The sequence below is a fragment of the Durio zibethinus genome, chromosome 18, assembly GCF_047325235.1.
Source record: "Durio zibethinus cultivar Kanyao isolate XHJ-2024 chromosome 18, ASM4732523v1, whole genome shotgun sequence".
Taxonomy (NCBI): domain Eukaryota; kingdom Viridiplantae; phylum Streptophyta; class Magnoliopsida; order Malvales; family Malvaceae; genus Durio; species Durio zibethinus.
Window position 1 is genome coordinate 14,502,900 of NC_143179.1, and position 68,301 is coordinate 14,571,200.

The 68,301-nt window shown below is 28.0% G+C and overlaps 1 protein-coding gene across 5 annotated transcripts; it reads left to right on the forward strand.

The window, feature by feature from the left end:
- Positions 1-41,283: 41,283 nt before the first annotated feature.
- Positions 41,284-51,456, forward strand: LOC111299698 (TOM1-like protein 5). 5 transcript variants are annotated; one of them, XM_022895071.2, is made up of 12 exons: positions 41,527-41,667; positions 42,541-42,628; positions 44,164-44,276; positions 44,424-44,502; positions 44,589-44,687; positions 44,808-44,921; positions 47,604-47,761; positions 48,116-48,191; positions 48,313-48,398; positions 48,961-49,137; positions 50,627-50,969; positions 51,049-51,456. In XM_022895071.2, the coding sequence occupies exons 3-11, from the start codon at positions 44,176-44,178 to the stop codon at positions 50,961-50,963; spliced, it is 1,227 nt and encodes a 408-aa protein (XP_022750806.2). In that variant the 5' UTR covers positions 41,527-41,667; positions 42,541-42,628; positions 44,164-44,175; the 3' UTR covers positions 50,964-50,969; positions 51,049-51,456. The 5 variants fall into 5 exon arrangements, with proteins under 5 accessions (XP_022750808.2, XP_022750809.2, XP_022750806.2 ...); XM_089747679.1 differs by having other exon boundaries at positions 42,541-42,576; positions 51,058-51,456; XM_022895072.2 differs by having other exon boundaries at positions 51,058-51,300.
- Positions 51,457-68,301: the final 16,845 nt, after the last annotated feature.

Here is a 68,301-nt window from a genome sequence, read left to right on the forward strand (position 1 = left end):
GTTCCAGCCTTTTCCCTCATCTTGCAAATCGTGTATCTCCCTCATAAATAAGAGAATGAAAATATCTTTTAAAAATGAATGTTAGCCTTTGGATTGAAAGTGTATCTAATAGTCTATTTTCATCCCTTTTTTTTTTAAAGAGCCATTTTTCAGTATTGGATCAAGCTCCTCACAATCATCTTATGATTGAGAATACTCACTGCCAAAAATTAGATTTTTAATACTGTTGAAACCAAATGTAAAAACCATTTTACCCTTATTAGAAAGTTTTCAATTTCTAAGCCATTTTTTAGAAAACAATGCTCTCTTATTCATTTTGTAATTTTAAAGTACTAAAAATCATGAAATAATATGAAATTAAAATCCAAAAATTTTTGTGAAAATTCGACTTTTAGAATGTCAAATTATGAAATTATCTTTAAAGGGTATTTTAGTAATTTCAAATCTCCTAAGATGCTACCAAGGTTTTTAATGCACCCAAAATTATCAAATAATTTAAAAACATAATCTGGAATGTTTCACAAAAAACGACTTCAAAAAGGTCAAATTACAAAATACCCTTAAAGAGTATTTTAGTAATTTCACACATTTTGAGGTACAATTAAAGTTTTCAATATTTCAAAAATCATCAAATAATATTAAATCATGATCTGGAGCTTTTGAGAGAATTTTAACCATGATAAAGTCAATTTATGAAAATACCTATAAGGGTATTTTAGTAATTTCACACCTCTTAATGTGTGATCAAGGTTTTTAATGCATAAAAAATCATCAAATATTATAAAATCATGGCTTAAAAGTTTTCACGAAAATCTAACTTTTAAAAAAGTCAAATTACGATAATACCCTTAATGATATTTCAATACTTTTATCGATTTCGAAGTGCAATCAAAATTTTCAATGCTTTAAAATCACAAATATTATTCCCAAGGTTGATTAATCCTATTTGGTTATGAATTTTGAAAAATTGACTCGAGTTCAATCCGATTGATTGATTTTAACCAATTTTACTCAAGTTTGACCTTAAGGCACTTAGGTCAAATTGGTCCTAATTTTAAACTTAAAAACTTGTTAAAATTAAAAAAATATTGGATGTGAACTAGGTTATATTTAAAGGGCTTTACAAATGGTCAAATTTTGTTCAAACAAAATTAGGTGTGTATATTCATTTTTTTCTCTTTTTTGTAAGTATGTTCTTATAAGTGTATACTAAAATCAAAAGGTTGTGGTAAAATTTTAATATTTGGATCAACATGCTTTTTAGTCAGTAGCTTGCTTCGAATGGGAATAAACTAGTGAAGAATCTAACTAATTCAAACTTGAAATCTTTAAAAAATTAGAACATATGAACTGATTCTTTATATATTCATTTTAACATCTTGATTGCTTAGTTTTTATTTTATATGCATGAAAAGTTTGAGTATTGTATCGAGTAGCATTTATAAAGAATGCTTGAAAATTTTATATTTGTGAGCAAGTTATAGAACTAGCTTGAAGGATTATTGCTTAGTTTCCCCAAACTTGACAAGAATCAAATTGTTCTCTATAGCTATTAAAAGTCGAGATGAGATAGTATTATTTAAATGTTAAATTGTCAATAAATATAGCATTTGTAGGTCTTACATCTCTTTGTTTAATATGTATTCTTTTCTAGTTCTTACTTTCTTACTAATTCAACTTTTTGGAAATGAAGATATCATATGCTATATGAAAGGGTAGAAAACATGTCTTTTTTTATGCTTTGAGATAGACCATTGGTCATCGTAAATATATATAGAGGATTGATATTCATGAACTTCTTGAATGGTTTTTAACAATTATATCATCATAAAAAAAGGGAAATGTGGATGTTAATATATAAATCTTTAGTGTTTCATTGACCTTTTTTATGGTACTAGTTTTATTTGATATAGAATTGTTAGTATAATGGAATTTTCTTGGTTGAGCTAGCTATCAGAGGTTGTCATGAAAATACTTAAAATGATATTTTTAAAAAATCAAATTTACATTTTGTATTTTCCCTCTTTGTATGCTTGAAAGATATGCAAAATAACATCCACCCATAAACCTTGTCAAGATATGAACATGGTCTGCATGGGTAGCATAACCCATGTATTGAAATATGAAAAAGATGTTACATAGTTTATTAATGTCAGAGCAGGTGTAATTGTAAAAAATAACAAAAACATCTTGGAAATATTGATTGGAAAAATTATAAAATATTTTAGATGATTTTATGAAAGCACATTACAGTATCATTGTAATTTATTATGAATGTAAGTTCTTGTGATAAAAGTAATTACTTATCTGGGCCTTTTTTCTTTTTACTTGCAATTGTTCTAAAAAGTACCATCAATGCTACAACAATTTATTATTGTTGAAGATAGCATTGATTATGGTAATAATGCAATTGGTTTTGAAAAGGGAGAAAATCTTTGTTTTGTGATTTGAATTCATTGTGATAAACCAAACTTTGCTTTTCTTTAAATCGGACAACTTTCTTTGTTTGTTCTATTTGACTTGTTATTTCATCTTGCAATACTTCAACTATATTGGAATGCTTGCTATTTAAAGTTCCTATGACAAGATGAAAGCTCTTTTGAACCAAAACATCCACCCAGTTGACATTTTGTTCATGCTAGTTGCCTCAGAAGGTAACAAGTTGGAAATTGAAAAGTTATTGAGAGTTGGAGCAAATTATAATGTCAAAGATGCACATGGTCGTGCTACCATTGATAGGGCTATCAATGAAGAAATAAAAGATCTCATTCTTGGTTTTTCTGTGCAAGAGTCTTGATTTGGATGAATCATTATACTTTAATAAGTACACTTGATTTTTCTCTCAATTTTTGTACAATGTTTTGCCCATTATATTATGCAATGTTTAGGTTTTAAGTGTTTTACAGAGTTAAATTCTCTTAAAACAATTTACTTTAACTATAAAAATGCAAATATCAAACATTTTTTCATAATTGTTTATTGCGTATCAAACATGTTTTTTAAATTTTTGAAAATAAAAAATAAATTTTTCAAAAAAAATAAAAAATATTTTCTATAACCAATTAGAGCCTAATTTTTTTTTTGGTAAATAAATAAATAAATTCCATAAAAACAATACATTTTATAACAACAATATTATAAAGATGGAATTAGTTAAAAACAATTATTTCATTTACAAAACTACTTATCTTTTTCTTGATTTGACCCTCATCAACATCTTCGTAGAAAAAATTTTCTCCCATTGAAATTGTTTCTAAAAATAAAATAATAGAATAATTAACAAATAATATATGAGAACAAAATATAACAATTAGCAACATGTTAAAATAAAATATAAAATTAAATAATATGCATTGTTGTACCTTTTTCATAAGCCCATAACCAATTTTGACAACATGCTAAAACTTCTATAGTTTATGGATGAAGTTTATTACGTTAGAAACTCACCAACCTCCCTCTAGTTCTAAAAGTAAACTCTAAAGCAACAACAAAAATTGATATAGCATAAATATCTCTAATATTGGTTCTACAAGTGCACCTGTCATGTTAAGTGATAAAGTGATGAATAAGTATCATTCCTTCGAGGATTGAGTTAATCCTAGTACTAGAATACGTATCGTTCCTCCAAGGATTGAGTTAATCATAGTACTAAGTACCAAAATTAGGCCTCTTAACCATATTTAGTTGCATCGAATCAAAGTTGAACCTAATGATTATCAATTGCAAGCAAACCAAATTTAAATGTTTAAGCCACCTTAGTAAATTGAATTGAACTTTCTAAAATAGAATTTACTAACATGAAAACAAGTTTGAAACTCAAGGTAAAAACAACAATTCTAAAGCATGAAAATCAAGTAAATAAACATGAAACTTTAATTTAAAAGGTAAATAAACAATAGAATGAAAGAACAACAATAACAAAATCAAAACTAAAAACAGCTTATAAAGTACATTGAAATGTAAAACAGGAATTTAAACAAACATTTTCTATACTCAAAATTAAAGAGAATAGAAATGAATCTAAACTTGATTCAAGCTACAAATTATGTCATAGGCACTATCACTACCTAGAAGCAACACTAACCTTCCTTTATTAGCTCTAAACAACACTGAAAATTAAAGAAGTTGAAGAACTAAATATAAAGAAAACAAATTCTGGATAAGCAGCAGTAACTTGTGATTTTCTCTCAAATTTGATTGTGTTTGGCTCTAAACTTAAGTGTAAAACAAGAACTGAATGCAAAATGTAAAGGAATTTATTCAAAACATTCAACATCAAAATTGGAATATTAAAAAACAGAATTTGAAAAACTGGAAATTGCAAGTTGAAATTTAATAGATATGCAATAGTGAAATGATCCTAGAGCTAAAGAACACACAAGAACATGTGAATGAAAGCTTAGATGAAAGTTAAATTCAAGAATTTAAAGAGAAAAGGTAAGAAAGTGAACGTTTGGCAGCAAAAAATGAAAAAAAATAAAATTTGTAAAAACTGGAATTATAAGCTTAATTCAAAGAAATTCTTCAATGTAATAGAATGTAAATTCAAGCAACAAGTACATGTAATGAACAAAGGAAAAACATTTTAAATGCAAGTAATTAAAGAGAAAATTTAAGAACATGGGTGTTTAGCAAGAAAGCAAGTACCAAAAAAAAAAAAAAATCTACTCAACACTACTTATACTTCTAAGCTAAATTCTACTTTCTAATAAGCTATGTAATTGGACCAACAGGAATGCTTCATTAGTCCAACTCAACCTCCAAGTCAATTTAAGAAGTGAAAATTGCAAGTCTTCAACTCCTCTAGGTAACAATGGTTTTTCCTACTTCATGAAAAAATTTGAGTTGTAATTAATGATCTAAGTGCTTCTTTAAGTGTCCAATACGAAGGCTTGATTGCCAAGTCAACCAATCTTCTTCTCAACTCTTGGAGTGCTCATTTTTGTGTTCACACACAACATGAAAAGTACTCCAAAACTGGCAGTTCTTTTTATCGCCCATTTCATCTTCAATTTGAGCTAAAAGTTTGGTAATCCTTATGCTCACATTTAAGCCAATAAAAGTCGATGAAAATGCCAACTCAGCAAACAATTCCTTGGCCAAAATTCATCTAATTTCTAGCTTTCATTTAGCTCTCAAACAATCTGGACAACAGCTGCCTATCTTCTTTAAGCTTAATTTTAAAATTTTCCTCGACTTTTACACTACTATTTAGCTTAATCAACCTTTTAAGCATTTTGATCACTTACTAACAAGACTTGAACACTTCTTAACATGCTTCATTGCATCATTGGCTAGCTCAATTCTGCTCAAATATCTTCAGTGCTTGACTACTCGGCAATTGAGCTCTAGGTTCAACCACTCAACTCATTTTGCTTCCAAATTGATCCAAATCACTTCAAATCATCCACATTTGCTTCCTTTTTCCTTATTTTGCTAAAATTACCAACACATGAGAAATTTAATTAATTAGGAGCATATTTTCATGAATTTTTTAAGAACTAAGGAAAAATACATCATAAAACACTATTATAATTCTATAAAATTAGAATTATCAGTATCTAACAATAACTTGTAAGATAGGAAATTGAGATCTAGTTAACTTCCACCAAATTAGACATTTTACCTTTATACATAAAAGAAACACAAATAAGCTTTAAAAAATAGCAGATGCATTTTTAAAAAACATATATGTTAAAAAAAGTTAAGAGAAGGCCAAACAAATTACTTTATATTATTATTTATCAGCATATTCTTTCGGATCACATTAAGAATGAAAAACAAATAATACTTAATAAAGAAATATTTTCAGTCAAAACTTAAATGGCAAAAGCAGTTCCAGGTTGAAGATATAACTTTAAAAAGAATAAAAAAAATTATTGAATTTAATAATATTTCACAATAACCAGCAACATTACCTTACAATAAGAAAAGAAGTCATATATGTTACCATATTAAAATTAAATATTTGTAGAAATCACCTTAACAACTTTGTCATGTTTATGTTTAATTTATGCTAATATTGATTGTTATTAGGAAAGATTGAATTCTCTTAAATATGAAAATTGTCAAATTTTTTTAATCTAAAAGTCATTCGTTAGACATTACAAACTAAATCAGCATTGAACATTACAGGCTAATATTGACTTTTTTTTTGTCTACAAGTCATTCAAGCACACTAGTTGAAGTCAATGACAAAATGGCCTTTTTCACTTCTCATGGACAAAATTCTTTATTGCTTCAACTCACTAATACTTTGATTTCCCTTTCAAATTACAATAAAAAATTAAAATAAGACAAATGAAAGTAATAATCCTAGAGCTTAATTATTGTCTTTGCATTGTTTAATCCACCGAAAACTTTACAACTTATTATAGTAAATTGGAGATATCAAAACCTAGAAAAGCCAAAAATTTTAGATAAAAAAATGAATTAAACCGTAAAATTCCGTGCATATAAAAGAGAGCTCTTCCCTAAGATGTTTTGCTTTGAAAGCAGTTAAATAATCAGCACTAATTTTCACTAAGTTAACAAAAGTAAGCATCCAAATATTAATAGGAAATATATACAAAAAATAGATTTCTTGCTAATTCTTAGATGTGAAATTAACTAAAGATTTCTCATAGCAAAAAGATTATTAATAAAGAAACGTGATAGATTTAAAGGTGACTAGATAAGGTAACACATGAAAATAGAATTCGGGTTAGAGTGCCTCTAGTGGCAGCAATGAAAGCGAATGACTTGCGAGAATTGACGCACCATTGGTTTAGATGGGTTTGGGAGAGAGAGGATGAGGGTTTACCTTAGATTGGGTTAGGATCAAGAGAGTGAAGAAGCAAAAATGCGAGATTGAAAAAAAAATACAGAGATTGAGAAAATGAGCCAGAGGAAGAAAGAGGAGAAATGAAAACTGAAGAAATGGCGGAATGGAAAAACAGAGGTAAAGTGCACTGTAAACCTTAAAATAAACTATCCATACTATGGTATTTTTATAATTATCTTGAGTCAAGTTTCGTGTAAACCTAACACTTTAAACATTTAATAAAATTACTTTAATCCGATTCAAATTCGATTTAAAAAAAAAATTAATCATGTTAAATCAAATCAAATTAAATCTCATCAATTTCAATTTGGAGTACCATCTCAAGATTTATCATGTGTTCTACGACTTTCATCAAAAGGAATTTATTTTCTTAATAATTAAACTAATAAGCCTTGGGTTTAGATGGATTGTATTGCTTCAGATAAGCCTCTTGATTTGCGGTCCTATCTCGTTTGAAGCAATTTTTTACAAAGATAGAATTAGTACCTAGAACATATAAACTCTCTGCAATTCATAGTGATTATGATAAATTATGATTTAGTTTTTTTGAGACTGTAATTTAATTTTTTATTGGAAGACACTATTATTATTTTGTAATATTTGGGTTTATTAGGGATAACCAGTCTTAGGAATTAAAGACAACTTTTCTTATCAGAAAAACGTTGTCTTTTTATATGTTTCTTAAAAGATAATCTTTTTTTTTTTATATAAAATAAATGTAGCCTTTTTAATTTTAGAATAACATTTAGATTTTCATAAATTTTATAGCAAATGAGGCTACATTTTTAAGGGAAATTGTTATCCTTTTACTTTTTAATAAATAAATTAAGTAAAAAATATTGGAAATATTTAACTAAATATATAAAAATTCACAATTAAAACCTTTTACAAAATGTTGAATAAATAAGTTATTTCTATTTTTATGTTTGTCATGTATTATTAACGTATTATCAATGATAATATAGTAAAAAAATTTATTAAATACTCTTACATTTCCTAAATCAACAAAATGCACCCATTTCCCAAAATGTATAGATTTTCTTGGATTCACTTTCTTTTTTGAAATTTAAGAAGTCATAAACCAAATACTTTTTTTAAATTAATTTGATAAATTTAATTCATGCATAAAATTTAAAATTAAATAAAAAATAAGAAGTTATAAAATATCTAAATTGTTATTGAATTTTACTCAAATTTGCTAAATCCAAAATAGATTCAATTTAAGTTTGACCCATAATCACAACTAATAGTTTAATCATGAAATCATCCCTTTCTTAACTCATATATTCTTTTTATGATATTTGATCATCGTATTTAAAGAAAAAATAACAATGTTTTTAAATCATAAATATACTTTTAAAAAATTTTCACTTATTTTTCATTGCATGATTATGTTATAGTTTTTGAGAAATTTTTATGATTTTTTTAACTTTCTTTTTGTATTATGTATTTTTTTAACATTTCTTAATTTTTATATTATTTTTAATTATTGGATTTTTTAATTAGAGACTAAATAAATAGATATTCAAATTTTTGGTTTGAATTTTTTAAGTATTTGATATTTGGTTTTAATTTTTGGAAACTACATATTTTGGGTATTTAATTTAGGTTTTTCGAAAAGTTATAGTATTTATGGATAATTGGTTCAACTTTTGTCAAAAATATTTTGTTGAATTTTTCATTCTTTCTCTCTATACTCATTTTTTATTTATTTTTCACATGTATTTTTCAAAGTAGTAATAATATTTTTATAAAAAAATAATGGGTATTTGGTTTAATTCTTGAATTTATCATTTTCTTCTTCTCCACTCTTCTTATATATTTTTTGTATTTTAAACATAAGACAAATATAAAAATTAATAATATTTTATAAAAAGAAAAAAAGGGCTTCCACATTTCAATTTAAAAACTACGAGATGATGTTTTTAATATTTAAATTAAAAAAATTTAAATAATAATAATTCTAAAAATTAAAAAATATTTCGATGGTAAGTGATTGGCTATGCCATGTGTTAATAAAGTCTCCTTCACTTATCTATAGAAAGTACCGATATTTTTTTATTTTCAAAAGTATAAATCAACAAACGTTTATATTTAATAAACTATAAATATATCTTTCAAAAAATAGTTTAAAAATAATTATGTTAAATTAAAAATTTAATGAGAAATAAATGTGTATTATTTGAATTTGTAATGAAATTAGAATGATGAAAAATAAATGATAAAATTCATAAAACAATCCCTATATTACTTTACAAAGAAAGTTGAAAGTGATACTAGTATATTGAAAATGAAATAAGCATCATGAAAGAAGCCTAAGAAAATGTTGATCCTCAAAGCCTTTAAATGAAAGAAAAAACATTTTGAAAAAGTTTAAATATTATGAGCAAATGATGAAATTGAAAATGGGAAATTTTGATGTGCAAACTAGTTGATTAAACTTGATAATTAGTTCTAAAGTTATAACTGCTCAGTAATTGAAAAGAAAAAGAATTGGAAGCTAAAAAATAGAAGGAAAAAAGATTATTAAAAAAAGGTCTTCAGAACCTTTTTACCATAATTGGAGACACATAACATTTATTTTATTGACATTTGCATTTCATTCATGGCATTCATAATATTCGTGGCATAAATCGTAAATAAGACATTTTAAAAAACAAGTTTTCAATTCTCGGTTGAGGAAAACTTTTCAAAGAATGGATTTCGATCCTTGGTTGAGGAAAATTTTACAAAGATAGATTTCAATCCCTAAGGAAAATTTTTGAAGATAAGATTTTGATCCTTAGAGGAAAAAGCTATTTCAAGATTGGTTAAGGAAAATTTTTAAATTTTCAAAATTCTTGAGCTTTTGTTTACATAAGGCTTTTAAATTTTCAAAGTTTTTGAGTCTTTATTTATAAAAGTTTTTAAAATTTTCTTATTGCTTTTGGTTAGAGAAGTTTTTTCAAAATTTTAAAGTTTCATTGTCTTTTTTTAGAGGAGGTTTTTTTTTTAAAATTTTAAAATTTTATTGTCCTTGGTTAGAAGAGCTTTTTTAAATTATAGTTTTATTTATTACTTCTGGTTAGTGGGTTTTTTTTAAATTTTAAAGTTTTATTGTCTTTGGTAAGAGAAATTTTTTCAAAAATTTAAAGTTTTGTTGCATTTAATCATAGGAGTTTTCTAAAATTTCATGGTCTCTAATTAAAGGAACTTTTTAAATTTTAAAATTTCATTACCACTAGATAGAGGAGCTTTTTCAAATTTTAAAGTTTCGTTATCTTAAGTTAAAGGAGCTTTTATAAATTACAAAATTTCATTGTTTTTGGTTAGAGAAATTTTTTAAATTTTAAAGTTTTTTAGATTATGGTTAGAGTAGCATTGTCTTTAGTCAGAGGAGTTTTTTTTATTTAATTTTAAAGTTTTCTTGCCTTTTATTAGAGAAATTTTTTTTTAATTATAAATTTTTAATGCTTGTGGTAAGGGGAGCTTTTAATTTTTTCTAAAAGTAGTGGAATCCTTGATGAGTATTTTTATTATTCAATTGATAAACTTAAACGTAATTGTTGCTTGCATTTTTGTATAATTCGTATTTCACAAAAAATACATGAAAAGTGAGAAATTATAAATACTGTGTTTTGTTCAAGGTTTTTTACCTTATTTTGTTCAAGGTTTTTTCAAGTTTTTAGCCTTGGAGTGAAGTTTTGGGTTTTTTTAATCCATTGATCAAGGAACTGGTTTTAAAAATTCTTTTGGGTCTTAAATTGATTAATTAGGTCAAAAGTTTCGTTTGGATCTTAAGATCAACAGTAGTATGGTCCTAGTTTTACCCTTTTTTTAATTTGTTTATTTATTCACTTTTATTATTTATTTATGTTAATTTTTGAAAAATCCCAAAAGTAAAATGAAAAAAATTAATAAAAAATTAGAGGAAAACCTAAAGTGGATCGAATTGGAATCCTGATGAAATTATAGCTCTTTTTGTAATGAAGCCTCATAAACAAAAATTCCAAGAGATTAATGATAAGAGTTTTAATTGGAACTTTTTTTATTTAGAATTTGTTTTGAATTGGGATTAATCCAAATAAAATGAGAACCCAACAAACAATTCCATTAGCAACTAATACACAATTTTCGATAACAACACAACCATCAATCCATAAAAAATTCAACAATAATCAAGAGGCAGGAGAACACAATAATATGAAAGAAACAATAACCAACCACAAAAATAGCAATTACAAAAATTTTCTATAAGTGAGTGGATTTGCATGTTAGATTGATTTCAAAGGTTATTTTGGGATTTTGATTTTGGTAAAGAGAGAAATTTTTTAAAGAGTAATTTGAGGCATTTAGAGGCTGTTGAAATGACAATCGAAGGAAATAGTGGTAGTTAAGCTTTTTTTATTATTATTTTTAAGCTTACATCTAAAACTATCGAAGAGGATTTTAAATAATTTAATTTGAAAAATAAAAAAAAAACGTCAAATGGATTTTGAAAAATGTTGAAGCGGTGCTGTTTTAAGGGACTTGATAAGTTCTCCACACAACCTATTCACCGCTTTAGCAGCTAATCCGACACATATATATTAATTTCTTTTTTTTCAATTTTGTTTATTTTTCAATTATTTTATGTTGTTGTTATTATTATTATTATTATCATCATCATCATCATCATCATCATTATCTTGTTTATTTCAAATTTATTTATTTATTTAAATTTTTTAATTATGAATATGTTGTAATTAGTTAATGAGTAAATAAAAATTAAATACATAATTTTAATAATAATTAATAAATTGAATTTTTTTGTATTCCTTGTTTTTTCATCATGTAATGTTTATAAAATTTTGAAAATCAAATAAAATTACTTTGATGATAAAATTTTTAAAAATAAAAATTGATTGACTTTTTTAAAGACAAAAAATTTGTTTCATTCATAGTCGAATACTAAGGCTTACAATGCTTATGTTTATTACCAATATACTAAAAAACCTAATAGGACAATTGTGAAAGACTAAAATTAGGACAAATTAAATTTGATTTAATTTAATTTTGGTATGACAAGAGAAAAAGTTAGACTTAAGAACAAAAGAAAAAGTTTCACGTGTTTGGTATATTCAGTTAGCATACGATTAATTGCAAAAATTTACATTCCATGTATTAAACCTAATATGGCCGAATGCTTCCTTTATAAAAAAAAAAATCAAACCGCCGCCACTTTAAAGTAAAAGTATCACAATTGTAAAAGTAATAGGACAATTGTGAAAGATTAAAAAAATATCATTATATTTAAAAGTATCACACAATTCAAGAAAATTAGATAAATGGAAATTTGGATCATCACTAGGTAAACCAGCAAACTGTATAGAAGTTTGGACCGTTTGAATAATATTAGGCTTTATCTAAAAATTATTTGCTTGTATAGTCAGCCTTCATATGGATGGTTGAAAACCATCAACATTAGGAACAACATAGTCCCTTAAGGTTTTTTGTCTTTGTATTCACCATTTGACTTGGTGTAAATAGTGTTGTTTGCTCTTTCCTTAAACACCTTAGAGTTCTTTCAATTTCTTTGTCAAATAGAGCTAGGTTAAAACTTCTAAATTTGTTCATCAAACAACAAAAAAATCAAAATAGTTTAAAGTAATAAAAGTAAATGTTTAGATTACAAGGGAGTAAAAAATCCTTATTGATATTGAATCGAACATTGCTATATTGAATCAAGTAATAAAATGATGAAAGTAAAGTATTGTCCCATAAGGATCATAAAATTAAATTGTTGGGTAGATTCAAGTACCAAAGTTGATAAACTAACACCTTATATCTAAACTAATAAAAGCTATGTTTGAATTGCAATTAAAGAAAACAAAGAAAGAAAGATTGTGTAGGCTTAGATCTACTTATCTTACTACCACTTGGAAAGTAATATGTTTTGGTTGACTGAACTAGATCTAAAAGTCAAAGATTGAACACTTGAAAATAAGAAAGAATTAAGATTTTTTACTAGAATAAAACATAAAAGAAATAATGAAAACAAAGATTGCCTAAACTGAACTTGTACAGAAAGAAAAAGATGCAAAATATATCAACAACAAGCAAAACCAAAAACAAAATTCATATTTGGAAACTATTAATTGTTGAAGAAAAAACTTAGATCTAGATCTATAAGTTTACTATCTAAATCTAAAAAGAAATCACAAGAATTAATAAAAAAATGAAGCTCATTAAACTAGGTCTAAAACTGCTCATTAGAAGGAACAAAAATAGAGGAGTTGTGACAAATTGAGCCAAACAGAATTTAATTGCTGGAAATTAAAAAATCAACTAAATTTAAACAAGTAAACAAGTGAATTAAAGAGTGCAAAATGAGAAAAGAGTAAACCAATCACCCAACTAAGAGAGAAGAGACTTGATGTGCTGTCATTTACTTAAGCTTCCACTAAACTTCTAGATTTAACCAAAACTTTGAGGAATTTTCTAAAAATTTAAAAAATGAATTTGAATGTGATTTTTTCATATTTGTAGAATAATGAGCCAAGAATGCACAGAAAATTTTTTTTATTGAAACTTGCAAAAATTGATCAAGATATAATGGAAAAACCACACATAGTCAACATAAAAATTTGCCAAACAGATTTGAGATTCAAGTAAAATTGCAACAAATTGAATTGGAAAACTTAAAGAACATGAACTTGATTTGAAGATTCTTAAAGTACAAGAAAAGTAAATTTGTAGGAAAGTAAAGGCAATTTTGTTCCAAACAACCCTCTAAAAGAACAAGGAGGAAACTGTTTGGAGAAAAAAATGTAAAATGCGACAAACTAAACAATGAAAAAAATTAGGAAAAGTTTCTAAAAAAAACTCTCTTGAATGGCCAACCAATTCCTCCTATTTATAAGCACAACGTAAGGTGGTTCAACCAATCAAAATGTAAGGAAAAACTAGCTTAGCTACCATGTCTTATACATCATTCCAACTCATATATCTTGCTTCCTTAGTTTCCTTGTTTGCTTCTATTTAGTTCACTTCACTTTAAGCTTTCTTCTTTTGATCTTATGAGCTCTAAAAAGTCAAAATTATATCCAATGAGAAACCTTTTGCCAACTAAGCAGCTGCATTTGATCCTTCTTTGAAAATCCTCAAGATGGCACCATGAGTTTTGATCATCATATCAAATGTATCACACGACTTGGATTAAATCTTTGTTTCCAATTTTTGAAAGCAACTTGTCACTAATTTCTCCTTCAAATTCCAACCAAATACATACCATTTAGTTGTCAATTTATGCATGAAAAATTTTGGAAAAATTTAGAAAATTCTTAGCTCCAATTATAACCTCAAACTACACTAATGCATATATCACCTTTCTAGCTCATGTAAAAATACTAAAAAGATAACAAAACACTGGTGAGCTAAAAATAACACTTTCAAATGAAAAAAAAGGAATTAAAGTTTGAAATAAAGTTCAATTAAGTTCAAGTAAACTAAGGAAATTATAGAAGAAAAGGATAAAAAAAATCTCTCATAAATGGTAATAGAAGCACATGCACACTAATTTCAGCCTTTCATAACTTTTTACACTAAAATGAATCCAAAATAAGCCCAAAAGCTTTAATATTCCTCATTTTTCATATTTTTACCTACACATAATATTTATGCAATTAAAAGTATTTTTGCCAATTTTCTAAAAAAAAAGAAAATATTCATTAGAAATTGCACTAAAAAAGTGTGATAAAATGTTAAAATTTTAGTGCCATCAAATCCTCAAACTTAAGTTTTTGCTTATTCTCAAGCAAAACAAGATTGAGCAAAAATCATCACCAACTTTCAGTGATGAAGGCCTCATAAATTGACTAATGGATATAACTAAAGTAAAATCATAAACATGGGCTAATGTACAAGAATTAACTTAAGCTAAGTTTCTTCCTAACTATGGTTCCGAGTACAAGCAATACATCTTTTAGATCTTTGCATGAAATCTAAAGATGTTACGTAGAACATGAAAATCCAAAAACAAAAATCCATAGAGTGTGATCAAGTTTTATACCTTTACTTATCATATTTTTTTCCATTAATGTAGATAAACACATGACTAAAGATCATTTAAGATTTTATAAGCTTGTAATGTAAAACTAGGATCAAGGTATGATAAAAGATATTTTAGGCTTAAGTGCCTTAACTATGCATTACTTTGTCTAGAATCATTCAATGTTGAGCTTTCAAGGGAAAGAAGTCTAGGCTTTTCTAAAGAATCACCCCCTAAACTTAGTTTTTTTTATTTTTTTCTTTATTTTCTTTCTTTGCTATTTCACCACTTTATTTTTTTCTTTTTTCTTTTTCCTTTCTTTTTCCACTATTTTTTTCTTTTACAAGCTAGATTTTTTTCTTTTTTTTTATTTTTTTTTTCATTCTTTTTCCAAGCTCTAACCTTTTTTCCTAATAATGCATAGCTTAAAAATGATGCATGAATGTCCTAATGCTGATAGGTAAAGGACCAAAAGATAAAAAATATAAAAAACAAAGGCTATAAAAAACAAAGGCTTGGGTTTGTAATATGGCTTCGTAACAAAGAAATATATCATTAGGCTCAAATGAGGTGACTATAAAAGAATTATATCAAGGTTGGCTTAAAAAGGCTCAAACGATCCAAAGATGACCTATATCATTTCCCTAATCATGTGTCCTATAGGATTTCACCTTAAAAGATTATCAAAATAAATTGTAGAACATGAAACACAACTTCAAAGATCAATGCAAAAAAAATCTCATCCTCACATAATCATGCACTAGATAAAAAAAATGCAATTTAATGGTCAAAATATTAACTCATAAATGAAAACTCCCTCAAGAAGTTACCCAACCTAAGCATCATCTCATATTTCACACAATATTCAATCTTTTCCTAGAGTTATATTCATTCCTAATCTCTACCTATCATTAGCTTCATGAAGAACTAATCAAAAAAAGCATACTAATGATTCAAGTTGCAATAAATCAAGCTCAATTTCAAGGCAAAACTCAAGAAAATTCTAAAAATTTTGTAAAAATTTTAAGTAATTTTCCCATACCCCCAAACTTAAAAAACACATTATCCTCAATGTATAAGCAAAAAGAAATAAACCACAAAAGAGGAATAAGGGAACTCTTATATCATTATTGGAAGCAAGGTCACCGAATGTAAAGTGCAAGTAACTAAACCATGTGCTCCTAGCTTTAAGCTTTTATTCACCTATAAAATAAAAGAAAATGCCTAAAAATAGATCCATCAATATGTACAAGAAAATTAAAAAAAAAAGCTACACAATGAACAAATGAAAATAACATAAAAAGTAAAACTTAGGTTGCTTCTCAAGAAGCACTTATTTAATGTTAAAAACTTGACTTTCACTGGTGTTAGATAATCACTCTATGTTTCATTCGTGAATCTACCCATTTCATTTTCTTTTTTAGCACCAAATTTGTAATGATAATCTCCAAGTTACCTTAATGCTCAAGGGTAGATTTATGTTCCACCTATATAAATAATTTAAGCATATTGTAATATGGTCTAATAAAGGTGTTCATTGTTTCTAATACCATCATGACGAATAGGGATTTAGGCTCTAAAATGAAAGAATCTTCAATAGATGGTATAAGTTTAAGCTCAACAAAAGTTGTGTCTGATGGTAAAGTCAAACAACCCTTATTACTGTTTTTAAAAAGTGGGTTTCAAACACAAGTATTTTCAAATTATCATACAATGGACTTTTAAATAATAGAGAAAATGACATGGGTATACTATGAGACTTAATTTCTTGTTCATTAAGACCATTTTTAAGATCTTCTTGTAAATTAATTTAGGGCATTGATCCATCTTTTTCAAAATCATTTTCATTCAATTTTTTATCCATTAATAATCTATCTTAAGGAAGCTCAAAGAATAATGTGTCTAAAGCTTCGAACATAAGATTATAGAATGGAGAAGCTACTATATAAGTAAGTTTTTTACTAATGAGTTCTTTCTCATCCTTATGCTTAATATTAGATTTAAAAAAGAATATGTCTAAAGGCTTAAGTGATCTATCTAATAAGCTTGCTTTATCAACACATCTATCCATCTCATCCATCTCCAAACAATCGGGTAAGTGATGTTCAAGAAATTTGGGAAATGGCTTGAATAGAATATAAACATCTTTTTCTTGAATACTATCATCTTTTTCAACTTCTCTAAATGATCATTGATCATCAAATTCCTTAGCCATAGGCTTATCCTTAATCTCCACTATCTTTTCCTTCAAAACTTTTAGAAAATGTTACGTCTTCAACTCAACGGGCTCATCATCATCATCAAACCATATCAAAGTTTCTTTTCTATAATGATCTTTTAAGGTGCAGTCTTGCTTATTTACCCAACAAGATTTTGACTTTATAATACTAGGTAGAGGATTTTGAAAGCTAGTATTTAATGTATGTGCATTTTGATCACCTTACCCAAGTGTCCTTAAGAATGCCTTTTAGTCTTAACTGATTTTTGCTTAAGTTTGGATTAATTCAATGAACGTCTCCTTAAGTGATGGCTTCTTTTTTTGTAGGAGAGGTGGTGGTAAATATTGAGTGGACGGAAAGTGCCGTGAAGATGAATAGTACTATGATAGAAAAATATATTGTTATGGTGAAACATATGGTGGCACTTAAAGGACTTGTGGTGATGGTGAAGAGTATTGGATAGTGAAAGGTATTGTAAAAATGAAGGCTTGATATGATAAGATGGGGTGTACTTAGGTGGTGAACTAAAAGAATGCCCCAAACTAGTATCCCATATGTTCTTAGGATAACCGTCACAACCTTAAGTAGTGAAGGTGTTTGATTAATATTATGATTGTTAGTCAAGGGTACACTTATCACTATAATAAGTTCCACCATGCATTTTAACATTTTTATATTGACTTTGGAATTTATGGACAATGGCCTCTCAATTATTTGTTGTATAGTCTATTTTTTAGAATAAAGCTTTAAATGATGACTTACTTTTGGCTTTGTTTTTATTGTTTGGCCATTATACAAAGTAATCATCAGAAGAATAAGGTCTAGTATAGTCCTCATGATGTTCAGCTACATCATAAAGATTGGACTCCCACATGAAAAGTAAAATAAAAACTAAACAAGAACATAATAACTAATCATAAAGATTGGACTCCCACATGAAAAGTAAAATAAAAACTAAACAAGAACATAATAACTATGTATACTAATGTTATCTATACTTACCTATCTATTCTAAAGCGATGGTAACTACAAGATGATGTATGTACTATAGTCTAAACTATGCTAAAACTATGTAAACTAAGTAACTATTTTAAGTTATGTACATTAAAGGGTGAATTAATCTATAAAAGAGTATGTCAAAGCACGATATTAGCCTAAAGGAAATCTTGACACCTAATTTTCAACAATGTGCAAAAAACTCAATTGGATGATTTTTGCAAGTGCGCATATCGTTCAAGTAATAATAGCAATCAAAGGTCATGATATCATCCCATAGGGATTAGCTAAAGAATTCTTAGTCTAACTATCTATTATCTCCACACTCTCTCTAAATTTGTTTCAATCGAAAGGTGTATACAAAGTTAAGCTAATAAGAACAATTGAATAAAACCAAGAACAATACATAAATCTAGCATAAAGTAAATTTGCAACATGAAAAATAAGCAAATGAGAAAGTTTAGCTAAAATAGTAGCTAAAGTGAATTGAATTGAACTCAACCTACTTTGAATGTTAATCTAATCTAAAAAACCAAAAATAACAAGATAAATTAACCAACAAAATAATAGCTTAAGGCATAAATGAAAAATAATTAACTAATTAAAAAAAACCTCTTGTTAACCTTTCAACTTCTAACAAAAGAAACATCTAGAAACTTTTTAAGAAATGATCCAAACAACTTGAAAATTGTAAAAATTGCAAGTAAACTAAGTTTAAAATAGATTTGAAGAACAATTGAAAAAGTAAAAATGCAAAATATAGCATGAACAAGCAAAACTGAAAACAAAGTTCAAATATGGAAATTACTAATTCTTGAAGGAAAAACTTAGATATAGATGTTTACAAGTTGAATGAACTTAAACTAAAGTAATAGAGATCTACAAGTTTACTGCATACATCAACAAAAAAATCATAAGAATCAATAAAAAATAAAGCTCATTAAACTAGATCTAAAACCACAAATCAAAAGGAACAAAAACAAATGAGTTGCGACAAATTAAGCCAAATAGAATTGAATTGTTAGAAATTAAACGCAATCAAATGAATTTAAACAAGTAAGCAAGTGAATTAAATAGTGCAAAGTGAGAAAAGAGTAAACCAATTGTCCAGCTAGGAGAGAAAAGACTTGATTTGCTATCGCTCACTCAAGCTTCAACTCAACTTCTCGATCTAACCAAAATTTTAAAGAATTTTTTGGAAATTTGAATAATGAATTTGAATGTCATATTTTCCATATTTGTAGAATAATGAATAAAAAATCCACAAAAAAAAAGTTGGATTGAAACACCTAAAAATTGATCAATAGCTAATAGAAAAATTGTACATAGATTAACACCAAGATTTGCCAAATAGATTTGAGATTCACATAAAATTGCAATAAATTGAACTTGAAAACTTAAAAAACATGAACATTTATTGAAAGATTCTTAAAGTGCATGAAAAAGAAATGCAAGAAAAGTAAATTTTGTTGGAAAATAAAGGTAACTTGCTCCCAAACATCCTTAAAAAGAATAAGAAGGAAACTGCTTGGAGAAAACAAAAAGTAAAATGCAAGAAACTAAAAATGAAAAAAAATCTGGAAAAGTCTTTTAAAAACTCTCCTAAATGGTCAGCCAATCCCTCCTATTTATGGCCAAAATATGAGGTGGTTCAACCAATCAAAATGCATGAAAAAACCAGTTCAGCTGCCATATATTCTAGATCATTCCAACTCATCCATCTTGCTTCATTAGCTTCCTTGTTTGCTTTTCCTTACTTCACTTCACTTCAAGCTTTCTTCCTTTGATGTTGTAAGCTCTAAAAAGTCAAAAGTATGTCCAATGAGAAGCCTTCTAGTTGCCAACTAAGCAATAGCATTTGATCCCTCTTTGAATCCTCAAAATGGTGCCACAAGCTTTGTTTATCATGCCAAATGTATCATATGGCTTAGATTGAATCCTCGCCTCCAATTTTTGGCACTAACTTGTAACTAATTTCTCCTTCAAATTTCAACCAAATACATACCATTTAGTTGTCAATCTATGCATGAAAAATTATGGAAAAGTCTAAAAAATTCTTAGCTCCAATTATAGCCTTAAACCATTCTAATGCACATATCGCTTTTCTAGCACATGCAAAAATACCACGAAGGTGACAAAGTACTAGTGAGCTAAAAAGAACATTTTCAAATAAAGTTCAATTAAGTTAAAGTAAGCTAAGGAAATTACAAAAGAAAAGGATAAGAAAATCTCCCATAAATGGTAATGGAAGCACATACACACAAATTTTGGCTTTTAATAGCTTTTTGCACCAAAATGCATCCAAAATGAGTCCAAAAGCTCCAATATTCCTCATTTTCTACATTTTTACCTACATATTGAATATTTATGCAATTAGGAGTATTTTTGCAAATTTTCTCAAGAAACAAGTAAATATTCATAAAAAATTACACTAAAAAGGTGTGATAAAATACTAAAATTTTTGTGTAATCAATGTCTTTGATGAAATAAAAATGCAACTTTCATGAGTTTCTTAAATGTTTGATGAAATGGCCACACAATACTAATTAACATGGTTTAGGAGTCTCGACCTTGGCATTGCCCATTGCCTTGGCCAAGCCTTTCCTTTTCCTCTTGGTCTCTACTTGTTTGGTTTTAGTGTTTATTAGGTGTTTGATAATTTGTTCATGTCATCTTAATCATATTAGTTTGATTTCATGCATCGTAGTTGTTGCGCACACCGCTAGTATATGGGTCGTACAAATAATAAAGTGGAACTATTAACTTTGAATATTGTCTTTCAAGGATTGCAATGGTATCTAGAGCTAAATACTAAAATTGAGCACCCTAGGTATATTCAAATCTATAAAAATAAAATAGCTTGAAAATTTAAATAAACATTAAAATTAAATGACGAATAATTAAAATGCATGAAAGTTTAAATGGCATTAATTTAAAGAGCATGAAAAATAAATAGAATAAAAAGTAAATGAGGACATGAAATTTAAAGACTTGAAATTAAATTATACGGAAATTAAATTGCATGAATTTTAAATTCCTTGAAAATATAAAGTGTGAGTAAAGTAAATTGCAAAGAAAATTAAAGTTTATAAATTTAAATAAAGAAAATGAAAATAGAGACAATTTAATCAAAAATAAAATACATAAACTTTAAAATACTTAATGTTTAAATGGCAAGAAATTAAATTACATGACGCTTACATTTAACAATATCAAAGGCAACTAACTTCAATAAATATCTAAACAACATTTACAAACTAAGTACATGTAAAATAGCATCACAAGATAAAACTACTACATTAGACCAAAACAGACAACATTCGGGTATCAACAAAAATGTACCAACATAGTCAACGCAAGAGATAGAGGCAACTATCTCCTAACCTATGACAAAATAACATTGAAATTGATGTGAACTGGAAATGGGCATTTGAACAAGCACATATTAACTTGAAGATAAATAAAATAACAGGATGATGGTAAAGGAAATACTTAAACAGAAATGAAACTATATCTACCAGCAAGTAATTTAAACAAGCCGAAATGTTGTAAACCAAAGACTGCATAAGAACTTGAATAAAATGAGTCACAAAATAAAAGGTAAAACATGAATCCAAATCAACAAAAGCTGCTAACAAAAATAAAGGAAATGAAGTCCATGGAAGGCTTAAATCGTGACTGCCATGGGAAGATAGGCAGCACGGTTTGGCCCTCTTCCAAGCTTGTTTTGTGTGTTTAAACCATCAGACTTTCATATAAAATCATATAATAGATAAAGGAAATAAAGGAAGATGGAATTAGGATAAAATACAAAGGAAAAGCTAATAGAAGGATGATAAAACAATAGCTAAACTGTTGCTGCTACTTGGAGAAGAACAGAGCAGAAAAAATGGCGTTACACTTGGTGCCGTTCCTCCCTTTTTTGCAAGGCTTCTCCCCGTTATATGCATGAGTCTTGCGCATAAAAGTCTTCCCTTGGTGTTGTTTTTCCTCACCAAATGTCAAAGGAAGATGTATCAAAGTCAAGGTAAGATTAGAAAAAATGCAACCTCACGTTACAACCAAAAAAGTGCAAGAAGAAAAATTCAACGTATCCCCAGTTCGGCTTTCCATTTTTATTTTTTTGGTCCCCTTTTTAATGCTTGAAAATTATCACACTCTATTGTCAAAGACAGCCAACCAACTCTCTTGAAAATGGAACTATGCATCTGACAGCACATGCACTACTTTGGCGTTAATTTCTAGCACAACCAGTCACGTTTTCAGCTTGTTTCCTTCCCTTGTAATGCTGAACATGAGATAATCCACAAGTCTCCAACATTGGCCAATCATCATGCTGCTAAATGCCAAGTCAGCCAGCTCATATTCAGCTCAATTGTGCGCCTAATTGAAGAAAGTTTCTGGTTGCAACCAGTGACCACAATGCATATACTATTTAGTAAGACTTCACGTGGAATCTTTTTTATTCATGTTCTAGCTGTCTTCTTTTCTTTGTGCAGCGCCCTTGAGCTTTGTAAGTAAGAAATTTTCTAGTTACGATGCAGCCAGGTCACCTTCCTTTTATTAGCAAAAGCGTGCAACAAAAATCTGATGGAGCAGCTCATGCAAGCTCACCCCATGCAGGTCATATTCCCTATACGTAGCAGCTGTCATTTATTTATTCCATTGTGAGTCATCCCTTGATCATGCAAAGATGTCCAGCTATTGCCTTGATCTTTGGCCAACTCAGTACCAACCTCAGATCTCCAAATCATGATCAATAAGAAGGAAGCAGCAGCAGAATTGGAGAAGCTGCCAGCATCGAGGCGTCATTTATTTGGAGCAATTTTTGGTTGCATGTCCAGCTGGCTTCTTCTCCTTTCTTGCATGAATGTAACAACTATTTAGGTGTCTATCATTCACCAATAATATCTTCGTCGTAAGCCAATTGCACATTAAAGTTAGCAACCAATTGTGACAGCACCAATTTAGCAAAAAGAACCGTGATATGAAGCAATTAATTTTTGTGTTCTTGTGCCATGGACGCTTAACCAATTTAGTCACTCACATGTTAAGTCACTTTAATCATTTAAGTGACCTACACGATGGACAATTAAATAAAATTTGGTGGTAATTAAATTAAGTTGCTAAGAATGAAGAAAAATTAATCAAGTAATTGCCATAATTAAATCAGATAAGTTCTTAATAATTCTATAAAAATTAGAATTATCAATAATTGATAAATCTCATGCGCTTAGTTTAATGTCATGTTTGAATTGTCATGCATTGCTAATCATGCTTAAACCTAAACTCTAAACTCAAACCTTAAATCTAACCTTAGCCAAACCCTAAACTCAAATCTTAAACCTAAACCTGGACCTTAAACCCAAACCTTAAGTCTAAACCATAAATCAAAACCCTAATCACTAACATGCATTTGCATTCATTCATTTAATTAATTTATTGCTCATCTTTGCATGATTAATCATCACTTTCATAAATAATTTGGTACATTGATTTGCTCTTGTTTGTTATCATACATGCATTAGTATATTAATTGTCATTCTCATAAATACCCTTTTGCATCTATTCATAAAATTTTCTAATGTTAAAAAATTGTTTTGAAAATAAAGATTGTATTCCAAGAAAAAATTGTTTTTGAGACCTTGCCTAGATATAGGAAGGATTCTCAACAATTATCTTTTATAAATAATATTATCATTATTTTGATAGATCATCATAGAAATCCTAAAGTAAAGAAATATTTTTGAAATTTCACCTAAATACAAATTCCACCTAAATATAAGAGAGTTTAGAAAATTTTCTGATACTAAAAGGTTTCATTTTAATACAAATTATTTGCATTTTCATATAAATAAAAAATATGATTTTGCATAAATAAATGAAATTCAAAGAATTAACTATAAATATTAAAATTAAGACCATTTTTCTCCAAACTTAAGGATAGCATGCAATTAATTGGTATCATTTTTAAAATAAGCATTGTGGAGGTGCTAATTTTTTCACACACATAAACGAACTTCCAAACTCATCTCTGATTTCGAAGACCAAAAAATTTTTTTTGACAAATTTTAAACTAATTTTAAGGTTTTATTAAAAAGATAAATTTTTTATGTAGTTAATCGTACCTACCAAAAAATATTAGTGGCAATTTTCTACTTTTATTTTAAAATTCATCTAAATGGTTGGGTTCCTGAATTCGCACTTTGTGACATTTAATTTCTCTTATTCATTAAATTTATAATAAATATTACTATATATGAACAACGACAAAAATTGAACCTAACAGCAAAGCACAAGCTAATTTTTAATATTGTATTAATTTTGGATTTCTCTTTGGAACGTAACGCTTGTTCTTTTCTATCATATGTGAAGGGATGGTAACACATTTGCTTATAATTTAGCCCATATTAGTTGTAACTTGAAGTGCCTTTCATATGGTAATCTTAATTTATCTTCAGTTTTCAATGAATTTTTCATAAAAAAAAATTAAATTTATCTTGTAGTAATATAATTATTAATTATTAGTTTAAAAATAAAAAGCATTTCCATAAGATAAATATTTTAAACTTTAAAGCTTAATAGGTGTCTACATGGCACCCCACAAGCTTTAATTTTTCTTATTCTTTTAAAATAATTTTTGATTAAATAAAATTTCTTAAATAATAAAGTCAATGGAAGTGTACACGTAATGCCTTTAGTTTTTTCTTTTTCTATTTTTTGAATTAGATAAAATTTGTAACAAAATGAGCCAATAGATAAGGATGAGAAAATAATCAATATTCAATATGTTTCGATCCATCTTAATCTGATAGGGGATACCTTTTTAAAATCAGTATCGAATTGAGGCTTTTGTTTGAGGATTTTCGGGCGAGAAAGAAATATATACATATGGTATTTATCTACTTGAAGAAAGTATTCGATAAAGGTTGAGAGAGGTGTTTTGGTTGGCCTTAATGAAGAAAGAGTTTCTTTAAAATACATTAACATAACAAAAGATATATATCAAAGAGTTGTAACAAATGTAAAGACGTCTAGGGGCTTGACTGATAATTTTCCCATTACCTTATGATTGTATCAAGGCTTAGTACTAAGTCCATTTGTTTTTGCATTAGTTATGGATAAGCTCACTAGACATATCTAAGATAAGGTGTCATGGTGCATGTTATTTATCGATAATATAGTCTTAGTTGTTAAAACTAGTATCTTAATGCAATATTAAAATTATGGTGGCATATGTTAGAGTTTTGAGGCTTCAAATTGAGTCGATCTAAAATCAAATATGAAATATAAGTTTAGTAATCATAGGGAAATGAGTACTAATGTGATTAAATTGGATGGTAAGTAAGTACTAAAAAGTCATCATTTTCAATATTTAAGATCAATTATTAAGAAAAATAGTCATTTTCAATATTTAAGATTGATTATTTAGAGAGATACTAAGATAAAAAGGGATATAAATCATAGGATTCAAGCAGGATGGGTGAGGTGGTGAAGTGCATTGGGTTTGTTATATGAGCGTAACATACCTTTCAACTTAAAGGCATAGTTGTATAAGATAACTATAAGGCTTGTATTTTTATATGGGACTAAGTGTTGAGCTGTTAAGAAATAACATGAGAAAAAATGATCGTAGCGGGGATTAATATGCTTAGATGAATGTGTAATAAGACTAGAAGAGATAAAATTATAAATAAAGATATTCGAGAAAAATTAAAGGTAATCCAAATTAAGGAAAAGATGAAAGAGAGTCGTTTGAAATGGTTTGGATATATGAAACATAGGCCTATCTATGCGCCAGTTAGAAGAAATGAGTTTTTATATTTAGGAGAGACCAAAACGTTTAGAGTTAAACCACGAAATACATTGATAAAAATAATAAGAGATGATATAAGAGTTAAGGAAATAGATGAAAAAGGGGTGTTTGATAGAAATAAGCGACACAAGAAGATTAAAAACTATGACCTAACATAATTTTTTTTTTTTTTTTTGCCTTTCACATAGCTAACCCTAAAGTTATAAGATATAAGATTTAGTTTATTGTTATTGCTATTTTATTGAATTGATGTAGATCTAAATTTTAAATAGAAAAGGGTTCGGACTAAAAGTGAATTTAAGGTGCTCCACCCCTATCCATCTTGAAGTATGTATAAAAGTATATATTTTATTATTTATTTTATATTATATTTATATATATTATATTAATTAAGTTATTATTTGATATTTTAATTTAAAAGATTTACATTTTAAACTCAGTAGGTGTATCCATGTGACACCATATTAAGTTCTTTTTTTTTCAATTTTTTTCTTTTTCCACTTTTTAGGATTTTTTTAAAAGTTTTTAATTATATAAATTTATAAGAAAAGAAAGGACCAATAGAGGTATCCATATAATACTCATATTTGTTTTCCTTTCTTTTTTCTTTTTTTTAATTGGACAATTTTTTTTTCAAAAATGCTAATGGATAAGGAAAGTAAAACAATTTATATTCGACAAATTTTCATTCTTCGCAATCTAATATGGGGCAATCCATACTATTAATTCTGTTGATTTAGTCTTCTCCTGGGATTTACGATGTGGCACACCGCTTTGCTCTTTGTTTTCCATTTTTTTACCTTTGTCATTTGTTTTCTTTATTTTTTTAATTTCCATTTTAATTTTCTTTTTTACATTTTTAATAATTTTTGTTATTTAAAAAAATCGTACAAGATCCATTTTATATTATTGATTAAAAACATTTTTTTATTCTTTTCATTTTTTTAAAATTATGTAGTTTTTTTTAAAATGATATTGATAAAGATATCGACCTAGCATCTTGATTCATTTTTTTGTCTCCTTTTTGGTTTTTTTTTTTAGTTTTTTTTAAATGCACATTATAAATTTTATTCTTTTTTATTCTTTTAGACCTTTGCCACATATTAGCCTCTTTTGCCCTCTTCAACTCTTTTTTTTTAATTTTTATTTCTTTTTAATTGGTTATAGGTCATGAGTAAGCTATGTAAGTCTTTTTTTTAGGAAAATTATAAAATAGGTTATTGTAATAAAATTATTAATACTATAAATTTTATAAATATTAGAGAACAAATGGCATCTTTTTTTTTTTCTAAGTTTCCTTTTTACAAACACACCAATTTGGTCTTTAAAAAGGAAAGGGGGATACCCATACTATTAAAGTTTTAAACTTTTGATGAAATACTGGTGTTTATGTTGCACCCCTTCATGAGTGAATTTCATCTATGATCACTAAACTTTGACCAAAATCTATTTTAGTCACTGACTTTTAATTTTTCCTGTTAAAATCACTAAAGTTTATCTAGTGTGTCAAAACACTTAATATATTTTATCCAAATTATTTGATAGAAACATGAGGTGGCTATCATGTTAGTGCTTCATCATTTGCCATATCAACCAGCTAAACTTTTATAATTAAAATATACAATGGGATAATTAATTTTTCTAATCAAAATATAATTTTAGAATAATTACATCCACAAATGCCTATGTTCCATTGCATTCAACAAGTTAGGCAAAGCCTTGAAAATAAGTTCCACCCAAAGCATTTCTGGCTACAAGAAGTAAATCCCTCATTGCCTTTGTCGTTAGAGGCTACAAAGTGAAAACCCATAAGGTACTTTTTTCTATCTTTTTTTTGGTTTCTTAAACTGCAAAGGAAATATTCAAAATTTAAAGCATTAGTTTAATGTTGTTATGTCAAATAATATGGGAATTTGGTTGTTATATTGAGTTAGACTTCATCCAAAAAATTTTAATTTTTTAGCTGTGGTTTTAGAATTCAAATAAGTTAAAAATTTTATAAGCAAATTCGGTCCTTGGTATCAATCAATAGAGGTTGCAAAGTTTTAAAATGGATGAAAGAAAAATCTTTGGTAAGTCTCAAACCCTCTTAGTTCATGGTAAGTTAAGTTGGGTCACAAAATAAAGGTTAGTTTCACTTAGGCCCCAAAACAATGAAAAATCTGAAAATTCAAAGCTTTATTTTCTCACCTTTATCTAGTAATTAAACAAAGGTCTTATTCTTATACCGTTAATTACTTTCTTGCAATAATTTTTTAATTAAAATTTCCAATAATTTTAACTTTTATTAACCTTTTCTATCTTCGTGCTTTGAATAGGTGGACACATCAACCTATCTATGACATTTGGTCTCCTAGTGGCAAAGAAGTTCTCTTTAACTAGAGTCATTTTCTATATTATAATGCAATGGCTTGGCCTAATATGTGGTGATAGGGAAGTGAATGGAGGACAACGATCAAAATAGTATAAAAAGATGGCCAATGATTATATGGTAACTGCTTGAATTTTTCAAAGAAGGTAAAGAAAGAGAAAACTTAGAGAGAAAATTTTAAATGATTTTTTTGCTATTTATTGGTGTTTAATTAGCTGATGTGACGAATGATATGGCATGACATAATAACCACCTCATTTTTTTATCTATCAAATAATTTGGTTGAAATATGTTAAGTGACCAAATTTGGTACACTTAACAAACTTTAGTGACCTTAATGATACAAATTAATCTTCAATGACTTGGATGGGATTTTGGTCAAAGTTCATTGATAATGGATGAAATTTACTCCCCTTTCATTTCTTTCTTTCTTTCTTTTTTTTTTTAAATTGTATTTTCCTCTTTTGCATCTTTGAATTTAATTTTTTAATTAAATATATTTTTTAAAAATCAATGAAGGTAAGGATAAAAATAACTTGTGTTTGGTGATTTTTATTTAACCTAACTAATAGATGCATTTTTTAAAATTCAAAATCGAATCGAAGTTTTTTTTTTATAAATCGAGATTAGATCGAAACTAGAATTAAGGTGTTCCATATTGCCCCAAGTATATATGAAAATATTTTTTTATTTATTTAACTTTGCGTATGTGTTACCACACTACCGATCCTAAGCCCGGATAAAGTGAAGAGGGTTATGAAATGTTGACAGCTAGCATAAAACATAGTCAAACCATGATAAGAGAATAAACTAAGAATTTTCATTGGGTCGTCACCTCCCAATGACATGCTATATTTGAGACTAGTTGTAGTGTTAAATTGGCAAAGGTTGGTAAGTCATCGTCTGAAAGCGATGCGCTGCATCACGACTTAGGTGTAGTGTCAAATAAGCAAAGGTTCTCATATTTTAATGGACAAACATGAGTAAAAAAGCTAGTCCATATGGTAAGTTAAGTTTAGTTACGTGAAATATAAAATCATTAACTGGTAAGCTAAAAAAGATAGAAGAAGTAATGGCTAGGAGAGGAATTAATATTATGTGTCTTCAAGAAACTAAGTAGGTAAGGAAAACTACTAGAGAGATAAAAACATAGGGCTTTAAGCTTTGATACATAAGTGAAAAAGGAGTAGAAATGGAGTGGTTATGATCGTAGATAAGAATTTAAAGGATGACGTGATTGAGGTTAAAAAAAATAAAGATAAAGTTTTATATGTTAAACTTATATTAAGAGCAAAAATTGTTAATGTCATTAGTACTTACGCCCTACAAATAAGTTTGGATCAGGCAAGTAAGCAAAAATTTTGAGAAGATTTAGGTGATGTGGTACAAGCCATACCAAATGAAGAAAAGTTATTTATTGAAAGAGACATGAATGGTTATGTAGACAAGGATTATAGTGACTTTAAGATAGTGTATGGAAGATATAAATTTAAAGAAAAAAGTGATACTAAAGATAATATTCTAAAATTTGCTACTACATTTGACCTAACTATATTAAATTCCTATTTTAAGATAAGAGAATCACATTTGGTAATTAAATTTGGTGAAAGAACTTGTTGTAAGATTTGGTAGAACTCAAAGTCTCATTCTGGCTAGTAAGTATTTTTGAACTCAAAGTACCTTGGATACCTGTTTTAGGTTACTAAATTCAACCAAAAGAATTTAGGCATCTAAGGTAACTATTTAAGCCAAAATCCATGCATCCTTATGAAGTTGTATGTTTGTTGATGTTGATTGATCTTGATTTTAAGGAATTAAAATTTTAAAAATTTTAGTGCTTTAACTTTGTACATCATGTATAATTGCCTTTAATTGATATCAGAACTTTATCAATAGAGATTATACAATTTGTTATTGTGATGCAGAAGCCAAAAAATTAATTTTTTTTTATAATTTTTTCATTGGATTCTTTTAAAATATCAAATAATGATATCTTAGGGTGATTGGGTATAAATTTTATGATTTATGGATATAGTTTGCATGCTTAATGAATTTTTTGTTTGCCATTTGTCCATATTAAGAAAATTCTGCTATTGATATTGCAAAAATTGTTTCTCACTCTAGAGATATTATTTGGCTACAAAATTTAACACATAAAAATATAAATATTGATGATCATTGTGTAAAAGTTTTAAAATTTTTAGAGTTGATTTAGTCATTCAAAAGTTGATAACAAATTTATCATAGAAATCTGCCAATGGTAGCTAGGCATGTAAAATATGCATATGATGCATGGTTGCTCTAATATAATTATGGTAATTGGTTTTCTTAATGTAATTGGTATTCTTAAAAGTTAAGAGACTTTAAAAACTTACTCACTAAGATTTTAATGAAAATCTACTTGGTAATCGATATTGGGAATCTTAAAAAACTTGTTCACCAAGATTTCAAGATTTTCTTTCTTAATCACCAAGTTTAGTGGATTGTTTTTATAAAAGTCAAAGTACTTACTATTTATGATTCAAGAATCATGACCAAAGGCATAAAAAAGTATGAGAAAAAGTTTAGAACTCTTAGATGGTGGCTAGTAGGGGCGACATAACAAAATATGGCTTAAACTACCTAGTTTCCATAAAAACTACCTAGCAATAACTTGCTTTCCTTCTTGGATAGGTTTTCAACAAAGCCCTAGATTAGTGCTATTTCTTGTTGAATTTGGATTCCTAAATAGTTTGGGTTTGAGAAATAAGATTTCATTTAAAACCTAAATTGAATTGGATTTTCTAAATTGTTTAGAACTTCTAAATATAAGAAGCTATTTCACTACAATACCTAGTTGGACTAGGAAAATCCCAATGCATGTAATTTCACTTAATTTTAATTAATTAACATTCCTAAATGGTTTAGAGTGATGTTGACCATGTTACATTAAAATTCAAGTAAAATTTTGATTCTTTAATTATTTAAAAAAATTATGATTGTAAATTACATGTTCCTAAGATAATAGTTAGACATATTTAGCCAGCTAAACATGTCTATGCCTTGCATCTCATTGAGTTAGATTGACAATTGATTTATGATATTAATATTCATTCAAAAAATAAATGTGCAAGTTCATGATGATTGTTATAGTAAGCATATTAGTTATGAGATAAATACCATACATGCTATATTGATTTATTATTATACATGCCAGAATTTATATGTGATAAATGCCGTGTATAATTGTGAGATGCATAATAAGATTATATGTGTTAAATATATGATGAATTCTTATGCATGCTTGATGAGACCTATGATGAATCAAAAATCCTTTTTGATAATTATTTAAGTCTTAATGTCTTCCATTAACATAAACAACTGAACTTTCTACTAGCGGGGCTTGTTGAGATAAAACTTAAGGCACTCATTATTCAAATAAGGTTGTGATATCGTTAATGGGTCTTACGTAACTATTATTCTATTATTCGGATGCAAAATACTTAACCATATAATGATAGAGGCAATAATTATGCGAATCACATAAGATGTGATTAGATAAGAAGTTATCACCTAATTGATTTAAGAGTCATATGGAGATGTGATTGATAAATAAGTTAGCTACTTAGCTTACTTATCATGACTTGTTGAGACAAACCTCAAGGTTATGATAAACTAAATGGGATCCTATCCCATTAAAATATATGAGTTTTTTAAATTAATAATAAGGGCTATTGATTTGATTAAAATAGTGGAAGCAACCAATGTATAGATTTGGACATTGTCTCTATTGGTATTGAACAATATGACTGATAATTGCTAAATTTTATAGGTTACAAAATTAAGTAATAATTTGTCACTTTGTAGTATATTTGATGCTAACAAGCTCACAGGGCCTACCTTCAATGCTTGATATCGCAATTTAAAGCTTGTCCTAAGGTAAGAGAAAATGCTTTATGTTTCTGATGAACCAATTTTATAGGAAACAGATGCTAGTGCTGATGATGCAGTGTGGCGAGTTTATGAAACCTTTAAAAACTATGTTAATAAAGCCGTATGTATCATGGTGGCTAACATGATCCTTAAGTTGCAAAGGTAACATGAGAATATGGATACTTCAACAATTATTAATACATCTTAAAGAATTGTTTGACAAATAAAGACGGACTTAGAGGTTTGAGACTTATAAGGAATTATTTTGAATAGTGATGTTTAAGAGCACTTCGATCAAATTGCATTGTCTTAAAATGATCAATTAGGTTGAGAAACTTGGATAATTGAGATTCGTAATGGATTATAAGTTAAGTGTTGACTTGATCTTGTCATCTCTTTCTAGTAGCTTTTCAGAATTTATAATGAACTTCAATATGCATTTGATGAAAGTAACAATACCACAATTGATGAATATGCTTGACACTCTTGAAAATTTCATCAAGAATCAAAAGCTTAAGGCTCTTCTAATTTCTTCATCTAAGGCCAAGAAAAAGTTAGCTAAAAAGAAAAAAAGTAATAACGTTAATAAGAAAAAGGATGCAAGCAAAGCAATCAGGCTTACTAGCAATATCAAAAAGGATAAAGGTGTATGTCACCATTGAGGTAAGGATGGTTATTGAAAAAGGAATTGCAAGGTTTACTTGGCAAGCTTGAAAGAGAAAATGTTTAAAAAGATTTTTATTTCAGGTATGTTTATGATTAAGATTAATCTATCTCTTCTTGACACATCTTATTCGGCATTGGATACCAGATATGGTTTTTACTTATGTAATGACATACAGGGGCTAAAGAATAGTAGATGCCTAGAAAAAAGAGAAATGTGATTGCGTGTTAGAAATGACACAAGTGTTGTTACCTATGTCGTAGGGACTTATTATTACTGTTATCTTCTATTTTAGTTTTAAAACTAAAAAATTGTTATTTTGTCTTTGTCATAACTTGAAACATCATTTCAGTTTATTATTTAAGTATGAATGATGGATATTCATTTAATATTAAAGGCAATTGTTATTCTTTCTATTTAAATGATGTGTTTTATAACATAGGAATGTATGATAATGGCTTATATGTTCTTAAATTAAACAATGATGTTTTCAATATAAATATCAAGAAGGCTAAATTAGATAAACTGAATTAATCTTACCTGTGGCATTATAGGCTCGATCATATCAATGAAACAAAAATAAAAAAGTTACATAAACAATGATATATTGATCCTTTTGATTATGAATTATATGAAACTTGAGAATCATGTTTGCTTAGAAAGATGGCCAAATTACCTTTTTACTGAAAAAAAAAAAAAAGCCAGTGTAGTTTTTAGACTAATACATTCAAATGTATATGACCTAATAAACATAAATGCTAGAAGAGAATACTCATATTTCATTACATTCATTGATGATCATATAAGATATAGTTATGTGTATTTAATGAAACATTAGTCTGAATATTTTGAAAAGTTTAAAGAATTTAGAGTGGAGGTTGAAAAGAAAATTGTAAAAGTATCATGATACTTAGATCTAATTGGGATCATGAATACTTAAGCCATGATATTCTAGATTATCTAAAAAAGAATTGGATTCTCTTTCAATAGACTCCACCTGGAACACCATAACACATTAGAGTTTTTTAGATGAGAAATAGAACCTTATTGGACATGGTTTGATCCATGATTATCAATTCAAATCTTCCTATATCTTTCTAGGGTTATGTACTTGAAATAGCTACTTATCTTCTAGATATAGGTTTATTTAAATCCGTTGACAAGACACCATATGAGATGTGAAAAGGTAAAAGATCTAACTTGTCACACATAAAGACTTGGGGATGTGATACTTATATAAAACATGCATAAGCTGACAAACTTGGAGTTAGATTGATTAAGTGTAAATTTGTAAGATATCTAAAGAAAAAAATAAAAGATATTTATTTTTAGACATGTTGTCTTCTTAGAAAAAGAGCTTATCCTTGAAAAGAATAATAAGAGTATAGTAGAACTTGAAAAAGTTCAAGAAGTACAAATTGACACAAAAATGAAACTTAAGCCAATAACTAGGGCATTCGATGCACAGTTGAAAAATCAAAGTACATAAGAACTCCCTAAGTCAAGTAAAACTCGCCAAGCTCCAGAGAGATACAAATTTTTCATAGACAAGAATGAATGGATCATAAATGATGATCATACTACCTATCAAGAAGCAATGTTGGACATTAATTCTAAAAAATGACATGAGGCTATGAAATTTGAAATGAAATCCATGTATATAAACCAAGTATGAATTTTGGTAAAACCACCCAAAGGGATAAGACCTATAGGGTCCAAATGGGTTTTCAAGAAGAAAACTAACATGGATGGCAATGTACAAATGTACAAAGTTAGGCTAGTTGCAAAAGGTTATAATAAAAAATAATGAGTTGATTTTGATGAAACTTTTTCACCAATCGCCATGTTAAAATTCATTAGAATTTTGCTTACTATTGCCACATACCATGACTATGACATATGACAAATAGATGTCAAAATGGTATTCCTTAATAGAAATTTGCAAGAAGATGTGTACATGACACAACCCAAGGGTTTTGAATCCATAAAAAATACTGATGTGGTGTGTGAGCTTCAAAGGTCTATTTATGGACTTAAGTAAGCATCAAGGAGTTGGAATATACATTTTGTTGAAGTAATTATAGAATTTAGATTCATCAAAAATTTTGATGAACCTTGCGTATACAAGAAGATAATTAGAAGTGGAATAATTTTCATAATGCTATATATAGATGACATATTGTTTATAAAAAATGATATACCCATGCTACAATCTACCATGATTTGTTATCAAATAAGTTCTCCATGAAAGATTTGAGAAAAGCAATATATGTGTTAGGCATAAAGATCTATAGTGATAGATTAAAAATGTTGCTTGGTATTTCATAATCCAGATACATAAACAAAAGTACTAATAAGGTTTAGCATAGAAAAATTTAAAAAAAGGATTTTTGCTAGTGTCGTATGGCATAAATCTTTTTAAGGACATGTGTCCTAAGACACAAATTGAGAAAGATAGCATGAATAAAGTTTTATATGCTTCAACAATTGAATTTATTATGTATGTAATGATATGTACAAAACTGATATCTCATATACTTTAAGCATAACAAGTAGATATCAAGCAAATTTAAGTAAATGTCATTAGAAGACAGTGAAAACAATCCTTAAGTATTTGAAAAAAACTAAGGATATGTTTTTTATCTATGATGGAACCAAATTCCTTGTTGAGGGTTATTGTGACGTAAGCTTTTAATCCAACAATGATGATAGCAAGTTTTAAAGTGGCTATATTTTTACTCTAAATAAAGGAGTATTTAGTTGGAAAAGTTCAAACAGAGTATAACTATAGCCTTTGCAATTGAAGCTGAATACATCTTTGCATCTTAGGTAACAAAAACGACAATTTGGACTAAGAAGTTTATAATTGAACTAAACATTATTCCTAACATTGTTGATCCAATAATAGTCTATTGCGACAATAATAGAGTTATTGCTCAAACCAAAGAACCAAGATCTTATCAAAGATCTAAACATGTATTGAAATGATACATCTCATTAATGATTTTGTTTCTATAGGTGATGTTAAAATTAAATGAGTACTTACTAAGGATAACATTAATGATCCTTTTACTAAAGCTATATCCTAGCAGAAATATGATAAGCATGTAGTCAAATATAGTCCTAGATACATGAATGATTGGCTTTAATGTAAGTGAAAGATTGTTGGTATTTGCCCTTCAAGCCAAATCATATTTTAGCTAAGACATTTTCATATTTGTAGTACTTTTATATTTGATATCTTATAAAGTCATTCCTTTATCATTGAGCTTGTATACATATATTTCAATGTTGATATTTATATGATAAAGTTCTCAAAATATAAATAAAGCTTTGTAAGGAAATTACAATGAGATTGTAATTATGAAATCATCATTGCATAAAAGCTATATGTTTTAAAATTGTTCCTAGTCAATACTCTCAATAAGAAGACATTGACAAAAGCTATTGAGACTAGCACATGATTATGTTTTTACTTATAAAGCAAGTAACCAATCTCATAAGTTAAAGTTTGAATAAACTTGAGTTAACATGTAGATGTTTATTGTAAGAACAAGTTCACTGAATAAGAACAGATATGAGAATCCTATATGGTAGTTCACATAGTGTTTATAATTACATTTTCATGTGATGGTTGTATAAGTGATCTTTTAACTTGAGATTACTTATAATTTTATATGATGAATGTTATACTTTGACTTTACTTTACTTTACTTATGGTTTTAACCAAAAATACTTTAGTCAAGTATTGTTAGGTATAACATGAGGCATATGAAGATGTATAAAGTAATCAAAATGGGATTCATTACCTTATTTGATCAAGAGAGTATCTCAACTAGTCTTAGTTGAATCTTTGACCAAAGTGAAATAATATTTTAGAATTGTTTTAAAACTTACTAATGAGTTAATGTCAAGGATAAGATTTAATTTGGTTAACAAGATTTAATAGACACCAAATCATACTCAATGTTCAAATAGAGATATTATGTGATAAGAGGATATTAATTATACACAAAGACTATTCATGGATAGGTTATCAAGTCATATTAACTTTTCTTTAGTAATTGGGGGTCATGGCAATAAAGCTGACATTGATCATGATCCATAAATATATAATTGGCTAATTAGAGAATTGGTGATGAAGATAAAAAGTTTGTTTAATCCATGTCAAATATTAAGGTTTACAATGTTCATGTTTATTGCTAACATGCTAAAAAATCTAATGAGTCATACATATAGGACAATTGTGAAAAATTAAAATTGAAACAAAATAAGTTGAACTTAGTTTGATTTTGTTATTACCAAAAATAGAGGAAATAAAAACAAGAGAAGAGTTTTCTTTGTTTGGTACATTCGACTAACATAGGGTTAATTGTGAAAATTTATATTCCAAGGTTTAAACCTAATATGGTTGTATGCATTCCTTATAAAAAGAACATCAAGCTACCCCTTCTTGGAATAAGTAATAAGAAAAAGAAGTTTCACTCAAGAAAATACAAGAGGTCTTGAAAACGCTTACAAGTTATAGTATAGTTTTAAGTTCAACCAAACCTTAGAAAAGGTTTCTTCACAAGAGTTCATGTGGATCACTATTAAAGGTTGAAAACTTAGGTAACTTCTTGGCTTGGAATCTATTTGAAAGATCACCAAGTTGAATCAAAAGAGTTTCAACATCTAAGGTAAGCACCTAAGCCGAAACCTACACATGCTTATGAAATTATTTGTTTGTATAAAGTTATAGATTGATCTTGGTTTTAGAGAATTAAATTTTTTTAAAATTTTCATTGCTTTAACTTTGATAATGATACATAATTTCCTTCAAACTGATCTTTTTAACAAAATTTGATGTATTTAAAAAATGCTAGAATAATGAAGAAAAAGTACTCTAATACTTATATACAAGAATAAAGGTGATATATACAATTATTCGAACTATTAAGAAATATAGCTTATGAGTCATATTATGAAATTTTGAAAAGAGTAATCGAATATAGGTTACAACATGAGGTCACTATTTCAAAAAATAATTTGGGTTTATGTTAAGGTGCTCTATAATAGAGGCCTTTCACGTAATGAGGCTTATATTAAAGAGTTTTCGAGTAAGAAAGAAAAATCTACATATAACATTTATCTACTTGGAGAAAGCATATAATAAAGTTTTTTGAAAGGTGCTTTGGTGTGTTTTAATGAAGAAATGAGTTTCTTTAAAGTATATTAACATAATTAAATATATGTATGAAAAATTTGTAACAAATGTGAAGACAGTTGGGGACATAATTGATAACTTTCCCATTACCTTAAGAATGTATCAAGGCTTAACACTAAGTCCATTTCCTTTTGAATTAGTTATGGACAAGCTCATTAGATACATCTAAGATAAAATACGATGGTGTATGTTATTTACCGATATTATAGTTTTAGTTGCAAAAATTAGTGATGATCTTAATGCAAAATTAGAATTATAGATGCATACATTTGACTCTCGAGGTTTTAAATTGAGTAGATTTAAAATTGAATGTATGAAATATAAGTTTAGTAATCATAAAGAAGCGAGTGCTAGTTTGATTAAATTAGATGGTAAGGTAGTACCAAAGAATAATCATTTCAATACTTGGAATCAATCATTTAGAGTGATACTGAGATAAAAAGATATATAAATAATATGATTTAAGTAGGATATATGAGGTGGTTAAGTGTGTCTGTATGCTGTGTGATTGTAATATACCTTTAAAGTTAAAGATGATGTTGTATAAAGTAATTGTAAGGCTTGTGTTGCTTTATGAAACTGAGTGTTGAGCTGTTAAGAAACAATATGAGAAGAAAACGAGCATAGATGAAATAAAGATGCTTAGATGGATGATTGGTAAGATTAGAAAAGACAAAATTAGAAATAAAGAGATTCGAGTAAAAATAAAAGTAGTCCAAATTTAGGAAAATATGAAAGATGATCATTTGAGATAGTTTGGACATGTGAAATGTATACCTATCTACACACCAATTAGGAAAAATGAACTTATAAATTTATGAGAGACGAAAACTTTTAAATATAGACAACAAAAGACGTAGATGCAAGTTATAAGAAATGATATAAGGTTTAAGGAAATAGATGAAAAAATTATTGTCGATAGAAATGAGTGGTACAAAAATATTTAAAGTTTATGACTTAACGTGATTCATTATTTAACTTTGCATATAGTTGACCTCAGAGTTATAAGAAATAAGACTTAGTTTTTATTATTGTTGTATTTAATTTATATTTATATATTATACTAATAAAATTATTATTTAATACTTTAATTTAATAAAATACTTAATTATATATAATTAAGATATAATTTATATTAAAATTTTGTTATAGAGATTATACACAATTAAAATGATTAAATTTAGGTTAAAAACGGTTTATATATAGCTAGGTTAGGATCAATTATCAAAAAGTCATAATTCGATATTACTTAAGAATTTGAGTCAAATTGAATTATTAGAAAAAGTCAGGTTAGAATTGAGAAGTATACACCACATCGATTTGATCTGTTATGATATTTAAATTGAGATGTTCTTCTGGTACTTTATTTAGTATTTTGTAAAAAATAATAATAATAAAATTAAAAATAACAAAACATTTCATATTTAATGGATTTTAATTCATCGCTATACAAAAAAAATTGTTTTATAAATTCAAGATCGAATTGAACATTTAAAAAAAAAAAACAAGATTAAATCAAAGCAACACATAAATCTATAATACTATAAATTAAAAGTATCCCAAAAGATCTTAGGTAATAATAGCTAGCCAATATTATAAAATTACTATTTTATCCCTATTCAATATTATAAAATAATATGTGTAATTCAACCACTGCTATTTAGGATGAGTGAAAAACTGAAAATGTTAGATACAAAGCAATAAAGTTTTGATTAGAAATTAAAAATCCTATAAAAAAAGGAAGTCACTAGTGAAATATACATTCATAACAACTACTATTCAAAAATGCTAAGAAAAGCAAAAGAAATTTGAATTTTTTTAAAACTGAACTGGAATAAAAAATTATAAAAATAAACTCAAGCTCCATAACTAAAAAAAACACAAAATCAAATTTCATTGAGAAATTAAAGAAAAAATAATCCAAAACTTATACCCAAAATGAAGCTACTAATCATAACAAATGTATCACAAAACTCTAAAAAGTGGCAAAAAAATTACAAAAGTAAAAAAAGCATATTTTCTACTTAAAAATCAAAAACCTAAAATGAAAACAGAAAGAGCAATTCTTGAATAAAAAGAAAATAACCAAAAAAAAGGTAAGAAAAAAAAAAGAGAAGAGATTTTGGAATCTTTTGAAATTTTCAAATAGAGAGACAAGAAAAGAAAAAAAAAATGATGATACAAAAGATGGGAAAGAAATTAAAAAAAAAAAGGAAAAAAAGGAAAAACAAAAAGTTGAGACAAGAGAGAAGGTGTTGGAAGGGTTAGATAGAGAATAGGGACGTGTAAAAGTAAGAAAATATTGTATTTACATCTTGAGTTTTTTAATGTTAGGTTTAGGTTCTAAAACGAAGTAATTTTGTGTATCAAGAAAATAAAAAATTGAATCAGATCATCAATCTAAATTAAATCGGGTCGGAGTTAATTTAGAAGTTGATTAATTTAAATAGTGCTAGTCGATTGAAAATTTAACCCCAAATTTTTTTAAAAAATAAATTAACCTATTTATGAATGATGTTCTAACTCTTTTACAATTATTGTTTGGACTTAAAAATTTTGTACTAAATCCAATAACAAATTAAATATTTAATAATCTATTTTTTTTTTTTTGCTTATTTAATCTTTATTTCTACATGAATTAAATTTCTCAATTACTTATTGGCCAAAAGAATTATCAATTGCTTTTATAAATAAAAAGGGTAAAAATAAAAACTAAATGTAATAATTTATTAAATAAATTAAATGTAAAAAACTATTGAAGAAAATTCCTTTTAATTAAAAGAATTTGACAACATAAAAATTAATATACTTTTATATCATAAATAAAAATATATGTTAAGATATATAATAAAATATAAATATTTTAAAATAATATAAATCAACTTACAAAAACATTTTTATTATCTAATTGGTAAATAAGTAATTTTTATTATTTAAGTTCTATAATTTAAAAATATAATTATGTTAACATCAGTGCATATATTAAAATATACAAAAATAAAAGTTATTTAAATGAATAATTAATATTTATATTTTAAAATTAATTTAAAACTTTTATTAAAAAAAAAAACAAAAAAAAAAATCTCTCAGTGAAGTGAGGTAGCAATCTAGTACTGATAATTTATGACCTCGCAATTACGCCGGTGTATTTCTCTATCAACTTTAAAGCCTAAAGCATAATTGACACGCGTCAAAAAAAATCTAAAGCAATAATGGTGACAGCTCAACTTCAAGTGACATTAGAGTTACCCATGGACAGACACTTTTTAAGGAAGCTTTGGACAGCTCCTCATGGGCATGGCGGTGTTGCTATCTTACACTCAGCCGAAGCATTTTCATTTTATTAGCCAAAGCTTTGAAAAAGGAACTTCGTTTCTCTTTTCCAACAGTTATAAGCAAAATCCTATCTGTCAAATTCCTTAATTTATTTAAGCTAATTAATAATATAATTATTACCATAAATGAATAACCAAATGTAAGCTTTATTAGTCTGCTATAAAGGAAAAAAATAAACAAAAAAAAAGAAATCTTTATTTTTGGTAAATTGATGCTTTTCTTCGTCTTTCGGTCTCTGCATCCAAATTCAAATGTAAAAGCTTTTTAGTGTTCATAACTTGTTCCTCAGCTTCCTGTACATCGTCTGTCTTTACAGGTACGTCGTCCTTTGGAGTTCCTAAGATGAGATCTCTGATCTGTTTTTTCATTTTTGTTTGTTCCAGAATTTATTTAACTGATACTACTGTTTTGAGTTATACTTGTTTAGAAAAATATATATAAGATTGAAATTAATTGAGATCTGAACTGATTCTGAGCTTTAATTCTGCTTAATTTCCTGTGTGGTGATCATTTATCGAAGTGGGTATTCTGTTTAAGGAGAGAAGTGGCTCAACTCAACTCAAGTAGTCAAGTATAACCTACCATTTTAACATAAGACTAGATCCATGGTTTTGCCGTTTACTATTACTTTGTTTCCAATAATTTTTGTCTTTCTTTTTTTTCTTTTTTGTCCTTCGGTATTCTCACCCAAATAGTCAAGTCAAGCTACTTTCTTGATTTCTAGTAGTACACTTAATGCGTATGCTTTTTCTTACTGATCACCTTTCTGTACGTTAAGATGCATACTTGACTTTTGTTCACAATGAAACTGGCTTATTACTTCATAACTTGGAAATTTCGAACTTCTCCTGCAAAAAAAAAAAAAAAAAATCACTAATCCTTCTAGGTTTGGTTGCTTTTTACTAATTTGTGTCACAGGATATAGTCGTTTTTGTATAGATAGTTTTGAGAGTATGGGAGAATTTATATTTTTAAAAAAAGCTAGTTTTATCAATTGACTTTTGCCTTCGGAGGTAATATATATTATTTGTCTTATATATAATGCTTTCCATTGGCTTGTAATTTCTCTGTTTCCTATTGGCATCTCCTCCCACTCCTCTGGGTATTCATGTCATTTATTAGTCAATTATTTTACCACTGATGGTGTGCTTTAATGTTTTTCTAAACTGTGATATTTTGTTGCTTGCAGAGTAACAGATGAAGCTGTATGCAATTCAAAATTGCTGTTAGTAAGAAAAATAATTGGTCAATTTAGTTTTGCTCTTCTTCTATCAAATGTATGTCTGGTTTCTCCAAGGCGTTGAGGAGTGATTAACTGATTTAATAATCGTCTATTGTTGCTTTACATATTCTTAGGTCTTTCTTTGTATTGCATTGGTGCATGTAGTTCTATCATGTAATTAATTGCCTGATTTACTTATTCTAATGTCATTCTTTAAGTTTTTGCTTTGTGCTTGAACTTTTCTGTAAGTGTTATGTTCTTCTACTGCATGAGCTACCACATTATTGATTTGCTTGGAAAAAAATTGCACTCTTTGCACATATTCATGTATCCTGTATGGTTCTAAATATGTAAGAAGTGGTTGTGGATTAGTCTAAATGGAATATCTGATTATTTATACCTTGGACTGGTGAATCTCACCTGTAGTGTGTGTGTATGTGTGTTTGTTCGGGTTTGCAATTCTTTTTTTATGTTGGACATGTAGGGTAATTAAGACTGAGAGCCTTACTCCCTGAGGAGTTAACCCATTGGTTATGCAGTAAATTCTGAGTGAAGTGACTTAATTTTTTTCTTTTTGGCTGAAGAAGTGACTTAAATTGAAATACTCTACAATCTGATATCTATATGCATAAAAATGTAAGCATTGCTTGTATGGTTATGGCTTGAATTGATATCATCTGAGTTAGTTCAAATAGTTTTTAAGAAAATGGGAATGCCGATGTAATTGCCTAAAGAAATAACTAATTTTAAATAAATATAATAAGTTATTTTCTGTTAAATATTGGTTCTAGCTTGCTCATAACATTACTGAATTACTTGCCTTTTAGGATTTTTTTTTTTTTAATTTTTGAAGGGGGGGTGGAGGTGTGCATTTCTTATTTCACTGTGAAATGCTATTGAAAAATCCTCCAAACACTTTTCAACCAACCATAGTAAGGAAAAAAAATGGGGAGGAAAAAGAAAACGACCTAATCAATACCTTAAAGTTGGGGCCCATGCAAGTGTGCTTTTCTGAGGCAATTCATGCTAATCATGCCTATATCTTCAATATATATCTACATATATATATATATATATATATATACACCAGCATACCTTGGGTATTTGTACCACCTGACAGCACATAGATAATGCTTTAAGTCCACTACTAAAATTGCTAGGGATAAAAGTAACATAATTGATAGTTATAAATGTTAAAATGACCGGCCCTTTGTGTTGCCTTCATGATTTGAGGTTTTTGTTATGAATTTGAGGTTATAGGTCCAGAGACTGGTGTTTAGTATTTCGCAACAAAATTGTACATGCCAATAGGCACACTGCAAGATGTGAAGAGCTGGAAGTCTATAAGTGTAAATTATATGAATGACAGGTTTCAATTTGAAGTGTTTATTGTCATCTGAGTTTCATCATCTGAGTTTCATTTTGAACTTGACCTTATAGCTTAGATTCTAAAGGTTGTTAGTCTTTTTAGTTTTTGAACTTTTATGTGCAGTGATCTGCTTATGTATATTTTCCTCCCAACCTATTCATGTTTTATTTTTAGTTGTTATCATCTATGTTCTTAATTTCTATTTATCTTAATACATTCAGAAATAAGCAGAAATGGCAGCTGAGCTGGTCAATTCTGCCACAAGTGAGAAACTGGCTGAGATGGACTGGGCAAAAAACATTGAAATTTGTGAGCTAGTTGCTCGAGATCAAAGGTAGATTTTTTTCCTTTTATTTTTATATCAAATGAAAGTGGCCACTAAGAGTTTTGTTAAACTTGGTGCTTCAATTCATTTTGGGTTGTCTATATTCCATTAGAATTTTTATTTTCCTTGGTTTTGTTTTATGCTTTCTTTATACAGGCAAGCTAAAGATGTTGTTAAAGCAATTAAGAAACGATTGGGGAGCAAAAACCCAAATACTCAATTATATGCTGTATTGGTTAGTATAGGCTATTTTTTGCTCAATAAGAATCTGACCTTATGTTATTCTATAGCTTGTAAATGCATTAACACCTAATTTTTCAGCTATTGGAGATGTTGATGAACAATATTGGTGAAAATGTTCATAAGCTGGTGATTGATACAGGCATTCTCCCTATTCTTGTGAAGATAGTGAAGAAAAAGGTGTAAATTTGTTTCATTTCTATAATTGTTTCCTTTTCACTGATTTCTTACAACTATTATTTTTTTGGCCAATCTTACAACTGTTATTGGTTTTCTTATTATTCTTTCCTTTTTTTGCAGTCAGACTTGCCTGTTCGAGAGAGAATATTTCTTCTTTTGGATGCTACACAGACATCCCTCGGTGGTACTTCTGGGAAGTTTCCTCAATACTATTCAGCATACTACGATTTGGTGGTAGGTATAGACATGAAACATTTGTAACCCCCATACTTTGAACATTTTGATGGGTTAGACAAAAAGTATCCTCTTTGGGAACCTAGGGCTGAGGTTATGAGTTGCATGCAATTTAAAAGCCCTTTTCTTCATTAAGAATAGTAATGATGTTTTCATTAAGAATAGTAATGATGTTAGTGAAAGCCATTAACAGATTCAGTTTGAATCATATGATTGCTGCACTTTATATGTTTATTGTTTATATTTTTTGAATAACAAATCTGTAGCTTAAGCATACACTTTTCATGAGACTATAGTAGTTTAATAGTATGGGTATGTTGTTAGGATTGCTGTTATTGTGATTTTTGTAGTTAATAAGGGAGATGGCATCCATTATACTTCGTTTGTAAGCCAAGTTTTGCTCAACTCTTTCTCAGTAATTTACTTTTGCTAGTTTTTTTATTCAGCAATTTACTTTCACTCATTTTGCCCCTGTTTCTTTGGTTCTATTTATTATATGTGGATTCCACTCCTAAGCCACCTCCTCAACCTACACCATAGACAAACTTCCTTTAAACGTTGATTTGGTTGTTTCTAAGTGATGTAAAAAACGTCTACCACTATTTCACTATCTTTTACCATCTTTTTTTCTCCCCTACCAAGTTCAAAATTTGTTATTTGCCTGCTTCCTTTAAATTTCTTCAACTCTTTAGTCATCAAAATCCTAAGAAGTTGAGTCTCTTAAGTTCTGAAAAAATAGAACAACTTCAACTGCATATCTATCTATTTAATCCAAAATTCTGTTTTACATTAAATGATATGAAAACCTTTTATATTCATTTTTGTTGAATCCATCTTATGTTGATACGTTTTATGAGACATCCAGAATAGTCCATTTTCTTAACACTGTGGTTGGGTTGAGTGGCTGTATGACTGTTAAATATTGATTCTTGGAAGTTATTAAAGATAATGAAAATCATAAGAGCAGGCACTGCTATAGAGTTGAAACAAGTTTGCAAGTAATCATTTAGGAATTATTATTATTTTTACATCTATTTTCTGAAGACATTAATTATTTTTTGTTGGCAAATGAATGGATTTGAAGCAGAGTGAGTTTGTAGAGAATCAAGTATGTGATTGTAAGGTGTATACTTGATGCTGTCATTTTGAGCATATTCATAGCTTCCTAAGATGTTTGTTGTGAAATGCCGCATGAACCAAAAGTGATATAGAAGTGTACGTCTGCTTATGTCCATTTCATGTTTGTCAAGAAATCATGTTATTCATGAGTTATCTTGTAAAAGTTCCAAGTTCTTATTATAGTTACACCGTAGAAGATATTTTAGGACATGAGCAGATATTTAAATTTTCTACTTAGCTTTCTCAGGTTGTAGGGGTGAGCATTAGTCAGTTTAAACTAATTAAATCGACTGAAAACCAAGAATTCAATTAAATCAGGTATTTGGTTTTTTTGTTTAAGGTTTGGTTTAGACAGTTTAGTCAATCGGTTTTGGGTTTTGAATTTTACAAACCGACTGGAAAAAACAATTTTTATAATTAACTATTTAGTAAAATACCCATTTACCCTTACCCAATAACCGTAAAATACCTATTGGATAGCCTTTCACCTCCAGTCCTCTACCCTTTAGTCTCTCTTGCTCTCACAGACTCACACCTTTCTTGAATCCTGCTGCCACTCATATCATGCCCCTGTTGTCTCTCACACTTCTCACGCGTCTCATCTCTCATGGTCAGACTAAGTATACTTTCATTCTTTCGTCCAAGGGGCCTTTCATCATTTCCTTTCTTCTTTTGCCAAGTGACCCAAGATGAAGCCAGATGTGTGCTTCTCCTTTAGTCCTTTTCCTTAAAATCTGATGTGTTATGGATTATTTTGGTGTGGGCCTTTTTTTTTTTATTTTGCTTATTTCTAGTATAATTTAGGAATTTTGTTTACACTTGTGGTTTTGTAGAGGATTACGCTTTGCTTATTTTGATTGATTAATAAAGGTTTGATATATAATGTCAAGTGTTTATCTTGTGAATTTTGCTCGATGGCTTTGCTGAGATAAGAAGGAAACTCAAATGATCATTGAGCTGAATAGTTTTTGATCATCATCAAGATCGACTATGAATTTTGGTTGTGGCTTTTGTAAATAGGCTTGTGGTATATGGATTGTAGGTATGCGTAACTACTATATTTGAGGAAATATGTGAGAATTGAAACCGAAAAAAACCTTGTCAGTTCAGTTTGTGTCGGTTTTTAAGCTTTTGATCGGTCAGTTGGTTTTTATGTAGTTTAAATTGGTTAAGTCGGTTTTTGGGTTTCTACAACTGAATTAACCAAACTGACTCTTTGCTCTTCCCTACATGGTTTTGAGAAAGATGAACAGCTTGGTGCATAGAAACTGTTCCCCTAGTTTCTAGTCGGCTTTTCAGTAGGTTTTTTTCATAACTTTCAATTATCAAAAAGTGTGCCTCCTATGGATATATGCTTTATAAAGTCAGGTGCTTCATCAAATGGCAATTATAATCCAATAATATGTATTTTGATATGTTTTCCTGTCTGTAATATAAAACTCCTGCATAAGAATTTTCTATTGTTTCATTCTTGACAACACGTGTAATTGATGGTTACAGACCTATAGTTCTAGTGAATATGATGGTAACTACATATTTCTGTTTTTACTTTAATCCTGTCAGAGTGCTGGAGTGAAATTTCCTCAAAGGCCTCACACTACAGCATCAAATCCTCCTATTTCACTACCAGTTAAGAATAATACACTTAATGGGGAACTTGCCTCAGCTAGACATGAGGAAGTTGCACGGCAAGCAGAGCCTCAGATTTCTCCAGAGTCCAGGTAGCTTCTTTTTTTCTTTTTTTTTTTTTTCTGTGTTTGTCGTTTGTCTTATCTTTGACTTGTTATTCCATCGTATAAATGGGTTTTTCTTTTTCCTTTTTAGCTATATGTAGTACAGAAGGTTAAAACATGAATTTTTATCTACCTTATCTATTTTGCTCATAGCTCCCCAGATTATAGATAGAGCATAGGAATACATTTGAGCTTCTTTCTTTATTGACTAAAATGCTTTTTTCATTTTGGGGCAGTAGGATATGTTGGTTTTTTTCAGGTCATATCTGTATTAGGTTGTGTCACAATTATTCTATTGCCTGGGAAACAAAATTCCTCAAGTCTAATTTTCTTTTACAACAGCATCATTCAGAAGGCTAGCAATGCATTAGAGGTTTTAAAAGAGGTCCTTGATGCAGTTGACGCTCAAAATCCTGAGGTATGGATGATATTTCCATGCCACATGCCTCATGATTGATGTATTTATTTATCCTCGGATGCATGTATGAAATTTTGACCTGCAATATGTCATTTTGACTGCTATGGTATGCTTCTTTTAGGGTGCTAAGGATGAGTTTACACTTGACCTTGTGGAACAGTGTTCATTCCAAAAGCAACGAGTGATGCATCTTGTGATGAGTTCTGAGTAAGGCTTTTTTGAAATTATGAGCACATTATATTTTGAATTCTAAGAAACTACTGACTGTTGTGTTGTACGTGTCCTTCCTGAGTAAAAGGCATGCAGGGAGTGTAAGAGAGAGAGATTTTTACTTTCTTTCAAGTACTTCTATTTGAATGTCAAGGGAACCAATGAGTACAAGTGCTGGCTATATTTTTAAGATATCTTGAGGGAGAGCCTGGATATATACTAAATGGCATGCAGTTCTGTGGCAAATAAGATACCAATGATTGTTTGTGGCTCATTTTGACAAACGGATATACTATCATATGCTAGTAATCCTGGCTTTTTGGAAAGATATATATATATATATTTTTTTTTTTTGTGAAAGTGAAACTGCTTTCTTACAATCAAGTAAAAATTATATGATTATATGCTCATTGTCCAACTTGGAGATCATTTTGTTCTCGTCTTCAAAATGCTAGGATGCATATGGCAAATCCTTTACATTTTTTCAGTGCAGAATTCATATAGAAATCCAGTATTTTGGTATTGCCACTTAGTTGGATGCTGTGTTTTGTTTGTTCAGGGATGAAAAGGTTGTTTCTCGTGCAATTGAGTTGAATGAGCAACTCCAGAAAGTTCTTGTCAGACATGACGCTCTTCTCTCAGGCAAGACTGCTGTTTCAAGTAGGCCAACGTCAACTTTAAATCATTTTGACCGGGAAGAAGAGGAAGAAGAGGAGCCAGAACAACTTTTTAGAAGGTTTGTCTATCTTTCGAAGACTCAAACATTCCTAGAAAATAAGTAAAGCTCCCTCTTTTCTTTTTATCAGTTCTCTTTTTGAGATGATAGTGTTATGTTGGGTGACAAATTTTTCTACAAGGTTAAAGCTAATAGGAAAGGATCCAACTATTATATTTTAGCTATGTTGCTTAGACTTGGGTAAGGTTATGTGTCAGAATGTCTGACTTGTTAATTGCCTTAAATCTAAGACAGAGGGATACCACCACAAAACAATCAAATAGTAGGATACCTGTAGGATACTAGTATCAGGACTCGTTATAAATGTAAAAAATTGAATATATTTATTTGTTTTTAAAGTGACAAAAAAAGAGGATAGAAATGGTTTTTCCTTCTTTTAAAAGGAGAAAAGAAAGAAAATTGTAATGAGCCTTTATTTTCTTTTAATCACAATTGTTTCTTCTTTCTTTCAAGTATTAATCAGTAAATGAGCTTTTCCAACTAATAAAAATGGATATTTGAGTTTGAGCTTAAAAACCTGAACGACCCTTAAAAACTTAGTAGGGCCCAGTTTGCCAAAAGGCTGCAAATCTCATTATACTCTGAGAGTTTATATTTGATGCACGGTCAGTGGATAGTGTATTTGTTTTAAAGGCTTGTAAAAATTTTATGTTTGGTCATTGATAAAATGGTATCATCTGATTCTTTAATAGTGTATAAAATCTATACACAGACCTCTGAACTCCTACTTTAAGCCCTAAATTTTGAAGGTTTCTTTTTGTATTACACTCTTTGTCTGTCTTCCTCTTTCTCTCGTTTTCAGTATTCTGCAACTGTATTTTTTTGGCTGCTGCTCCTTTTTCTTATTCTTTCCAGCAACCATGACCTAAAGTCGCCCACCCATCTTCCTTATCTTCTACTCTCTCTCTCTCTCTCTGTTACCTTCTTCTCTTTCTTTTTGAATTTCCAGCATGCGAGCAGTTCAGTGAAAGCAAGATTTGAGAAAACAAAGTGCTAATTGATGCTAACATCATGCTACCTTTTGCTACCAGTGTGTCTTAAGAAATTTTGCTAGGTCAGAAACATATTCAATATCATGTTTAGGATTGTGTCCTGTCAAGATGGGTGTGCCTCCATTTTTAATGGGTTTGAGCAACATAATATTTAAGTTCTACCATGTCAGTTTAGATGCAATGGGATGTATGAGTAATGGTTTGCACGTGGATCCAAGTATAAAAGGAAGTATACCCTAAAGAAGGATTAACTAAGCATTGCACACAATAGGCAACAAAACACTAGGTTCAAGATTCAAACTCAAGAGTTCTTATACAATGTTAATTTGGGTGACCAATTCTCTCAAAAGCTGAAGCTAGTCGGAAAGGACCCAACTATTCTATTCTTGTTCTAACAGATGGAATATATTGCTGTATAGAGGGATAAGATCTTTTATTTCTTGTTTGTTGATTGTATTGATTGACTAATTCATTCTTTCAATTGCAAAACTTTATAGGATACGAAAAGGGAAAGCATGTGCAAGACCTGAAGATGAGGAGTGCTCTAGAGAGCTGCCACACTTAGGTTTGTTTGGATCACATATTCTTGGAGAAAAAGAAAGGATAAACCGTCCACTTATCCGACCATTGTCCTTGGAACCAACATGTGAAAACAACGCAAATCCTTCGGCTGTTGCAATTCCTCCCCCTCCTGCAAAACACATTGAGAGAGAAAGATACTTTCAGGAGAAAAAGGTTGATGGTTCTGCTGTGGCTGGTCATATGAGAGGCATGTCATTACACAGTCGTAATGCCAGCAGTTCTCATAGCGGGAGCATGGATTTCAGTGACTAACTATAGGTTTGTGTTTTCTCCATTTCTATTTCTGGAAATCTCAGTTTCTATCTTCTAAAAAATGAAGATGGATTTCCATTGCTAGTGCTGTCAGGTGTTGGTGGAAAGAATGACTGAACCTCAAGATATTTAATCATGTAAAATGTTCTTACAATCAGCCTTCTTATTTGGTGGTCATGTGGCTCGTCTTGGAGGGTGGGTGGCCGTTATTGTTATTTTCATTGAGTTGTGGCGTCTAGTTTTTAAAATCCTTTTGTTTCTGAGAGTGACTTTTAAAGACGATTTGTTTGGAGAGAGTTTTAGCACATCTTTGATGGCATGGGTATGATTTTGGACACTTCAGTGTGATGCACATTTTAAGCTTGCATACAAGCGCACAAGGTCTGCTCCCAATTTTGAAGCCAAGGATCGGATATTGCCCATCTGAGTCCCAAGGTTTCCATGATGTTGTTAACGACATATGTTATTCTTCATAAATTTTTAATGTCTTCCATCCAGGCTTTCACATCTAGCCAGTACAACAAATTACAAATAGAAGTAGGGTCACGTCATGCACTGTTCGATTTTCGCTGTTATGGCGTGGGCGGGGCTTTGCGCGGTTTGTGGTGAGGCCAAAAATATTTTAAAATTATGTGTTCTAAATTAAGTGCCAAGATTCAATTTATATGTTATTGAGAGAAGTATTAATTTTACTAGTTGTTAATTTCACGATAAAAGAGTATTTTCAGTAATAAGCATTTTAAAAAGTGGTTTGTGTAGTCTAATAAAAAGTTAATTGTTAAATGATAGTTTAGTTATGTCCATTAAAAAATATGTTCTAATAGTAAATTAATTTATAAAGTTTTCAAAATATAAAATTGTATTAAGAATAATTGTACAATTTTTAATAATGTGAAAATTTTAGTTTTTTTAACAATATTATATTACTATTGTTGTTTTTTTAATTTAGTACATTTAACCTAAGCTTGTATTAATAAAATTTCTATATCCGTAACTGTTTTACAGGTGATTTTAACAAGTCCAACAGGTGACTCATTGCACATACATGATGTAATGCATGAGCATTTAATTTCGGTTGATGAGTGCTTTCAACATTGTATTAGGTTTGATTTGTAAAGCTGTTTCGTTTATATAAGAAAATGTAAGTTTAAATTTCCAATGGATCTTTACAAATTCACGATATAGGTTTCGACTTTTTAGGTGTTAACTAATTTGGATAAATATTAACAATATATTTTTGGTCAACGATCAAAGCTGTGGTAACATTTTTTTATTTCTGAAATTTCTTTTTTTGTCATCCTTTAATCATGTATATTATATTACAAAATAGAAAGTTATTGAATAAAGTATATTTTACGTGTATGTCTAACACTAAAAATAATTCTGGAATTCATTTATATTTTTACAAAATCAAATTTAAAATAGGCCAAATTTTTATATGTGAAATCTGAAAATGTTTAAAATTTTATAAATTATCACAGTTAAAATAATTTGAAAATCTTTAAAATTACTAGTACTTTAAAATTATTTTAATTAGCCATTAAATTTAATTTCTTTTATAATCTTTTTAATTTCAAAATCATGCGTATCTTTTTTATCTCAAGTAATATTTAATTATAATTCTTTATTATTAAGAGCTTTCAAATTGCTATATAAACTCATTTAATACACTTCACACATTCACATCATAGATAAGTTAAAATTCTGCAATAGAACATAAAAGTTTTAGTAGTTTTCATTTGTCCCTAGAATAAGAAGTGTGAGTGAATGTATAAGATGATTGCGAGTAATACTATCCTAAGATTTTTTTAAAATAAATAATCAATTATTTTTATTTATTTTCATAAATCTTATACCTTTTTAGGATCAATTTTAGCATTGAATAGCTAAGGACGTGTTGTCTATTGAATCCAAAATTGATCAATCTTTGTATCGTTTGTATTCTTTTTACGATAAATTTCAATTAACAGTAAATGCTAATTGAGATACAAGTAATAATAAAGATTATAAAAATTTAGATATCGACCTCATCGGATTAATTAAAAATATTTTTAATTTAAGTACTTTTTATCTTCGCATCCTATCTAAAGTTAATCCTATCTAAAGTTAGTTCAATAGAAAGATAAATATAAAACTAAGCTAAGTAAGTTGAAGAAATTATTAAAAAATAGTAGCTAAAATAAAAAGTAAAGAGTTAAACATGAATTAAAATGAAAACTTAATCTAAAAATTAAAAACAGCAAGTAAAAAGTTTAACAAAAATAGTAGCTAAGTGAACATAATCGAAATATAACTAATTTTAACTAATTTCCACTTCTAGCTAAAGAAATTACTAGAAAAATTGTAAGAAATGAATCAAATAGCTATAAATTGTGAAATACAGTAGTTTAACTAAAATAAGAATAGAATTGAAGTGAAAATTAAGAAACAAATATGCAATTTCAAAGAAACATGCAAAACCGAAAATAACTTGCAAATCTGGAAAGCAGAAAATCAAACTAGAAATTTGGATCTAAATTGTGTAAATTGACATGAACATGAAATGGAAATTGCAAAAACATTTAAAGAACTATGAGAGAAACTAAATTGAAGAAGAAAAATTGAAAAGGAAGTGCAAGAATTAACAAAGAAACATGCAGAATCGAAATTGAGTTGAGCTTAGTAACATGAAGTCAAGGAAGAAAAATTAGATCTAGAAGTTTTTGGGAAGAACGAACTGGAACTAAGCTAAGACAAGCTAAATCAATACAATTACAGCATGAATCAATAAAGACATTGCATCACAATGTTGAAATTCAAGCTCAATGAACTAGAATTCAAAACTAGTGTAGAATCTGGAAAAACAAAACTCTTACAAAGAAACTCATCAAAATAGTTGGTAAAAACATGAATTTAATTGTAATCAAATGAGAATTAACAAGTAAACACATAGATTTAAGAGTGTAAAGTGCAAAAATTGCAAACCAAATGTCAAGATGGAGAGAAGATCCTTGATATGCTATCATTCATTCAAAGTCCAACTCTGCCAACCGAGTTCAGTCAAAACTTTAAAGTTAGATCTGGAATTTGAATGAGATTGTCTCTAGATTTTAAGATCTATGTGTTAAAAATCTAAAAAAGAAATGGCTCAAAATGAGTAATTGAGCAAGAACCAATCAAAACATTGTAAAGAGATAAAAAACATGAATAGCCAAACAAATTTGAAGAACACGAGAATTCAATGAAATTTGAACACTAAAACTTAAAGATCTAAACTTTTATTGAAGAAATCATAAAATGTATTGAAAATTAAAGCAAGGAAAGTAAATTGTGCAAGAAAATAAAGGCAATTTTCTCTCCAAACAGCCCTATAAATGAACAAGAAGGAAACTGTTTGGAGAGAAAAGACAATAAATGCAAGGAAATGAAAAAAATGTAAAATCTAAGCTATATCCCTTTTTTTGTCCACCATTCTCCTCTATTTATAGAAAATGGAATGTGCTTTAACCCCTAAAAATGCCAAAAAAAAAATCTAGTAACTACCCTCCTTCTAGAGTCTTCTTCCATAACATCTTTGAAATCTTGTCTTGCTTGTTTGGCTCCATTATCCTCCCTTTCCTTCAAGCATACTTCTCAAGATTCTTTGAGCTCCAAGAAGTCAATATTATAACCAACAGAAAGCCTTCAAATGTTCAACTTAGCAGCTTCAATTGGTCTTTTTTGAATCTCCAAGAATGGCGCCAAAATGCCTTTATCACATGGCAATAGCATCATCATTATTGCATCTTTGCTCTTTCATTTTGGCTCCAATTACAAGTTTACAACAATTTTTTCTTCATTTTGCTAAAAAAATTCAGACCATTAAATGGACAAATTATGTATTATAATCCCTGGAAAAATTATGAAAAATTGCAAATTCAAAATTAGCTTCCAATAACACTAAGACACCTATTACCTTTCAAGCATTTATAAAGATACTACAAAGGTAATAATGCACTAATGAGCTAAAAATATATTTTTCAAATGAGAGATATGAGAATTAAGACTTAAAATAAAATTCCATGAAGTTCAATTAAGCTTAAAAAACATAGAAGAAAGGGTTAAGAATACTCCCATAGGAGGTAATGTTGCACAATCACACTAGTTGTGGCCTTTTTAAAATTTTTGCACTAAAAATCCTCCAAAATGAGTTCAAAATCTCCAAAATTCCTCATTTTTCATGTTTTCACCTGCACATTGAACATATATGCATTTAGGAGTATTTTTGCTAAAATTCTCAAGGTTTAAGCCAAAATTTAAGAGAAATTGCACTAAAAATGAGTAAGGAAAGACTAAAACTTTAATGCAATCAAATGCCCAATCTATTTTGGTCATATACTTCTCTCTTAAAATTGGCAATTTAATTTTAATGAACAAATTTTCTTTTGCTTTTAGTAGTTTGTACTTGAAACATGAAAATTATTATTTAACAATTTTGGTGCTACTAATGGCTTTATAAAAAAAAATTTCTATGCAAAGATGAGCATAGGAGAAGTTACATTATCTTGGCATTTCAAATACAACAAACCAAGAATGTAATCTTAATTACTCAAGCTTAGAATGTCCAAAAATTGCTTAAATAATGCAGAATAAAAGATTCAATGCCTTACTCAACTCCAATAAACACATTAACAAAGATTGATAAAGATAGAAATAAATTTACTTATATAAGTTTATGGTATATAAAGTTAAAAGTTCCAATGCTTGAAGTATGCTTAAGATAAATATTTGAATATGTTTATGAGTTGAAAACTTTGATCTTGATATTTATTAAATTTTAAATGGATTTGAATCATGGATGATGAATTTATGCCTTGAAATTCTAGTAGAATCTCTTTGCTTTGATTAAGTTTAACCATTTCTTGCAAACAAGACATATCAACTTAAGTTTAAATGCTTGCAACTTTTTGAATTGAGTATATTACTATATATGATTTAAAATATAATTGAATATATGTCTATCATTGATTGAATACTTGGACTCTAACCCTCTTAAAATTCTTATTATGACATAGTGGTTTGAACCTTATTATTCATGAATATTAGTGTCTCATTAAATGATATGAGGTTATAATTCTTATTGAATATTACTTTTGGATTTAATATTCTTATCAAGGTTTTAAATAGAGGTGGCATAGCAATATAGTGACCGCTATTTCGCAATAATACCACAGTTTGCCATCGTTATTTAAAAAAAAATAATGGGAGAATTTCAATCCCAATAGTACTGATGCATTACAATTGTTTCAAAATGGTTTAACAAAAAATAACATAATAGTGGTATGTTATTCCCACTACCCTATTTTTTAGTAAAAAAATGACATATGAGAAGCAAAAGAATTTATTTCAAAATTGACCTGAAGAAGCCAAAAAAAAAATTCATGTTTCATGTTTCTGTTGCTAGGGGATAAGGCCTGATAAATTGCTTGGCTTATTGTTCAGTAGGTGTCTATGCTTAAGGGTCAAACTATTGATTAAGTGAAAAATGGAAGAGAGGTTGTGTACGCTTTTTGCTTGGTGTTTATCAACAAGAATTTGTTAAGGATTTATGTGTTTGCATATGAGGCAAAATGAGAGAGATGACCATGCATAAAAAAGAGAAGAAGTAGAAAAATAAAAAGATAGAAAGAAAAAGAAAAAGAGTGGAAGTCAATGATGTTACAGTTATGGGGGACTTAAGAGCCAAAAGGATAAGATGAGAGAAAGGAAGAGTGAAAAATATGTGAGGACTATGGGAGTGTCGTAGGTGACTAATGGAGATTGGGGTAAGGGTTTGGTAAGGGGAATGTAATGTACTTTTAGAAGTTGTTTGGTTCACAGATTTTGAGATTCCTCTTAAGAATCTAATTTTCCCACATTTGGTTCACAAAATATGGTTCCTTGAGAGTTTCTAAGATTACTAATAATGTCAAGAAGGGAAAAATAGCTCAGAATCAAAAACCTTTTCTCCTAAAGGTTTTCTTATATTCTTGACAAAATATAAAATTTATCTCACTTTCGCACTCAATAATTGGTATTTAGTATTTATTATACCCTTCAATATCATAGAAATTACACAATAAATCAAGGCTCAATCTAACATGCATAAAGGCATTGAAGCTTCAACATTTAACATTTGGCATCACACATGAGAAAATATCAATTTATAAAAATAAAAATTAATTCAGTTATTTTAGTTTATTTATAATTGAGTTTTTTATAATTAATTTGATTTTATTTAATAAAGATATAATAACAAAAATTATTAATGTATGTATATTATGTCAACAATATTCTAATTATTTAGAATAAACAAATGTTTATAATAAAATATTTATTTTCAATTGATAAAAAATTATTATATCATGTATATTATTAATGCATGTATATTATTTCAAGAGTTTTTTACATGTTAAATTACTTATTTATTTATTTAACATATAAATTGCTTAACATATAAAATAAATATGTGACACTTTGGATGTTAAATAAATATGGAATAGAATATTTTGCATGTTTACTTATTTAATTTTTTCTATAAACAAAGGTTATCTATTCCATAAAAAAGATGAATTCATCTCGTCGCGATATCTCGGGACTTAGGGTGGGTGACCTAAAAGCCGGACGAATGGGAAATTTTAGAAAACGAGGGTTAAAAATATTTTTGATAAAAAAAATAAAATAAGAAGTCGTCACCAATTTTTTTAAATGTGTGATTGGTCACCCAAAATTTTTATCTTTTTAATAAAACATTTAAAATGGTTTAAAGTTTTATAAAAAGAACAAAATTTCGGTTTGCAAAATCAGAGTTTAGATATAGAGTCGGTTACGCATGAAAAATTATTAGTATCCCTACAATGCCCGTTGAGGACAATACCAATTAATTACATGTTATTTTTTAATTTTGGTTAAAACGGTCCTATTTTCTTTAATGTTTAAAATTAATTCTTTTTTTCCTTCTTTTTTGAAAATAAAATCAAATTTTGAAGAAAAAACAAAAACAAAACATTTTTTTAATTTTTTTGGATCAAAATGAAAATACTTTAAATATCGAAATACTTATTTCACTCTTTATAATTAGGTAAAGCTTAAAAAATATTTTTAATTTAAATGTTTTCAAATTACCTCACAAAAATCAAGATAACACTTCTTATAATTTATAATCACTAAAAGTCTTTTTATAGTTAGGCTAGATATCGATAATTATATTTACTTAAGATATTATTTTATTTTAAAATATTTTTACTTAGAAAACATATTTTTGACAATATATGCATGAAATGCATGAACATAATAATATGATAAATGTGTGATAATATAACATGAATGACAAAATATGAATGCATGACAACATAAAAATACATATAATGACAAGATAAAATGAAATGCAAATGTATGATTAGTTTTAAGGTTTAAAAGTTGGTTTTAGGGTTTAGGGTTTTTTTTAGGTTTTATGATTTAAGTTTTAAGTTTTAAGATTTGGGGTTTAATGGGATTTGGGGTCTCATGAAACTATACTTGTGACAAAAGTATATTACAAAAATACCATTAATGAATGCATGTGACCAAAGTATGACATGAAGAAAAATAATTATAAATCAAGGTATTTACAAAATTAAATCACAAACAAGATATGTATGAAAATTTAAAAGAAAAATGAATAAAAAAAAAACTTTGAACTTGGCTTAAATGTTCCACCACCTTTTTTTTTATAAAAAAACCCAACCAAATAACATCAACAATCAACTAAAACAACCTAATAAATTAGCACTTTTCATTAAAAAAATTAACTCGACACATTAAAAACTTAGTAAACATATAAAAAACAATAATCAAACATGTAAAATCAAGCAACCAATCATCACCAAAAGAAGAACATGGTTTGGCCAAATAAGAAACCTACCATGGTCGAACCTTTACGGAATTTTCCTCTTCTCGACTTCATTCCATTTCACTTAAGCATTCATTAAATATCTATAAAACCAAGACTCAAATGCATTTTTACTTCCTAAAGGATTTCATTAAACATGTGAGAAGCTAAAATGACAAGGAAACCATAATATTAACATTAGCCAAACATCATCTATATGCCACAAAGCCAATCATAAACTATGCAAATAACATGTGAATCATTACCCAAAACAATCATAAGCACCATAAAAAGCAAGAACAACATATAAGAAAAGCCAAAAAGAAGTTTAGCCATGGTGGAGGAAGTTTGGCCAAACCTCCAACTTGGTTTTTAATGGTGGATAGTGTTTTTTATTTCTTGATTTTTTTTTTATTTCAAACCCAACTATGATTTAGTTGGTTGAATTTGAACCAAGATTAGGTAAAACAAAAGTTATAAACCTTCAAAAAATAGAAAAATAGAGAAAATAATATGAAAATGTCATGGAAATAAGATGAAAATGTGATGGAATGCAAGAACAAGAATGGAGATTCTACCATCCTCCAAGCCTCTTTAAAACTTTCTATTTTTTTCTTTTTTTTCCCTCACCTTTTTTCACAATTTTTTCCCTAGTTTTTCATGAGCTGTTAACTGGTTTTCTCAATGTAGAAAACTTGAATAGCTCTTCTGAGAAAAAGATGAAATATCTTTAAAAAATTAAATCCTAAAATTTGATGAATAATTTCTAATTGATAGAATTTTTAAAATAATATTCTCTTGAATATTTGTTATTTAACTCATCTAAATCAATTTAAGTAAACATTTTCTACAAATTAAATCATCCAATTAAAAATTTTAAACAAAACTTGAATATTTTATACCATTAAGGTTTTAAATACAGTAAAATAAAAGTTTGTTACATTAATTTCATGCAATAAAAAATTGAAAGGTTATTTACATTTTAGAGTAAAATGTGAGGGCTTATTTAGATATCTTACCAAAAATATTTAAGTAGATGCATTACAATGAAGTTACTAAAATTTAAATTACTTAGTGAGTATGAGTCCTTAATATTGATAGATATTGATATTACCAAACTATATATTCATATCCAATTACACACAAAATAAGAATATTTTCTTATAAGAAAATTTAAATTACTTAGGGACTATCAGTCTTTAATATTGATAGATATTGATACTTCCAAACTATATATTCATATCCAATTACACACAAAATAAGAATATTTTCTTATAAGAAATTAAAAACTAATTAATTCATTACATTAATAAACATATTAGATTCTTCAAATATTATCATTTTTTGAAGGTTATCTATCTAATTTCATTTTATAAAGCATTACACTAAAATTATAAAATTTAAAGTTATCACACACTTATTCAATGTATTTAAATTATATTATGTAAAATAATATTTAACTTTGTTACAAAAGTAGTAGCATATAATGTTCATTTATGAGAGTGTGCAACTTTATAATTTTGTTGATACTATGTGTATTGATACTTTGCCACCATGTAAATATACATTTAATTATATTTTTATTTTATACAATTGTCAACCAACAATATTATAATAGAATCAATAGATTTTACTTTTGAAAAATGTTGATCATTTAAGGTAAGAAATTTCAATTAATGCATTTTTTCTTTTTAAATTTAATAAAAATAATGCACTAAATGTAAATTAAAAAAAATTAAATAATAGTTAACTAGTGTCTATATTTATCCATTAATAGAAACTTTTTTACTTTTGCTTTATTAAAATGTTGATTATTCACTTAAAATATGGGGTATGCAAATTATTGAATAATTTTCACTAAATTTTTTATTATGTCAAAAAATTGAATAATAAGTTATTTATATAAGTTAAAATATATTTTACTTTCTATTTTAAAGTATTTTTAACCATTAATTTATTTATATAAAAAAATTCTAAATTTTGATATCCCATTCATGGCATGAGATCAAAGCTAGTAAATTTTATTAGGTAAATTACAAAAAAAAACCCATGTGCTTTGAGATGGATTACCCTTTGAGGTTTAATAGTGCTTAATTATCCTATGACAAGTTTTGTTACAAGATAGTTAAGCACTGATTATTAAACCTCAAGGGACATTTTATTTTATTTGATAAGTTTTATCATTGGGTAACTAAGCGTCACTTACTAAACCTCTATGAGCATTTTTTATTTACTTCAAACCACATGATGCTTATTTGTAATTTACCCAAATTTATTTCATGCATAAGAAAAATTGGCGCAACCCAAAAGTTTTAAATTTCATATTATTTCTTATGGGAGTTTAGGATCAATTGCTAAAGCACATGGAAAATTTAAGATATAATTACAAATATAATCTATGTACTATGATTTATCCTTTTATATTTGTATTTATAATTTTATAATAAAATTTATAAATAAAATCAAGCTATAAAAAATATATTAAAATATAAATAAGTTAATTATTTAAACAACCAATGATGAAATTTTGATTAGAAATAGTGACAATTTTTAAAAATAAAATTTAAAATTGATAAAAATTTTATTGAATCCGCAAAAGGCTTAGAAATTTTCACAATGAGAATTAAATAAATCCATAAATAATTTTGTAAAATAAAATTTTAAGGTTAGTAGATTTTTATTAAGTTTGCCAAAATATTTAAAAAGCATTAAAAATTTTCAACATGAAAATTAATTAAATTGTTAAAGAATAAAATGAAAATAAATAAAAAATAAAATTAAAGACAAAAATCATGAAAATGAAATATGGTAAATAATTAATAATGGATGAATATATATAATTAAAATGAAAGATTTTTTTGGCTCTACTCACAAACCTCTCACATCCTTTTTATGCATGTTAATATAGAGTATAAAAGCAAAAATTAAAATTTCCAAAAAATGAATTTTAAGAAAATAAATGATGATATTAAATAAAAAATTGATTTTTTTAAATTTGAGTTAAGAGTTACCTTAAGGTTTTTTAATTTTTTAACTAATTATTTGTAATAAATATATTTTTTGAATAATTTATTTATAATGAATTTCAATTTTTTAATTTTTAATTAAAATTATTTTAAAAATACAATGATAAAGTGCAAGCACCCATTCTAATATATATAAAAAATATCGATGATGTTCCTCTCAACTTGTTCAGGTTATTGTTCTTTTTGATACTGCTCCTCACATTTTTTTCTCTTAGTATCAGGAAATAAGGATGCTACGTCTTGGGATTGTAACAATTAGGGGTGTAAATGATACATTAGTACTCGCAAGCTACTCGGGTTCGATTCGAATAAAACTCAAATTTGGTTCAATTATTATTGAGTCGAGCTCGAGTAGCTCGACTCTTTGATCGAGCCGAGTTCGAGTATTCTTATACTCAGTTTGAGTAGCTCGCGAGCCTAATCGAACTTTTATATTTAATTTTTTTATTATTTTAATTAATAAAATATCTCAAATTTGAGCTCAAATTCAAGCATAAATAATCGAGCTCTTGTCGAGTATAAGAATCGAGCTTATTTTTACATATTTTCGAGCTTAATCGAGCGAGTTTGAGTAGCTCAAATTTGATCACGAATCGAGCTCGAGGTAAAAAAATGAAACTCGATCTAGTTCGAGCAGAGTATCGAGTTACGAGTTGGGAGTCAAGCTCGAGCTCAAGCTTCTCACTGTATCAGCTCGACTCGGCTCGATTACACCTATAGTAACAACTAGAGTGAATTTTCATGATTTTTTTATTCTGTCATAATACGTAAGGTATTAGGGATACATTTATCATAAAAAGTGTAGGCGCCCCATTTTGTATGGAAGTTTCTCTAGAATTGAAATGGGTCTTCAACCGTAAACTAGGCTCGATTGAAAAGCTTTGAGCTTAATAAAATAAAAGCCTAAAATTTTTAATTGTAATTTGATCCTAATTTTAATTTTGATTTTAATTTTAATTTTAATTTTAATTTAGATTTTTAAATTCATTTTTTATTTTAATTTTGTGATTTATTTTGGTTTTAAAAAAATAATAAAAAAGCCAAAGTCAGAAAGTAAAACAAAAAACCTAAAAAAAAAAATAAGAATTTTGTTTAGGATTTAATCTCATATTTGATTTTAGATTCAATGGTTTAATGAATTTTTGGGCTTAATTCATGCTATCACGGCAAAATCAAATCAAACCAACATCATATAAATTCATAGAATCAATCATAGGATTGGTTTGATTTGGTTTCCAAATTGAAAAGTATTCAATCCCTATAAACAAGGAAAAACACACACAAAAATAAGGGAAAAATCAAAAAGGGAGAATGGAGAGGAAAATCATAAAGGGAAATTCTTAGTGATAAGCAATTCAAAGCAATTTAAAGTTTTTTTGGTTTTTGGTCTCAGTTTTGGGTTGATTTTCTAAGGAATTCTTAGTTTGGGGATTTTTTTAGATTTGTTTGAATTTCTTGAAATTTGTTTGAATTTCTTGAAATTTGTTTTCAAGATTTAATTATTGGAGTTTTGAAAAAAATTCTCGATTTTTTGGGAAGTTAGGAAGTATTCTAGAAATTTCTAGGGTTGTTCTAAAGTTAAAGTTGAACTTTTGATATTTTTTTGGGTTTCGTAAATTTTGGTTTTTTGATTTGATTTTTAGACTTGTTTTGAGTTGTTGGGCTTTAGGAAATTTATTTTAATTATAGGTTGATGATTATTTTTGTTTTGTTTTGTTTGGAAGTTTTAGCTTGAATTTTTGGGTTCAAATTTAAATTTCTAGGCTTTTCAAGGAATATTTTAGGTTTTTTTCGATTTTATATAAATTTTTTGGTTAAAGTTTAAGTTTTTCGATAAGATTTATGGTGGCCAGACGATTTCATGATGGCCAAAATCTAGGATTCTTATCGTGTTCTAGAATTTTTCATCAAGTTTTAGGTTTTTTGGTCGGGGTACGGAAAAGTTTGAATTTTACTGTTGAATGGGTAGAGAAAAGGCAAAGAGAACATTTTTAGAAAAAGAGGGGAAAAGACTAATCTGAAAATAGAAGCTAGAATTTTGGCTTTTATATGCAACATCAAATGGTGTCGTTTTGGTAATGGGATGACCTGCGTGAACCCACGTGGATCCACACATGTACTAGGTTGAGACCCACCCGTCTCTCAAGGTTTCCTTTTTCTTTTTTTTTGTTTATTTTTTACTTTGAATTTTTTTGTTTGATTTTTATTTTCTTATTTTATTTTTCTATTTTGTTTTTTTATATATTATTTTTATATTTATATTTTTATATTTATTATTTTAAATGGTTGTTTGAATTAATGTGGTGAGAAAAGAAAAAGAAAAAATAGTTTATTTTTGCATGATGTCTTTATGAATTTATTTTTTAACACTTATTTTGGCATGAATTTAATATATTTGTATATATTTTTTATGTCTAATTGCATGTTTTCATATTTATTTTGTGATCTACTAAACATATTTTACATAATTACATGATTATAGTTAATTGCATAATAATAAATATTATTGCATGATAGTTTATTATTATTGCATGATATATGATATTTAATATAGTTTATTATTATTGCATGATATATGATATTTAATTGCATGATATTATTTTCCATGATAATTTTTTACTTATTTTAATGAATTTTTTTTTTCAAATTTAAAAAAAAGTTTTCAAAAAAACAAATTTTCAATCCTATCAAACTATTACAAGATTTAAATCTTGAATTAAGTTTTACCAACTTATTGGAGGATTTAATGAATTTTATTAAAACAAATAATTTTTCAATTCTATGAATATATTGGAGGATAATTTTTGACAAGAAATCTTACCAATATATTAAAAGATATATTTGAAAATAAATTATTTTTAATTAGATTTTGATTGGTTATCACAAATAAAATTTTTTCTCACAAAAATTAAATGAATTCGACTACAGAGCCTTTTTAGAGTGAGACACTAGTCTCCATGAATACTCTTGAGGTAAAAAAAAATCTTAAATTATTATTATACTATTGGAGTAATTTTTAGATCAATTTTTAATAATTAAATTATTTGATAAAATTATAAAAATGTTTTAAGGCTTAGATGGTTTGAAATCAAATTGGTATCATTTTTTTTTATGGGCGCTATAAGGTTGTTATAACTTTCCTGAGGTGTAACTACATTTTCGAACCTAAATCTTATTTTGTAGACTAGAATATTCTATTTAAAGATACTTAAGTCAAGTTTAGGACTACTTTTCAAAATGGGCTAGATTCAGTTATGTGGCCAATTACACTTAAATAAAAAAGATTAGTGGTGACTCCTAAGTCTTTGTCTAGAGATAAGTGTACAGATTTATATGTTATGATAGTTTGACAACTCTACTGGAGAAATTGAGAGTCAAGCTAGTAAATGATTTCTTGTTATCGAAGCCTAACTTAATAAATTTAAAAATTTCTCTCCTTATTTGTATTTTATTAATTAATTTATTTATTCTTCATATCTATCATTCATTTGCACATGCATAACATGAGCTTTACACTCAAGTTTCATCTCGTAAGAAGGAGTAAAGTACCTATGCCTATGTAAGATTTCATGTCTCCACATGGGCTAGCGATACACTCTTACTCAAATTGAACTATTTTCGCTTATAGCCTATAATGGGTAAGGATTAGAATGTCTTACTAGTCTATAATGGATAATGATGTAAGGAACAATTTGGAAACTCTTAGACTATCAAACTTTTGAACCTAGCATGTAAGTAAACCCTAAGGGTTTGAACATAGGTTAGAGCTTTGTCTTCCTTTTTGTTAAAAAACCCTAAATAGGATATATGATGAGATATTTATTCTGCTTGTAAATTTATATATATAAATATTATATATATTATTTGCATACTAACCCTTCTTTGTAGATATTATATTATTCTTTATATTATGTGTATACTAACTTTTTTTTACTTTTCTTGCATTTACATAATTAGATTTATCATAAGGATTAATTGCCACAAAACAATTTTAATAAGAAGAATCTTAGTCACATCCATGGAAAGTCTAGCAAAATCTTATACTTGCCTAAAAAAAGAACCTAAAGAGTTTAAGCTTGCAAACAAAAGGCTAAAAAGAGAAGTTAAGCACTCAAACAAAAAGAAAGATGAGGAAGAGTCTATTTGTTGACCTAAAAATAACACAGTCATTTACCAATTGAGAGTTGGCCCAACTTTTGAAAAAAAATAAACAATTGCAAGCAAAGTTATAAGAAAATGAATAGGCACTTTTTGAGCTACAAAGGTACATCCAAATGCTGAATGAAATGGTGGTTGCAATTGAAACATAAATGGGGGCTGAAAATGAAGAATGTGAGTAAATAAATGAGGCATATGTGAGAAAGCATAACCAGTTGGTGTTCTTGCTTGATCAAATCATTGTAGTTGCTTACAAAACGAAGGACATGATAAAAGAGGTTGAAGAATGGAAAACAAAGGTGCCATAGTGGGAGTACATGGCCAAAATTGTTGGATTTCCTTAATGAGGTGCAAAATTGGTATTAACAAATTAGTGATTTCTTTCTTCAATAAATTTTAGACTTTTCTTAAATGTAACATTGGATTTGGTTAAAAATAACTTTTAATTCAATAAAGATTTTCTTTGTTAACAATTGGCATGTGGTAAATTCTCCTTATTGCTTTAATACATTCTTGTATTTATTCTCATGTATAATTGGATAGTTTTATGAACAACATTCTAAATATGCACCCTAATTATGATAAATTATGGTTCAAGGATAACTTGACCAATTTACCACCAGTATAACACTCAAGCCCAAGCCAAAAGAATGGAACAAGATATAGTAAGCCATGTTGAGAAGTTGGAGAGGGCCTAAGAAGAGCTCAAAGAGGTGTTGAGCAAAATTTTAAAAGCATTGAGCAAGTTAAACAAAGGGAATATTATAGAAGAAGAGGCTAGATTTAAAAATCATCCATTGCAAGATATTATTGACCTTTATATCCTTCTAGCTATAGCCTATATCAGACCCAATCCACTCAAGACACATCACCATAATAGTTCACATTCCTTACAGGTATACTTATATAGGAATGCCATTTGCACCAACTCGAGCAACTTCAAAGTTTTACTAATCCTGTCTTCAATAAAATGGTAGCAAAGCTAATTTCAATCTCCAACTTAGATGACCTCAAGGAAAATGAGAAACTAAAATTCAAGGTGGTTGAAAGTCTAGAAGATTCAAAGTTTGAATATAAGATGAACCTATTGAAAGAGAGACTTCGAGCCATTGAAGGAATAGACTTTTATAGCTTTATGGATGCAGTTGACCTCTATTTAGTCCCAAATGTTATAATCCCATCAAAGTTTAAGGTCCTTAAATTTGATAAATATAATAGTACTAAATGTTCGATCACACATGTCACTATGTACTATAAAAAAATAGTTGCCTACACCAGTGATGAAAAGTTATTGATGTATGTGTTTTAAAATAGCCTTATAGCTCAAATATAGCGTGGTTTGTTCAACTAGATAAAACCTACACCCGCTTCTAGAAGGAGCACGCTTGAGTATTTATTAATCAATATCATCACATTATTGACTTAGCCCTTGATCATTTTTTTTTACAAAAGCATGAATAAGAAAGTAACAGAGTCCTTTAAAGAATATGCCCAATGGTGGAGGGATATGGCTACTTAAGTTCAACCTCTTTTAACTAAAAAAAATGATAATATTGTTTGTTAGCATCATGAAAATATCCTATTATGAGAAGATGATATGAAATGTAATAAAGAACTTTGCTAATATGATGATCTCAAGGGAGATTATTGAAAATGCCATCAAGAATGGCAAGCTTGAGAAAAGAAATGCCAACAGTACTAAAAAAGGTAGGATGTCAAAAAAGAAAAAAGTTAAAGCCCAAGTTATGAATTTTGAAAGGCAATAATTCAAAAGTTATGCTTTATATCCATTATCGATTCATCCTACTTACTACCTTGCAGTTAATAATATTGCACAAGTCCTTTACCAACCTTATTACCCAACTACAAATAACATCTTCCTAAGTTCTTATCAGTTAACCTTTTAAGCATCTGCATTGAGCCTAGTCTTGTCATTACATTAATTTCAAGGCCTAAAAATCAAGCAAGTGATTTGAGAAGATCCAAAGGCAACCAATAGAGAGCTTGCGTTGATTATATACCCACCGCATAAACTTAGCTATTCTCAAAATTGGTCAATAATGACCTGGTATCTCTAATTATTTTAAAACCATTAAAGCCACCCTATCCTAAATGGTATAATATTAATGTCACATATGATTAATGAGAATGTAAGCCACTCTATAAAAACTTACCTTACTTTCAAACACAATGAGCAAAGTTTGATTCGAGCAGGTTCAGTGAGTTTCAACAAATTAGGGCAGTTGAATGTCAATAAAGACCTTTTGCCCAATCACCTAAGGGCAAA

Bases quoted from the DNA above. Each gene is read 5' to 3' on its own strand.
- LOC111299698 (XM_022895073.2), top strand. From the start codon at position 44,176: ATGGCAGCTGAGCTGGTCAATTCTGCCACAAGTGAGAAACTGGCTGAG. The intron at 47,762-48,115 runs GTAGCTTCTTTT...CTTTTACAACAG, and splicing joins CAGATTTCTCCAGAGTCCAG to CATCATTCAGAAGGCTAGCA. The intron at 48,192-48,312 runs GTATGGATGATA...TGCTTCTTTTAG, and splicing joins TTGACGCTCAAAATCCTGAG to GGTGCTAAGGATGAGTTTAC.